This window comes from Octopus bimaculoides, chromosome 16 (genome assembly GCF_046866305.1).
Source record: "Octopus bimaculoides isolate indiv1 chromosome 16, ASM4686630v1, whole genome shotgun sequence".
Taxonomy (NCBI): Eukaryota; Metazoa; Mollusca; class Cephalopoda; order Octopoda; family Octopodidae; genus Octopus; species Octopus bimaculoides.
In genome coordinates this window covers 44389268-44444267 of record NC_142943.1, presented here as the reverse complement: position 1 = coordinate 44444267, position 55000 = coordinate 44389268, and the positions used below count along the sequence as shown (strand labels likewise).

At 35.8% G+C, this 55000-nt stretch overlaps 3 protein-coding genes across 7 annotated transcripts in view; 2 read left to right on the top strand and 1 right to left on the bottom strand.

Moving 5' to 3' along the window:
- Positions 1-15105, top strand: part of LOC106883727 (uncharacterized) — a 39962-nt gene extending 24857 nt beyond the window's left edge. For all 3 annotated transcript variants that reach the window (XM_014934839.3, XM_014934840.3, XM_089364541.1), the window contains 2 exons: positions 7793-8590; positions 14321-15105. In XM_014934839.3, coding sequence (XP_014790325.1) covers positions 7793-8590; positions 14321-15054 — 1532 coding nt within the window. In that variant the 3' untranslated portion in view covers positions 15055-15105. The remainder of the gene's footprint in view (positions 1-7792; positions 8591-14320) is intronic.
- Positions 15106-17811: 2706 nt separating this feature from the next.
- On the bottom strand, positions 17812-42591 carry LOC106883726 (KAT8 regulatory NSL complex subunit 2). Its single transcript, XM_014934838.3, has 11 exons — positions 41859-42591; positions 41371-41483; positions 36315-36548; positions 33389-33421; positions 32107-32288; positions 31413-31527; positions 29327-29490; positions 27125-27216; positions 26626-26779; positions 23556-23716; positions 17812-19731 (listed from the first exon to the last, which is right to left on the bottom strand). Exons 2-11 carry the CDS (start codon positions 41382-41384, stop codon positions 19036-19038), a joined length of 1845 nt encoding a protein of 614 aa, XP_014790324.1. The 5' UTR covers positions 41385-41483; positions 41859-42591; the 3' UTR covers positions 17812-19035.
- An 8385-nt stretch (positions 42592-50976) lies between these two features.
- The window catches only part of LOC106879624 (uncharacterized), a 49925-nt gene continuing 45901 nt past the window's right edge, over positions 50977-55000 (top strand). The window contains exon 1 of one of the 3 annotated variants that reach the window (XM_089364539.1): positions 50977-52815. Coding sequence is in view for 1 of the 3 variants with exons in the window: in XM_089364538.1 (XP_089220664.1) it covers positions 52824-52829 (6 nt within the window). In the remaining 2 variants the exon portion in view is untranslated. Of the gene's footprint in view, positions 52830-55000 lie in introns of all 3 variants that reach the window. The other 2 variants (XM_014929283.3, XM_089364538.1) reach the window with 2 other exon arrangements.

Below are 55000 nucleotides of genomic sequence, written 5' to 3'. Positions count from 1 at the left end.
CACACACACACATATGATAGGCTTTTTGTCAGTCTCTCTCTACCAAATCCACTCACAAGGCTTTGGTTGGCCTGATACTATAGTAGAAGACACTTGCCCAAGGTTCTACTATTGTTGCAACCTATGAGTGGTGACATTATTCTCAGCTCTCCCGTCAACAAACCATCCAGTTGGTTTGCACCTTTGAAGTCTTGTAGAATAAGAGATTGCTTAGTTGAAAATAGATAAGGGTTAATGACAGGAAGGGCATCTAGCTATAAAATAATGCCTGAATAATATATTCATCTAACCTATGCTAGCATAAAAGAGCAAATGAAATTCTTGTTCATGTGTGGGTATCTGTAGAGATTTTTCTCTGAGAATGTTTGTATAAGTACTTGTGTGTTAAGTAAGTATGCACATAAGCATATGTGTGTCATCATCATCATCATCGTTGTTTAATGTCTGCTTTCCCATGTTCACAGCTGAGTGAAGCAGACTCTAGTCCTCCCACCTCCACCACTACTACCATGATCATCACTGTCACTATTACTTTTGTGCTGCTGTGTCACTGCAAAGACTTTCAGCCGACCAACTCGGCTCCTCCTCATTAAAGACAAACTTCCCTTCATTCAGGTGCTAACATGATGAATACTTCTGCTTATACCTTTTTATCTATATATCTGGGGTTTTTTTTTTTAGGTAACATTTCTTTTCAGCCAAGCATGTCTTCTGACATATACATACATTATATACACATACACAGTTGTGTGTCATGGTGAGGTGACACAATCCAGCAATCACTTCTTCAGAAATTTTACAAAAAACAAAAAACAAACAAAAAAAAAGGACAGAAAAAAACCAGGGCAAAATGTATTGAATGAATTTCATTAACTACAACATGTCTGTGTTTATATTTATATATAAATAGCTTTTATCTTTTACCTTTTACTTGTTTCAGTCATTAGACTGCAGCCATGCTGGGGCACCATCTTAAATTTTTAGTCAAATGTATCAACTCCAGTACTTATTTTTTTTAAAGCCTCGTACTTATTGTATCAGTATCTTTTGCTGAGCTACTAAGTTACAAGGATGTAAAGACACCAGCACTGGTTGTCAAGCAGTGGTGGTGGCAGGGGACAAACAGATTGAAAAACACAGACACCCACTCACACGCATGCACATGCACATGCAAACACACACAACAAGCTTCTTTCAGTTTCCATCTACCAAATCCACTCATAAGGCTTTGGTTTGCCCAAAGTTATAGTGGAAGACACTTGCCCAAAATGCCATACAATGCGGCTGAACCTTGACCCATGGGGTTGGAAAACGAACTTCTTTCCACACCTGTACTTGATATATACATATATGTGTATAATGCATGTTACACGAGATATGATATAGTATATATATTTAACCCTTTCATTACTATATTTTTGTTGAAATGCACTTTTTGTTTCAATAGTAAAATGACTTTGTCGTTATTAAGCTGGTGTTTGGAACACCACATGAAATTGTCATGGAAGGTTTTAGCTTAGATTACTTTAAAACAAAAAGTTTGTATCATAGAATCAGGTGGTTTTAGGTAGGTTGGTATCAAAAGGGTTAATAGTAGTAGTTAGTAGCTTTGTTGTTGTTTAGCCCCAAGTCAGACTGACAGAACAGACTCCTGATGAAAGGTGTTCAAGCTGTGGCCATTTTTTCTGTTTATCTTTCAGGTATAATGTAACTAGATCTACTTTATCATAGATATCTATCCCTCTATCCTAGCCTGCAGGATGTGATTTGATGGATATCTGACTGCTATTTCTTACAGATCAAGCAAATATATATATATATATATATATATATATATATATGTAAACACTTCTTGGTTCAATATTAAATCACTTATTTTTCTACATTATGTGAGTTTTGTCTCTGCTGTGATTAAATCACTCATCTATGAAATAAACAAAATTAGACTAATTAATTAATTAACCCGTGTAATTATTGAAGCTGAACCTCTTACATCTGACTTAGCCATCTTCAAAATAGGCAGACCACATAAGATACCATCATCTGAGATATACTGTGCCTGAGTAAAATGTTTGGATTGTGTGTGTATATATGTGTGTGTGTGTTTGTAATTAATATATTTTGTTCCTCAGTTCGTTCATATCGTTTATTGAAATTTGTCAAATATTAAGAAATTTAAAAACAAACAAAAAAAAAACTTTGTAGGTGTGTTTGTGTTGGGCAGGGAGAGTGTAAATTAAAACTTGCTGATCTTTAAGAAACTCCATAACATGCTAAACATATGATAGACCAAAATACTAGCAAGCTCACTTGATATGTTGCATTGGGTAAACATAGAATTGATTTTCTTCTTGCAAGAGGTTGCATGAACATGACTAATGGTAACTAATCGATGAACTTTATTAACCCTCTCAAAAATGTGAAACTTTAACTGCAATCCTTTTCAAAAACATATAAACTAATTCCCGATTCCCTAAAATTACTGGCCTTGTGCCAAAATTTGAAACAATCATTATTACCATTAATACAATTTATTGTGACATTATTAGCACATCTGTAAGGATGGCGCAGATGGTAATGTACTGAGGAGTGATTAATTTTGTTGATTAATGACAGTATGCAAATCCAACTACTAGTCAGCTTCAACGTTGCATTTTATCCCACCATTGGTCTGCAGGAAATATTTACTAGACTCAGTTCAATATACTACAGCTGCTCCAACACATCATCTGTGTGGGGTGGGGAGGGGAGGTAGAAATTGTATCACGCAATAGAAATTTGTACAATGTCAAGGGGTCATGAATGACCATGGTATACCAAAACCCATGTAAACAGGATGGGCAGAGACAACAGCAACAACAGGGCTTTTTGCTCTGTATATAGGATTTTTTTAATAATGCCTGCAGCTCATCTGCTCATCATCACCACTGCCACTATCATTGTCATCAAATATGCTTTTCCATGCTGGCATGTGTTGGACAGATTAAGATAGTGTTTTACTGCTGGGTGCTCTTCCCATCACCAATCCTTTCTTTCACCTCTCACAACATGCAAGGGTGTGGTGAGCCTACTCTAAATAACTAGGATGCACACCCATTGTCCTCTAAATAAAACAAAAAAAAAAACAATACAGTTCTATATATTTAAGAGATGAGGAATTATGTACATTATTTATATTATTTACAATTGACGGATATTTGTCCTCATCCTGTTTGTTAATACGTTTTGATTGATATACCCTCCAGCCTATCTTGAGGAAATTTCGAACCTGGGTCCTCATCCCTAAGGTATTTGATGATGATGATGATGATGATGATGATGATGTTGATGTTGTTGTTGTTGTTGTTGTTCAGGTCACTACCTGGAATTGAACTCGGATTCTTGGGGTTAGTAGCTTGTGCTCTTAACCACTATGGAGGGTATATCAGCCGAAACATTGTGTCAACAACAAACAAGATGAGGACAAATATCCGTCAATTGTAAATAATGTAAAAAAAAAAACAAGTGTTAAAGTACAAATTTAATTCAAACAAAAACAGGAAAAAATATGAAGCATAGCTTTGTGGTTAAGAAACTTGCTTTGCAACCACATGGTTTCAGGTTCAGTCCCACTGACTGGCATCTTGGGCAAGTGTCTTCAACTATAATCCTTGGCCAACCAATGTCTTGCACATGAATTTGGAGACTGTGTGGAAGCTTGTTGTGTGTGTGTGTTTGAGTTTGTACCCCACCACCACTTAACAACTGGTGTTGGTTTGTTTACATTGCCAAAACTGAGCAGTTCAGCAAAATAACCAATGAAATAAGTGCTAGGCTTAAAATACATTACTGGGATTGACTTTGACTAAACCCTTCATGGTGGTGCTCCAGCATGGCCACACTTAAAAGGTAAAAGATAAATAATTGTCCTGACAGAACATTATAACATCTGAAGAAATAACTGAACACAAGTCGATAAACTGATATTTATTTCTGGAAGGGCACACACATTTTTGTTGAAGAGTATAATTACAGCTCATGCAGTTGAGAAGCTTTCTAATAACACCATCTATGACCCACACACATATAATATCACTGTGCCATTGATAAAATTTAAAACGTAGACTGTCACCCCCCACCTGTCACCGACCCCACTTGCTACTCCACCACCACCACCACATTAGTTAATTTATGATCAAAATTTTACAAGTGCTACGAGAAAGATTGGGTTCAATGATAATAAGTTATGTTATAATTGTTTTCTTCCTGTTTCTATTAAAAGCTTGTAATTGTCCTGTTACTAAAGGTTAATAATGTTGATGATGATGATGATATTTTTTTAATTTTTTTTATTCAGTAGTTTATTCATAACAATAAATAAATAAATAAATAGAAATATTCGATGTTAATGAAATTAGAAATATTCAATTTCTAAATATCTCTTGCACGGTTCCTTGGTCTGTCTTCCTGAGAAGTAACCCTCTCTCTGTCTTCGCCCCACCCCAAGTTTTTTATCCCCTTACTTTCTTTTCCACTCCTCCCTCTACCTCTTTCTATCATCTCTGTCCTCTCTCTTTCTGCCTAGCTTCCATCCTCTTCCTTTCTCTCCCACCAACTCCCTCTCTATTTTCTCTTTCTCTCTCACTCTACATTCTCTCTCTACACACACAATTTCCATCTGCTTGCTCTCTCTCTGTCTTTTTTTTCTTTTTCTCTTTCTCTCTCTCTTTCTCCCTTTACAATTTATTTCATGGACTGAATGAATCATACAAGATCTTTCGCATTAAACTCTGTCTCTTCGTCTCTTCTCACTCTCTCTCTGTCCACTTATATCAGTCTCTCTCTGTCCATCTACTAACCAGTGCTGCCACCTTCACTTACCAACTCCATTGAGAAATCACTTTCACTCCCTCCGTTCTCTCCCCTCCTCCCTCCTCTACTCTCACCTCTTCACTATTTTCGTTTTCATAAATAACTCCCTCCTGCTATAACTCCTCCTCCTCCTTCCTGTTATGTATTAAGTGTCCTAGCAATGAAAGAAGGCTGTAATAATATGTAATTAACCCTCTCTCTTCCTCCACTTCCACATATTATTAGGATCAAAAGATCAAATATTTGTCGAACAGAAAACTTCCTGCTGTTTCCTTGATAGTGGCTTAGATTGCACATGGTGAATCTATCTGCCCTCTACTCAACACTCAGGACTCAATCAGCCACAGAACTCTAGCTACCTTCCACTCAACTTACAAGAAACTGGCTGCCCTCCACTGAACATTGTCTTGATATGGCATGCTAATTGCAAACATTGTTCACCTTCATACAAGCGATGTTTGTTGCACTCACTCTTCAGTGAAAATATATCCAGATTAGGGAAAATATTACCTTACTTTGAAACATGAGGGTTGGCAGCAGAAAGAGCATCCAGCCATAGAAAGTCTGTCTCAACAATCTTGTTTGACCCATGCAAATATGGAAATGAAGACATTACAACAATTATGATGATGATACTGTTTTATTTGGACCAGTGCCTTTATTTTGGTTGGCTGCTTATACTGGAATATAGTCAGTGAAATAATGTGCTGGTGTACGTTGAGCAACATGGTTATAGTATAATATAGTAAAACAACAGGGTAACATCATTAGTAGGAGAGGTTATGAAGGTAAAGGAGGAGGGTGAAATACTGGAACTGAAGAGATTAAGTTAAAAGAAGTTAACAAGACATGAAAAGGTGAAATATTCTTTTGTTTTTTAGAAAGGTAAAGTTGAATACAGAGGAAACGCTGCTAAGCATTTTGCCTGGCATGTTCATAATTCTGGCAGCTCACCACCTTAATAATAATAATAATAATAATTTTTTATAAACTTAAGCACAAGAAATTTTGTGGAGAGGGTTCCTTGTTTATATTGACCCTAGTACTTGACTGGTACTTTATTTTATTAACCTTGGATGAGTGAAAGGGAGAGTTGACCATGGCAGGGTTTAAGCACAGATTGTAAAGGGCCCTAATGTAATACTACAAAACTGACAACTGCCTTTTGTGTTGAACATTGTCACCACCTATAATGACATTATTGACAAGCGGGACATTTCTCTGCCCTGAAAAAAAAAAACTTGTTGCTATGGACATGCAATCTTCCCTATTCCTCTCACTAAGCATATGGGGAACCCAAACACCCAGCTTGCTGACTTTTCCTATCTTTTCCAAGTGGCCACAGATAGTGGATTGGGATGTGTTGAGGTCAACTGCTAACTCCCAAATACTTTTACGAGGATTGAATTTCACTAATTCTCTTAAAGCCTCTTGATTGTAGTCCAATGAGCATCTTGGTTTGAGTTGATTTCTCAGTGACAAATCTCTGGAACGAAGCTTTGAAAACCAATTTCGCACTTGCTGATCAGTAACGACACCATGACTGTAAACACTGTATATTTTCTTAGCTGTTTCTGTGGCATTTTTTCCATTCTTAATCTCTCACATCACATGTCAAATATGCACTTTCAGTTCATCCATTTTAGGGGAGTGAAATTTGATATTAAAATAGGATGTGCACGCTTTCACTGCTTAAATATGAATGACAGGTGAATCTCTTTGAAATGGTAGTTTCCATTTCAATTTTAAACAGCTGAAGTTCGAAATGCATTGTTACAATTTACTTCCAAAAAACAGAAATTATTTTACTCGACCTCGTGTCTGTGTGTATATATATATATATATATATATATATATATACACACACACACACATCCACACACTTTTTTTCGTAACACATAACTATTTCAAGTTGAAGTTGTTCCACTTCATATGATTTACTTTCTAAACTATTCATTACAAGCTGTCATTACTGCTAGAGTTGTTCTGTTTATTTATTTATTTATTTATTCTTTGAAAGTTCATTGTTTTCTTTGTCTCAAATATTCAACTTAGGTTCATAAATTTCAATGATCAATTTTCTCCTTTTTCTCATTGATAAATCTAATCAGTATATATAATACGCTGTGTTATCTATATATTTGATATGTTATATGTATTTTTAAACACACTTATTCCACTATTACCTATTGTATTCACCTTACTAAGAGGTATCAGGTATTCAGTTTCAGCTTATTGACTTATTACACTGCACACATGTATTTCCAAAATACAAATAATTTGAAATTACAGATTGAAAGTACAGAAGGCTAAGGTGTGTTGGTGCTTCCTCATACCTATACAGGAAATATAGTCCTTCAGGAACTTTTGCAGTAAATGTGAATTAAAATAATGCTTCAATGCATTTGTAGCTTTTGCGTGGGAGTGTGTTGAATGTGTTACAAATGCACAGATTTTGCATAAACTAAATATGTTGTCCTTTGAAAACCTTTAGAAAATGTACGTAACCTGTTTGTAAGATCATGTACCCATGTGTAAATATGCATATATTTTGGGAAGTTTTTCAATACGAAAACATGTACATTTGTGAAATTAGGTAGAGCATTTACTGTAGAAAATAATGTAGAATAATTAGTGAGTCATTGACTAAAACATATTGTACAATATTAAAAATAATCAAACCTGTATAATATTTGGTGAATGAGAAATATAATTTTCTTATTTTCCTATTATCTTGATATTTTTATTTACATCCTCATACTCTCATTAACAACTTTCATCATGTACATTTTTCAGTAATACATCCAATTGGAAATATCAAATATTCATGCATGCAAAGTTTAGTAAAGCACCTGCCATCATTATTGATGGTTTGGGTACTCTAGTGATAATGATGATAAGATGATGATGATAATGATAAAAATAATAATGTATATTTCAGATCCAGACCAGAATGGAGAATCCCTTCAAGACTCAAGCTCTGGGGTTGTATCTACGACAACGTCTACATTTAAGGGATCCTATTCTTCATCAGAGTCATTATTGGACAGTAGACATTCTGGGTGGTCGTCTCCGACGGCAACACCAACCATGCATAGTAAATCTTATGTCAGGCAAAACAAAAATCAGACTCGTATGCACAATCTGACAAATCCTCATAATAATAATAATAATAATAATAATAATAATAATCACAATAATGTGAACAACACTTCTTCTTTGGGAAGTTTCCCTAATGTGGACATCATCAATGCCAAACTAAACAGAATTCACCTTGAAAAACCCCCTAAACTCATGCTTGGTATGAAAAAAAGCAAATCCCAATCCCGTAACTCCCCTTTTCAATATCTTAGCGATGACATCATTGTGAAAATTTTTTCAAACCTGACAACAAACCAGTTGTGCAAGTGCTCACGTGTTTGCAAGCTGTGGTACCGTCTGAGCTGGGACCCAACCCTCTGGACAAGCATTGTGTTAAACAGCATAACGCTGGATGTGGACAAAGCACTACGGTGTCTTACCAAACAACTCAGCTATAATACACCATCAGTTTGTGTGATTATTGAAAGAATCAATGTCAATAACTGTGAAAAACTAACTGACAAAGGACTGCACACCATTTCCAAACGCTGTCCAGAACTTCGGAAGCTGGAAGTCCACAATTGCAGTAATATAACTAATTCTGCCCTTTTTGACCTTATATCGAACTGTGTTAACTTGGAGTATCTAAATGTCTCAGGTAGGTGTACAGTCTTCTTTTTTCACTTTTATTGAGGTTATTTTTTTTAATTTTTACATTATTCTGAAGAGGGGTTTTACAGTGAAAATTGGTTGAAACTTTGGACTAAGTGTCTGGTGGTATTTAGTTATGTGCTGGTACATTCCCAGTTCAAATTTCACTGATGTCAGTTTTTGTGTTTGATCATTGATATTACTAAAGTACCACTTATGTCCTGGGGCTGATTGAATTGATTGCACTCTCTAAATTGACTTCAGATTTATTAGCAACATAAGGACTATTTAGTGAGGAGGAAGAGGGTTAGGGGCCATAAACTGTGCAGGGCTTTCCAGAAACTGGAAACTGTTCTGGCTGAAGCCCTGTTGTGTACAGAAAACATGGGCAAAACAAGAGTTTCAGGGGAGAGAGATTGTAGTTGTAGCAGGAGAAAGTAAGATGAATTAGTATTTAATGTAGAGTTTGAAGGATCAACTATTTTAGTGGATTACAAGATGAGGAAGGACTAATACATAATGGTGTGGTTGAGTGGAAATAGAAATGTAGTATGTTAGTTTAGAGCAGGGGTGTCAAGCAAAGGTAAACATTCAGCCTATGGCAATGTTTGGTTCAGTCCCGAAGTTTATTTTTTAATTTTAAAATATTTTATAAAATATGCCATTCTATAAAAAATGTCAGCATATGTTCAAAGTCAGAGCCTGACTATAGTCGTGACTAACACTGGTTCTGATTAATCAAATCGGTGCACCTGAGAGAATCTTTTCAACCAATAAAAAAGAAGCTTATGAATCCATATGCTAAAAGATGTTACCTATTCCCCGCCACCTTCACTTTGCCTATACTTGCTGAACCAAGCAAAGTATTTTTTCAAATTCATGCACATGTTTATCCAAATGGATTCTTACGATATGAAAGATACCGAGAGGTTTTACAGCTGAAACAATGCAAGCTTTCTCTCAAGTATTGGTCTTCTCAAGAACTGTATGCAATCATTTGGACATCTGTTTCCATTCATACTCTAAAGACTCTTACTCAATAAGACTGGATGGGATTTTTTCTGTACATCTCTGCACACAAACTTTGCTAACACTTTGTATTCTTTTTCTCTTAATAAAGTTATTATAATGTATATTGAGCCTGTTATCCATTATTTTGGTCTACATTGTGAATAGAAATTTTAAGAATAATTATCTCAGCCTGTGATGTTAACTTCTACTTCAATCTGGCTCACAAAGCCATATGAGTTTGACACTTCAGGTTTAGAAATGCAGAAGCTGTTCCAGTTCTTGTAGAAGATTGAGAGAGGACACTGCATGTTGTTGAGTTAGAGGTTGTTACCTGTTTAAGATAGAAAGGGGTAGTGTGTATCATTACACTTTCAGGTATTTCAGCTGTACACCAATGTGTGGAGCACGCTCATGTTTTGTTGAGGATCAGCTAAATTATCAGTATGAGCCAAATCATTGGTCAGATGATCAAATATTTCCATCACATCATAAATTAATTGACTGTGATGACACTGCATGGATGACATTTAATATCTGAGCTCCTAGGTTCATATTCTGATGCTGACATTTTGTACTCATCAACAAGGGAGTCCACTTCATTCACCCTAGTTCCAATCGACTATATCAATGGGTTAAGGATATCCTCCACTAAATCACATCTAAGTTGTCAAAAATCAAAACAAGGAGACACTTCAGTGTGTATGTATTTCATTGATATTACCAAGATAGGATATTAGTCTATTGTTGGTAACTCCTCATCACCTTAAAGAACGTAAGACTGAATCACTACCACCCTGAGTTGACATAAATAGACACAAAGCATCCACACACAGCAAAACATCTGTAACTGGCATTTCATTGTTTACAATGGAAAGGGTCCTCCATTGATCCAATCAACAGAACAGCCTGCTCATGAAATTAACATGCAAGTGGCTGAGCATTCCACAGACACACGTACCCTTAACAGTTTTTATAGAGAATGTGACAAGACTGGCCTTTTGAAATATGGGTGCTACTCATTTTCGGCAGCTGTAGAGGCTATTTGTATAGCATTCTAAATATATATATATATATATATATATATATATATATATATATATATATATATATATATATATACACCTTTGAAAAGTATACTGTGGGTTTTGTCTGAAAAAAAATCTCTTCATGGACATCTTGTTGAAAATAGTATATATATTGGATCATGGTAAACATCATTGCAACAGTGACTCACAAGAACAATTATGTTTTCTCCTACTTGGAGTTTGCCAATGCCATGCACCTACTTGACATTGTCTTAGATGAAATTCATGCTTGAGTATATAGGAAACTGTGAATAATACATCCACTGGTAATGTGGAAAGCTTGCCAGGCTATAAAAAAATGTGAATGCAATTGAAACAGCATTAAATTACAGTTGCCATCTGTGTATCATACTAAATGTATTTACAAACTGGAAAGACATGATACTGTGGGTTTTGCCTCAGAGAAAATCTCTTCATAGATATGTTGTGTTAAAATTGTATTCACAGACTAGTCCATTTTTTAATTCACTTGGCTATTTCTACTTATACCATGGCCAACTCTATATATGAGTGTTATGTCAAGTACCGCTTTGCATATTTGTACTAAGTCTACATATGTATGTGTGTGAGAGGCGTGTGTGTATGTCTGCGGAGACATTTTTTTTAGTATGCCCCCTTCTACTCCACCACCATCTAGATACAATAAACCTTCATAAACCATCTATATATAGAGAGCCTTCAATTCACTTCTTTCTATTTTCCTATGTGTGCAAGTATGATTGTGTGTATATAATGCATGTGTTTAATGTGCTTTGTGTGTGTGTGTTTACATGTGTATGTTTAGTGTATTTTTGTATTGTGTGCATATGTTTATGTGTCTGTTTAGAGTGTATGAATTTAGTATTGTGTGTGCGTTGTGTTTCACATTCTCCCCCCCCCCCCCACTACTTGTTCATCCACTTGAGATTTAAAGACAGAAATGACTGAAGTGGACAGTGTGGGGATAGTGGTGGTGGTAGGGGGCAGTGAGTGAGCCTCTTCAAACCACTCTTTAGTTGCTGGCTACCTGCCTTCCTGCTGGAATGTCTGTCCCCTTATTAGGTTATGTTATGTAGGTGTTGTTGGTAGTATGGGATTTTGATTTTGTAGTGGTAGTAGTGGTGGTTATTGTCATTGAGAATAATGTGATGATATTGTTGATATGAGATTCTAATGTTGTTGCAGTGGTGGTGGTGTTACTCTAGTGGTGATCGTGGCACTAATATGACATTCTAGTGTTGTAGTGGTATTGTGGTGGAGGTGGTGGTGTAGTGAATATTGTAGTGCAGTATTTTTGTAACAAAGGTGTTGGCATCAGTTACAACTGATCCAACAAGCTTTACAATCAAGGACATTCCTACTGTGATCAGCCTATCATCTTCCTTCCCCCCCCCCAGACTATCCAGGGCTACATTCCCTGTGTCCTCCAATTAAGATAGCCAAGTGTAGTGTGAGGGAGATTTGGCTGCTATCTCTAACAGGTTGAGCAACCACTAAGAAACTCTCATTTTAGCTCATTAAATACCAATTAGTGATTGTTGTTTAGCTCTAGGTTAGTCCTTATCAGGAAGACTTATGATCATGGGCATTCCAGTTTTGACCATCCAGGTCCAATGATTTCATTCTTGCTTTAAGACAACAGGGCATGATTTGAGGGAAATTTGGTTGTTATTTCTGTGTGATTCTTGAATAGTATCACCTAGGTCCAAATTCTGCCAAGGTCAACTTTGCCTTTCATTCAATAAAATAAGTACGAGTTGAGTACTAGGTTCAATGTAATCGACTTAGCTCCACCCACAAAGTTGCTGACCTTGTGTCAAAATTTGAAACCAACAATAACTCATGGGTAATAGAATCTGGAGTGTTAGTTGGAGGCAGTTGAACTCTACTGTTCTCTAGTGTAGGACAGCAGCTGCAGCACTATGACTCCAGATTGTTTGTCAATCAGTTTGTATGTTTGTATAGTCTGGGAATTCACTTGTAAACACGAGTGATTGATAGTGGTTGTTTAGCCCCAGGTCAGCCTTGATCAGGCAAACTGAAAATGAAAAGTATCTCTATGACCTTCTTGTTTCTTTGTATGTAAGGAACCATATTGTCCTTTTTCTTTAAGACAGTAAGGTGGGATTTGGGACAGCAGGTCGAGCAACCAACTACCTAGAGCGGTGGTTCCCAAATATGTCACAAAATGTGTCTTTGGGTGGTGCAAAATGTGGCCAAGAGTGGCACAGGATGTGGCTGAGGCTGGCACAGGATGTGGCCAAGGGTTGCACAGAATGTAGCCCATTGTGCCACAAGATATGGTCCTGTGTGCCATAAGATATGACCTTGTATGCAATAAGATATGGCCCTGTATGCTACAAGTCGTAAAATTGGGTTGTGCAAGATATAGCCAAGGGCGTCACAAGATCTGGTGAGAGTGGTGCAAAGAGTGCCTAAATGCAGCACATAATGTACTACAAAAATAAAATTATTTTTAAAAAATGTGAAAAATAAACCCAAATTCTATACTTCATTTATTAAATAATCATTTAACAATTTTCTATTGTGTAAATTATATATAAAATGATGCAGACAAGGATATGTAGTCTCCTAACCATGAGATCTCAAGTTCAGTCCCACCTTGAGTGTCTTCTACTATAGCCCTGGGCTGAAATTGAAACTGAAAGATAAATTTCTATTCAGTATATCCATCCTTTTGCTTAAAAAAGTTTGTGGTCGTAAATTTGTGGTAGTGGTGGGGAGTATAGAAATATTGCCTGTCCAATAATATTTTTTTCTAATACAGGCACAAGGCCTGGAATAATTTTGTAGGGGAGGGGCTAGTCAATTTAATTCACACACAAACCTATTCCTCAGTACTCAACTGCTACTTATTTTATCAATCCTGAAAGGATGAAAGGTCAAGTTGACTTTGGCAGAATTTGAACTCGGAATGGAAAGAGCAAGTGCTACTAAAGATTTTATCTGACATGTTTGCAATTCTGCTGGCTCACCACCTTAATAATAATAATAATAATAATAATAATAATAATATTGTTTTCAAATTTTAGCTTAATGCCAGCAATTTGGGTGGGGGATAGCCAATTACATTGACTCCTGTACTCAACTGCTACTTATTTTGTCAGCCAAAGCAGAATGAAAGGCAAAGCTGGCCTCAACAGAATTTAAACTCAGAATGTAAAAAGCCAAAGAAATACCACTAAGCAATAACAATGCAATAACAATTTTACTGGCTTGCCACCTTAATAATTCTTTCTGCTACAGGCCTGAAATTTTGTGGGGAGGGGCCAGTTGATTACATTAACTCCAGCATTCAGATGGTTCTTAATTAGATGACCCTGAAAGAATGAAAGGGTAAGTTGAAGTCAGGACATAAAGAGCTGGAAGAAATGCTAATGATTTTTGCCAGCTCATCTCCTTAATAATGATAAAGGCAATGATTTACAAGGACCAAAATCCTCATTTATTTGGCAGAGGATTATTTATTGATTACACCATCCCCTAGTATTTTTTCTCTAACTCCAGAATGACAAAAAGCAAAGTCTACATTTGGACTTAGGAGGTAAAGCTACTTAATTTATTACCACTACTTTTGTCTTGTCCTCTACCACCTGTCACTAATGATAATATTAATAATGATATTTTCAATTGTTTTCCAGGCTGTTTGAATATCACGTCCATCAGTTTAGCCAACTCAATCCTTGTACGACCATCAGCCCACTACCTTCAACAAGTTTATCTGTTATATTTAGATATGTCAGATTGTTGTCATCTGGACGACAATGGACTTGAGATTCTCGCCCTTCACTGTTCTCGTCTCCAGTTTCTGTACCTACGTCGATGCTCTCAAATAACAGACAAAGGCTTGCAGCATCTTACTGCTAGTTGTACAGGCCTAAAAGACCTTAGCATCAGCGACTGCCCAAACATCACAGATTTTGGCATCATGGAACTGTCTCGAATGGAACCTGATCTTCGCTACTTGAGTATAGCGAAGTGTGACAAAATCTCAGATGTTGGCATAAAATACATTGCACAGCACAGTCTGAAACTGCGCTACTTGAACTGTCGTGGCTGCGAGGCCATATCTGATGACTCACTTGAGCGTGTCGTCAAACGATGCCACCGTCTTAGGTCTTTGGATGTTGGCAAATGTGATATCACGGACAGAGGTTTATTTATCTTAGCTAAACATGCTCCACATTTGAAACGCTTGAGTGTGAAATCTTGCTTTGCAATCACCGACCGAGGAATTATGTTGTTGGCTGAACATTGCCACCATCTGCAACAATTAAACATTCAAGACTGTCACCTGTCTGTTGATGCTTATCGGACTGTGAAAAAGAATTGTCATTTCTGCATCATCGAACACACCAATCCTGGTTTTTATTAAAGAAGTAAAAATTTTAAAAAAATAAATAAAACACTACAATGCCTATTATTATTTTTTGTATATTTCATATTATTGCTGAATTTTTCTATTTATCAGATAAATACAAATTATCCTGTCTAATTTTATAAGGCATATGATGTTACTCCACCTTAAACAAGAGATGCCAGCTTCAGTTCCTATCATTATGTTTGCCATATGTGTGGTATTAAAAATTTTTTTTTGTCTACCTATCCATAATTGTTTCAGTCAGTCCAGGATTCATTGAGGTAGACTTTTTTACAGCTTGCTCTTCCTGTTGCTAAGCCTCATCTGTTTCCAAGCAATACTTTCCTGACAGATTACAAACAGCATCACTTGGATGACTGTGGCGTTTGTTTACAATTTCTGTAGAACACATGTCAAGACAATAAGACATAGACAGAAGCTCCTGTAGTGCAGTTTTTGCCTCCCAAATTCATTCGCAAGGTTCTAACCAGGCTGGGTTAGATGTATATAATGCTCTGGTGCTCTACAGCTCATTAAAAGCAGTTGAATGTGCATGAATAGTACATAGAATAATGCACAGGAAGTGAACAGTCCTTAAAAGAGAGGGTGCGGACATCAGGTGTACAGTTGGTGAATTTAAAGAAGCATGGAAGTTTTGAAGGATGCAGTTTCCAAACAGCCTACTTATGAGGGTAGTTTATTCCATGCTTCAGCAATTCTGAGCTTGAGAAAATGTTTCTGAATGTTATGGGTGCTGTATTGACTTTTGATTTTGTAAGCATGTCCATGAGTGTTAGACATGGAATTCAAAAAGATACCCAAGCCTATTAGAAAAGATGGGGGATAATTTTGTGATTGTCTTTCAAGTCAGTTGCCAGACAACAGAGCTTTAATGTGTCCATACCTAGGGAAGCAAGATGTTCAGAAAATGGTAGAGGCCCAACGGCAGGTAGTCATCTGGTTGCATGTTTCTGAACAGTTTTCAGGAGATTGGTATGTTGAGTAATACAGGGGTTCCAGACTGATGATGCAAACTCAGTGTGGACATACCATAGCCATATACAGCTTCAAATAGATAGCTGGAGACTGGCTAACAAAAGTCTTACTGAGTGATGCTCTGACACCTTCAGCTTTCTTGACAATTTTAGAAATGTGGCTTGTTCAATGCGAATCACTTGACAATAAAGCCCAGGTCATATTTACTAGCAGACTTAAGATTAGTGTTGTAGGGAGAATATGTAAAAGCTGTGTTTTTCTTCCCAAAATGCATAGTAGTGCACTTGTCCACAGCTAGCTTTGAGTTACCAGTTAGTAATCCATTGCTGCATTGTGTCCAGGTCTGATTGCAAGAAAGATCTATAGTGTATAGATGTTATTATCTCAAGGTACAGCTTGATGTCTGTTGCCTATTTCAACACTGTAACATTCAAATTGGTATCTATGTCATTAGTATATGTAAAACACAATAGGGGTTCAAGAATGGATCTCTATGGTACATTAGATGACAAAAAAAAAAAATTTTTTAATAGATTATTCATGGTTGGAACACTAGATCTTGTTCAGAGCTCATTTAAGATTTTTAACTATTTTAGTTCTATTAGGACAGGAACAACACAGTGATTTCCCTTTGTTATGGTTACAACCTGCTGGAACAGCATGGACTGTCAGTCAGTCTGATGGCGTCTGTATGCCATCACTCAACTTACTAGAAGTAGCATCTAGTTATACAATCTTAATGGATGTTGTTTGGTAGTTGCTCACATCTGGAATGGCTTTAATCAGAGCTGACCAAGAGCTAAACAAATTACATACTCTATTGCTGTGGTACCTCTTACAAGTATGGAGATAATATTAGGTGGCGGTCATAGCCAGAGCTATGTGGTCAATCAGAGCTGACTTGAGAGTCAAATGTACAGACACCATTGGAGGACTGCTGTTATCAAAACTACACTACTTCCCACAGTGAATTTGTGGCCACCTACAATTATTCAACTCCAGCCTGTATAACTGAAGTGGTTGGATTCTTGACAAATAGGCTACAAAAAAGAGTGGAAGAAAAGCACAAGTAAATGAACAAGTGTCACCAGAAAATTGGTTTTATTGCAGTTTCATTAAAATTTCAGCTTATTTAAAATGGATGGGTAGAAGGGTGCTATGAGTTAAGGGAGAGGGGTAAACATGGGGAGGGGGTGGGGTATTTGCATAGCAGATTAAAATTGAGCTTCACAACAGATATAAAACATTTTTTTTTACAGATTTTCAGAGCCCAACAAAGAAAAAAATATCAGCTCACAAAATTCAAAAGAACTGTGTATATATGTGTGTGTGTGCACGTGTGTGTGTGTGTGTGTGTGTGTGTGTGTGTGTGTGTGTGTGTGTGTGTGTGTGTGTGTGTGTGTGTGTGTGTGTGTGTGTGTGTGTGTGTGTGTGTGTGTGTGTGTGTGTGTGTGTGTGTGTGTGTGTGTGTGTGTGTGTGTGTGTGTGTGTGTGTGTGTGTGTGTGTGTGTGTGTGTGTGTGTGTGTGTGTGTGTGTGTGTGTGTGTGTGTGTGTGTGTGTGTGTGTGTGTGTGTGTGTGTGTGTGTGTGTGTGTGTGTGCATACACATACCATTGCATGTATTACAAGTCCATAGGACTGGCAAAACAGAAGAGCAACTTATCGTCTGCTTCAAACAAAAGATATTACAAATGTTCACATTTCAAAATAGTTTGAAATAACTTAGATCAATATGAAGGAAAAAAATTGAAAATTTTCATTTGTGAGGATTTAAAAAAAAAAAAAAATAAAAAAAAAAAAAAAAAAGGCAGCATTTAAAAGGGAATTTTTTAAAGTTTTGATTAGTAGAAAGTGGAATGTTAAAATTCTTGGTAGAAAGATTGCTTTTGTTTATCAAGAGACATCTTCATAGCAACTACAGATTGTTAAGAGTTTAAAAATATAAAGAGAAAATCTATATATTTACTTTACATCTAAAAATCCAGAAGTATTATTTATTCATGCCAAATATATTTCAATTATCTGAAACAAATGAAGACTACTGCAGAATCAAGCCTGGAACTGCTGTTTGGCTAAGCTAACTGCTTATTTGGCAACCAGATAACAGGAAGATAGTAATTTATAGAAAACACACAAACCAGGCAATGTCAAGAGAGGGAACAAAAGAAGAATAGGGAGCAGATAGGGAGAGAGAAAGAACCACAGCATTCATTCAGCAAAACAAAGGTCTTATTCACTTGTTGATAACTTGGATAAAATGACTTAAAATACTGGGCCAGGACTGGGTTTCATTATCACTGGCAAATAAGAGTTAAAGCTCTAGGCCGCCTGCTTGAAATGGCAGCAATAGTAAATCTTTACAGGCTTAAGACAAAAATACTATGTTCAGGAATAGTTCCTATGACAGCTAAAGTTAACAGTTAAATAAAAGATAGAGAAGAAAGAAGTGATTGATAGAAAAACAATCCACTAAAATGTATCTATACTGACCAAATACTCTCATCTCCTAATACAAAGCCAGTTACTTCAGGAACAGCTCATATGAAACCATTGTATTACTGATACATCTTTTATCACCACAAAGAGATGAAAAATGTCAATCCCAGCAACACTTGAAATCAGAAGTATATCTCACTATTGTAAATGTATTCAGTCTAGGGTTCAGATACAACCCATACCTCCAACATACAAAATTCTGTTCCACCAATTCTGTTAACTGACTGACAGCACCACAAACCACTTTATTAATTTCAATTATTAGAGAAAGGCTTCAAAATGAATCTAATTAGCAATTATTGTGCCTTGCTTTCAGCAGAAACTTAACTAGTAGGCAGGCAAAAGAAAAGCAACACAGTTGCTGATGAGAGAAAGGTAACAAAAAAAAAAAAAAAAAAAAAAAAAAAAAAAAAATGAATGTGAGTGTATACGCACGTGTGTGTGAGTGTATATATATATATATACACATACACACACACACACACACATACATACATACACACACTAAGTTCTATGTTCAATAGTTTTGTCATCAATGGACTGCTGACTAGCAATTGGTGAAGTCAGACCAGTATCTGGTTTGGATTTGAGAGATGTTAGTGCAGGTGTTGCAGTCCCCTTCAATCCAGATGCTGTCTTTTGAGGAGGAGTCGATGCAGGTGATTTGTGGGAATTCTGAGTGGCTGGTAATCTCCCAGCTGACTGTGACTGCTGAGTCAACTTTGCAGCTGACTGCAACAATTGTTGGTTATGAGACAGCTTCATCTGTTGAACCCACCGATTTTGTAGCATCTTGGTTGGCTGCTGCAGTGAAGAGCTCTGCAAAATTTTCGATGGTTGAATCTGAATACCCTGCTGCAATTTAAGTGTAGAAGGTTGTGATGTCTGAGTTTGAGCCTGTGACTGTTGGGCTTTCAGTTGCAGTTTGTGTTGTTGTGACAGCTGCAACTGTTTCAAGTGCTGCAGGTGTCCTGACTGTACATTTGAAGATAGCAGCATTGGTGTTGAACTCTGAGCAGTCTGTAACACAAGATGTTTAGTGCCTTCTAGTTTACTAGTCAGAGATGAAGGTTTACAAGTTTTATCTAAACTTGGATCAAATGTCAATGGTTGATTCGACATTGGATTGTTCTGAGAACCCTTTTTGTTGATAGCAACTGAATTAGTTTCAAACTTGTTTGATGCTTGCTCAGATTCAAGCTGAAAAATATAAAATATTTTGGGGGATTTTATTAATTAGTAATTCAATATTAGTAGGGTAACTGAAGTGACAGACAAACTGCAGTTCTACTATTGAGCCTATACTGTGACCCTAGGCAAAGAATATGACTGCTTGCTCCAAACTAATTACACTCAATAGTCTAGGGTAGAGAGTAGTAAGGATTTTCCAACAATAATTCTCATTTATATAAAAATGAGAAATTAATGCAGAAAGTCACATTGCTGAAGACTAATTCCTTGGATTAACTATTTATGACACAATTCTTACAGAAGTACAGTTAGGCCGCCGTAAGAGTTAAAAAGAGAAGAAAGACAGTGTTGTGGTATACAATCCACAGAACTGTAAAGTAAAGGTGGAACAAGTTTGTCAGTCAACTAACCTGAGTCCATCAGAATTATAAACCTTGCCTAGACACAACATAACTGTAATGATTTCACTTCTGTACTGGTATATAAAAACAGGAGACAAAATTTTGAACATGTCAATGTATTCTATTAACCTGGCTGATAAGGTATACCTCTGCATGCACCCTTATCTTACAAGGACACTTTGTGATGTTGGGAATTTAGCATGGTTCATCTTACATTTAGTAAGTTATAAAGTTGTTTTGTGAGTAGAGAAAAAACATTTAATGCATATAAATACAAAATAAACTGGCATCAAGAATTAAATCATATATAGTAACATGATACTAACCTTGAAAGGAAAATAAATTAAATTTACTATAGCTGAAAAGAAATACCATATATTGGTATCAGTGAATACTGGTACATGGAAATAAAGTAAATATATTGGTAAAAACTAGTACAAGCAGCAAAAAACAATAAACGGAAATGAATTCCTACAGATACAATACATGCAGACAAAAAGCAAATATCACATTAATATTACATAGCAAGCAACACAAAATAAACTGTTATTTCAGTGAATGGCAAGCACTGAAATACAATAACTGGGGAAGGAAAAATATCATGGAGGCGTGAATAATTATCATCATCAGCCAAACCTGGGAAACTAGAACTAAGTAAACTTACATCATCTCATTGTTCATATCAAACTACTTTCTTAACTGAATGTCTCTGCTCTAAGTATCTGGAAAGTCAGTATTTTCTTTAAACAATAAACACACCGCCTCCTCCACCAAGGGCATTAACTCATGCTACATTTCTCACAACCACCTCTACGAGATATCTAAAGGCTGCAATACACTTGGTATTTCAACTAAGTCTTTAGTCATCTGAAACTAATAAGACAAGATTCTTTAACAACCCATCACAACATCTGCCCCATACTTTATCTACTCAATTTCATTACCCCTTCATCCAGCTAAGCTTTCAGAGAGACATGAACAACAAACTCCATAAAATGTCCTTTCTTAGGTAAGGTTATGTATAAAAAAAAAAGTTAGGTTTTGTGCTATCATCACAGAATACTAAAACATCTACGTTAATGTGTTCTCAAGCCTCATGTTTTAGCAGTTCTAGACTTAGCACCTTTGGATTGTATTAAACTTTATTAGAGGGAACTCATCGGATTTGTTTTCTGTGGAAGTTGAAAATTATTTCCTTTTCTTCCATTGATTACTGCACTTGATGGCATATAACACACTCCCACCAACCAAAACGTCTCAAATAAGAAAACACCACATGTCCTACATGCAGAGTTGGGGTTATCTTATATGCTTTAACATTTAAACCAGCCATATCCAACCCAAATATTCTACCTGCTTTATGTTCAAACTTGCCATATCTGGCCTCTTACATCTACTCTATAATGTCATTCTAAAAATAAGCAATCACATCTTTGAAATCTTAAAGCTATGAGATAATACATGATTGAATTCAAGACAATGTGGATAAATAAGTAGCATCGTATTTGACAGAGTAATCTGAATACTGAAGAGTTAATGCACTAAAATCTTTTTCCTGGATTTGCACTGCTCAAATTAAGGTGTATCTATATGCTTGTGCATATTTTGGCATCAAATATGATACATGTAAAACTTGGCCATCTTATCCTCAGGGGCAGAGGACTAATTGTCGTTCTGGCTCCCATACAAATTATTTTTGCTGATAAATCTGGAGCACTGTGATGCTGATTCTCTGAAAATCAATCTTCAATATCTGCTTCTTGTTAGCCTTGAATTTTGCCAAATGCTGAAACATTCAAACTTCTGATTCACCCACCATCCTTTGCTTAATTCTCCTAATACTGGCTATTTGGCAATACCCTTATGGAGACAGTGTTTACTACATCTAGCAGCTTTCAGATGATCTTGTTTCCAGCTAGTCATTATCATTTTATCACCGATGGACAAAAAACACAGCACATACTCTTTCACAAAAACTACAATTTAAATATCTTAGTAATTCCATGTTTGTTCTTGAACTGAAGGTATGTTGAATTCTGTAAGAAATTTACCATAAATCAAAAATGCTTGTTAGGGGAATACCATCACCCACCTGTCACCTGTGAATGATTTCTTCACATTTTGGCAGAGAATTACAGAAGATGTGCTACTCATAGAGAAAGTTAAAGGCAGAGTAAAGATCACATTTCTCTATAGCTTTCCCCCTGTATATGGAACCCACACCAGGTGTGTCATATTATTTAGTGGCTGTTAATGGTAGTGATATCTTGTGTTGTTGCAATCTACCACTGGACAGCAGCACTGCTGCTACTACCTCGTCATCAGTCATTTGCACTGTGACTGTCTGATTAACCCTTAAACAGTAGATATCATCAATTGGTGTTTCATTAGAACAGTCGACATCATCAATTGCTATTTCAAAAATTTTTCCTGGACACAACCAACATCAAAAGTGAATACTTTAATACATTTTGATGAGATTGTAAATTCTATAGGGCAAGAGACGAATTATTATAGCTTTTGCACTTGCAGAGAGAGAAATACAGAAAGATAATACAATGGGGAGGTGTGACTGAAAAAATGGTAATCGCAGGGCCTGGGAGATACTAAGGACGAAGATGATACATAATCAGCAAGACTGGAGAAGCAGACGCCATCACAGTAGCAATTGAAAAAGCAGAGAGAGAATTCAATGCACCTGTAACCAAGAGATTGAAGCATATTCATTGTGAAGCTTAAAAAGTACTCGTGTCCTCTGGAAAGTTCAGTTTTATTACAATACAATTTTATAAGAATTTAAATAAGAGTTTGCCCACCAGAAGCCAAAGGTGTCTTGTGTGTGACAAATTTTTCATAAGATTTGCAACTACAGCAGTTATTTAGAGTTATGTGGACTGAATTATTATGGCCAATCAACTCAACCATTTGTGGCATCTCAGTAGCTCGCAATTGTTTTTTTTTAGTTCAGACAAGAGTAAGCAAAATGTTTTTTAAAGTAGCTCCTGACACAGGAAAAAAAAAAACCCCACTCGAGTAAGGTTTTGAAACACCTACTTATGGCAAGGAAGGGTGTTCAAATTCAGTGCAAGTGCTTTCTTTTTATAGGTAAAGCATGTTTTTCAACACTGCTTCAGTTTACCTCACCATGAAGAATATGTACCTGATATTTTCTCATAAAAAAAAAAAAAAAAAAAAAAAAAAGAACTCAACAGAGTTGGTCATCCATTGATAAATACCTGTGAATGAGTGATGTCAAACAACTATCTACAGCAAAAGCAGTGTAAACAATAAAAATACAGTTAACTGCAAACACACTTTCATGTCCTCTCATTCTGTCTGCTATACTACAGATGTTTAAAACAAACAGAAAGCCAAGGGAATAACACTAAAAGGAGAACAACTCTGAATCAAGATGATGGGAAATCAACTTACATTTTCTAATTTAACTAGAGGGACTCTTGTGTGCATCTCTTTAATCTGTACATGTTCTTGGCAATAGCAGTTGTCAGCTATGACAGAAACAGGCTTAGAACAGGCACCATTGGCAAAAGGACATGGTTGATAGAGCACCTGGTCAGGATCATATAAGATATCTGAACATATGTTAAGGAGAAACTTTACCATTTTTCTGAAGAAAAAAAACATCACATTTATAATTTTCTTTTTAAATTCAACTATTGATCTGTTAAATATTTTTCATATTTACTCATAAAAATTCTCTTTCAGACTGAAGAAAAAAAAAAAATGAAGTACTTTTTTTATTCATAAACAATTCTACCTCTCAAGTTGAGATATCTACTTGTTTGCCCATCCATCTGTCTGCTTAGCTGTCTATATAAAATGAAGACATAGCAATCACAGCAGATACTTTATTCACTATATGCAATTCACGAACATGAGCAGTTTGTGAACATAACCTGTGTTGTAGTTCACATAATCACTACAGTAAAGCTTACCTGAACAGCTAGACTACCATTTCAACTTAAGGCTAACATTTCACACTGTGTGTATGACCCAATGTACACCATCAAGGAACTTGGACAAACTCAGTCAATATTTGTTACAATTTCACACATTTTAAACAGACTGCAGGGTGAATACATAGACCAGCTCTTCTAACTTCCTAAGTAAATATTGTTGTACCACTGAAACCCCTAAATAACATATGGTTGAAACTATTATTTAGAGTTAGAAATAACTAAATACCAGTTAAAAATAATAGGTTTAAATATAATTACAGTATATGACATACTGATAAAATTTAAATACAAAATAGAAAATGAAAATAGTAGTTTTCTCATCTCCACTCAGATTACAGGAAAGAAGCAGAGAGGAATCCAGTAATGATTTCACAAATCTAGTACTTGCCTGCTACTTCACTCTATAAACGCTGGAAAATTTTAACTTAAAGACGCCAAGGAACGATGCTAATAGGTCATCAAGCATGAAATTTGTAGTAAGGTATATGGTAAACTTTGACAGCTGCTCATTTTGTGCCATTATTATATTTTGATAATCTTTATTTTTTTGTTAGAAAGCTGACACATCTATTGCTTTATTCTAACTCATTTTGTGCTTTATAAAGTATTTATAAATCGTTTTTTGCTATTTTTGTTTAGAGATGGATAAGTCGAAAATTTGTAGTTTTGAAATAGGAGTTCTGTTGTGTCTGGGGAGAGTCATTCTCTTTTGGCACCTTATAATTTAACATACTCACTAGTAAAATTTTCGCTTATTTCTTTTTTATTATTCTAAAATTTTCTTTGCATCTTGCAACCTTTTCAATAGTTTTAACTGTCTGTTACTCGCACTGTGTGGTTTTTTTTTTTTGTTTATGTGCATGTGTGTGGACCAGTGTGTTTGTGTGCCTATACATGCATGCATGCATGTATGTGTACATTTGTATGCATTCTGCATATTCATGTGTTTTTATGTATGTGTGCATGTCTGAGTTTGTGTTTTGCAACTGTGTACCTTGTTTGTATGTATGGATGTGCATCTCCATATCTGTGGATGTGTCTCCATATGTGTCCTCGTGTGAAGTAAAGTGTGTGTGTGTGTGTGTGTGTGTGTGTGTGTGTGTGTATATGGTAATGCTTCAGTCTTCGTTTGCATATGTGTGCTTGTCTGTCCATATAACTCATGTACTTATCCGTCTGTATGTTGATCTGTTTACCTTCATATCCATATGCTTACATACATGTGCATGTACATATATATGTACATACATACACACATCTATCTATCTACATTATATATATATATATATATACACACACATACACACATACGTACATCTATAGCACACTAACTATTCTACTCTACTTGTGTAAACTGTGGGTATGGCTGTATGATATCTACTATGTATATTTCCTATTTAGTATTGGGGAAGTTTTGTTTATGAGGACGTACTCCTGTATTTGTCGGTTTAATATGTTCGCCCTGTTTGCTTTGTCACAAATTCTTTGTATCCTATTTCTTTCTAGCACCCTTGTATACTTGAACCCTATCTTTCTGATCATATCCAGAGAACTGCATGCGGTGCATGATGTTCTGTATATGTCTTTTTTGTTTCATAGGGTTCACATAGTGGGCACACATTGTTCATTATCCTAACTAAGTCTGCTATCAGTATGTTATTCTCATGTGTGACAAAGCCGAGTTCTTGTGAACAACATATTTTGAAGCTATGGGGTTTCATGTAATAACAGGAGAGGAGGAGCTGCACTCTATTGCTCAGTCTCTAACCAAAGTTCAGTATCAAGTACGGGGAGTCTATTTTGGGGGTGCTTAGTTCAAATCGGTAAAGTGAAAAAGTTGGATAAGTGGGTTCCACATGAATTCAACGAAAATCAGAAACAGCAACATTTGGAAGCCTGCATTACGCTACTTTCTCATCACAAAAATGAATCATTTTTTAATCAAATTGTAACGTGAACAGAAATGGATCCAATACAACAACTGGAAACATTCAGCCCAATGGTTGGACAAAGATGAGCCACCAAAAGAAGCTGATGGTGAGATCCATTATGATTTCATTAAACCTGGCCGAAGTATACTGCAGCCAACTGGACCAAATGATGCAGAAACTTACAAAAAAACAGACTAGATTAGTCAACAGATCCACTCCTATTTTATTGCAAGACAACGCCAGACTGCATATCGCAAAAATGACATTGGTGTGGAGTTGGAAGTTCTCCATCATCCACCATACTCACCTGATCTCATCCAGAATCTTGTCCGGAACCAGATTGATCCCAAAATCTAATCAGTTTATGCCTATCACGAGGCCAAACATCCCTGAAAGTTTCATCCAAATCCATCCAGCAGTTCTTGAGATATCTTGTCCACAGACAAGCAAACAAACAAACACGACTGAAAACAATACCTCTGCCTTTGCTTAGGCGGAGGTAATCATCACAACAAATTAAAATAAAAGGATTCCAAACATCTGAGCAAAAAACAACAAAGAACCAAGAATAGCATAAAATAAAAAGGATACGTTCATTACAAAATTTTGAGAGTGGCATGGCTCGGGAATTACATTTAACATTACTCTCATTGTGAATGCATTTAGGATAACCAGCAGGCCGATAGTTTGTACCTTCTGTCATTGCAATTCTTCGTCTCTTTGATTGCTGATACAATAATGTCTCCTAAGAATAGAGGACAAAGAGGAAGTAGGGTTTAATTAAACGTTAACTAGAAAACTACAAAATAGGTGAGATCTATTTTAACACCAATAATTATCAACTTGGAAAATAATCTAACAGTTTAAAATTTAAAAAAATTCTAATTGACAAATTTTGTTTTACTAAAGAATTTTAGTTATGATCGGTTTATCATTTTATGGAAAATGACTACAATTCAGAAGTGGTACAAAAACAGTATTTTAAACAAGGAAAATATAATTAATTACAACAAAATAAAACTCAATGAACTTAACACCAATTTTAAAATACATATTGGAAAAATAGCTTGAAAATGGCAAATACATTTACCTTGCAAAATCGTCGATGGTGTCTCTTCATAGCAACAAGTTTAGCATATTTATCTTTCTGATCTGGAGATGTTTTATAGGCTTGTACAGAGCCTACAAGATAAAACAAAAGGTTGGATGCCATTAGTAGGCAATACCTGATAATTCTGAAGTAATAATAGTAATAGTAGTATGGGGGTATGTGTTGCAACAGTGCATCACCGCATCCACCATTTGTTGGCAAGTCCCTAATCCTGGTGGATGACATCATTGCACCACTCAAGCAACAACCATCCAACCCATGGGTCTATTTTGGGTAGTTGTTGCTAGTGAAGGTTTCATGCGGTCAGAGTGCAATTCCAACCCCAACCTCTTTTAGTCACCTTTTTTATGACATGCCAGTCCCCACACAGCCCTAGAGCAACGTGAAATGAAGTGCTTTGCTCAAAAACACAACATGCTACCCAATCCAGGAATCAAACCCATGATCATGAATGCAACACCCTAACCACTAGGCCATGCACATAAAATCTCAAGTTATCAAATTGTAGGGGAAGACTGAAAACGATCTTCATATGGAACTTGGAAAAAAAAGCTCATTGCTCTTCAAACTACAGTATACAGAACATTGACAGGGTTATAATTTCAGATTTTACTATTGTCATTATTTTGTTTATTGAGCAAGGCAATTAATTCTGTTGTAGTTTGAACAAAGAGAACATGACAAAGTGTGATGTGAAAGGTCATAATTGGTTTTCTTCAACTGCTAACAAAATCTAAGCCTTAAAGTAACATTATCAGCTCAACCTAAAACTATAATTACTTGTTCTGACATTCAGTGCTCCAAGTTCAAATCGCACTGAGGTCAACTTTGCCTTTCATCCTTTCAGGGTTGATAAAATACCATTCCAAAGTGGTGGATTAGCTTAACTGTAGGATTACTGGATTATATGCCTTGTTGTATTTGCAGCAGCTCTTTTGCATTTTGAGTTAAAGTCCTACCATGGCCTTACCTGAGTGGTACACGTAAGCCCTCACTGGCACTTTGGGTGCCAGTAACTAAACTCACTCTGTTGTGGACATTTAGGCTGGGCTTGAGGATCCCTCCCTACTACTAGTCTCAGAGGCTTTGTGAAAGGTCAAGGGTTACCCTTCTGAAACACAACAAACATTTCTTCAGTTCAACAAAATAGCTGATAAAGAAACTAAGTTAAAACTCAGTTATCAACTGCTATTATTAAAACAATAAAAGATTAAATTAGCCCTAAAAATTAGTCCAAACCTTTTAAAAATGGAAATGCAATAGCTGATGTAGTTTGTGGTATGAATTTTAATAAATTTACTAGCATAATCAATTGACTAAATCTATTTGCTTGGCAGAGTTAAAGAGAAAACTTTTTCTTGACTAACAAGCATACAGTAACAGTAGGTCACAATCAGACTGTCAATCATGTACCTCTATAAATCATATGTAGCACATAAGGTCAATCTATTGACCATCTTTACTTGGAAACTTTAAAACATTTCTTCCAACAGAAACTATTACATTTTTCAACAGATTTCTCCCACCTCTAAATTACAATAAAATACTGAGTCCTCCTATCACCCAATTGTGGTACTCCTCATAAATACTGACTCCACTTACTAATTATGCTACCAGTAACATCTTATACAACTACTACCACCCAAATGCATTATTTGTAAAACACAATCCCACATTCCCAACCAAGACCATCACAACAGAAGTTTTGATTCAGACTAATAAAATGTTACCCACATGATTAAAACGGTCTAAACCAGTAATATACAGGGAGCAAGGCAACTGCCTATACTCCCCTACCACCAACGCCCAGGACCCCATCATGCTTAAGTCAAGTGGACTAGAGAACTAGAGAATTCACGGTTAAGCAGGGAGGAATGCTGAGAATGACAAGTCTTTCCAGTGGACAAGATACAGCCCTGTTGACACAATACACACCATTCATTTTTTCCAATTGCCTCAAAATACAACATGCAGCAAAGTAACTTTCAGAAGTGGTAGTCATGGTAGTACTATCTATAGTCAAAAACCATTAAATACTACACAACTGATTTTAATCAATACTTTAGGTATTAAAATAAAAATTAATTCACTACTGCACCCTCTCATGTTTTAATTTGAGAATATTTCCCAGGCAGTGGACAAAGCCAAATTGTTAAATGTGAGGAATTTTGAATGACATACCTAAAGTTTCCCTTTCCTGCTTGTATGTGTGTAGGTATTTTCTTCTCCTTTCCTTCATTATGTGTTGTAAACGTTTGAACTGGTCAATGTAGAGTGACTGTAATCGAATTAGTTTGTCCCTTAAAATTAGGGCCACTTCTTCGGCTGTGTAAACTGCAGCATGTCTAAAAACAGATCAGATTAACCAAATGTTATTTTTCCAGCATTTTTACATGAAACAATACTACAATTTTATTCTAAATTTCTTATCTTTTAAAGCTACAATGGAGTACAATGTTATCTTGAATTATTTCCATGTAAATGTTTTCCACATAACACCACCCTTCATGCACAACCTGTCTCCATGAGCCAACAAAGGAGCTTTTTTACATATGGTCTGTGAACCTGCTAAAAATAGCAGCCAAATCTTCAATTGCATCATTCTTATATATATTTGAAAAAAAAAAAAAACACAAAATGGCCAGTCAGAATACCTACTAAATGGGGGCTGATATGAATGCTAAACAATAACCCTTCCCTTTTAAACTTCAACATCCCTTTACTAAGTCATCTGTGACCTTCACTCTACTAATAACCCTTTTGTTATATTTCTGTTCAAATACACTGCATTTGTCACAGTTAATTTTTAAAATAAAAAAATTTAGTAAAATATCTTATAATTTCTAAGCTGGTGTTTGGAACATAAATTAACAGGAAATTTTGATGAAAGGTTTTAATTTAGGTCACTTTAAAACAAAATTTGTATAATACAACAATAGTCTCAGCTTTACCAAAGTTTTGTGAAACTGCATACAGGTGTTGATGAATGATTGAATGACCAAATGTGTGGAAACATGTATGCATATGCACAAGTATGTAAACCAACAAGAAAGTCTATTAACAGGTATGTTGCACAAAAATATTGGGTCATCCCATAAATAATGCGATTTTTTATAGTTTTATTTTTCAAAATTAAGATAAAGTTCTTTTTTTATCTAAAATATACTCCCCATTTTCTACAATGCTCTTCCATCTATCTGGTAGATTTGCAAGGCCCCCCTCTTCCAAAATTCACTTGTCTGTGACAAAAAATACTCCTCCAGTACTGCCCTGACCTCGTCTACAGAATTTATATTTTCCCCCTCCAAATGATGCTGATGACTGCAGAATAAATGATAATCAGATGGGGCAATGTCCAGCGAATATGGTAGGTGGGGCATCATTTCTCATTCAAACTGCTTCAGCCTTTGGAACATCATCCTCGTTGTATGTGGCCAAGCACTATCCTGATGGAAGAACACCTTTTGTCTTCAAACCAAAGATGGTCGTTTTTCTTCTAGAAAAAGGTTCATTCGTGAGATGTGACAGCAAAGAGCACACACTCACTCTCTGCACACGATTAGAGGAACCCATTGACCCAATTTGCTGACTTTTCCGATTGTACGCAGGTGTTGATGAATGGTTGAATGACCAAATCCAAGCTTCTCTGCTAGTTCCTCAACAGTTATTATAGGATTTTGTTCCATCAGGGTTTGCAGGATGTCCTCGTCAAGCTCTGTAGATCTTCCCAGACAAGGCTTGTTTTCTAGGCTGTAGTTTCCAGCTCGGAATTTCTGGAACCACCATTGACACTGGCTTACACTTATTGTCCAATCCCCATATACTGCATTAATATTCCTCGCACTTACCATTGCGTTGTTGCCTTTATTGAACTCGTAAAGCAAAATATGTTCCTTTGTCACTTCCATTATAGCCTTGAAAAAATAACATTGAACTGCACTCTTCAAAACTTGCACTAAGAATAAGCGCAAGGTCAAATTACTACCTGCTTTTATAGCAAGTTGATGCAGGTAATTTATACTGTCCCCCTCCAACTTTTAGTACATGCAATTGAAAGAACCGCATTATTTATGGGATGACCCAATATTTTGTCATATTTATATTGAACAAGTTGCACAGCTGCTCCTTTTTCTATTCCTCCATCAGAAATTGGTTTGCAGAACGTCCGAAACTAACAAAGCTGTTGTTGACAAAATATAGGATATCAAAGATTAACACAATATAAAAAAGCCAAGGCTGAATCTAAAGAGAAAGAAAGATGGCTTACTTCAAAGGATCATCCTGCTCACTGTCAATACTCTCAGCATCACTTTCACCCTCTCCTCGCCATGCTTGGTCAACAAGAGGAGGTTCTACATCTGAATCACTTGAGCTGGCATAATCTACAAGTTAACAAATATCAAAATATGAAGAGTGTGTGTACACATGAATGTAAAACAGTAATATATGTGCACGTGTGGTAGCTTTGAACACGATTTCAATTTTAAGAAAATTTGGTTTCATTCCAAGATATTTATTTTATTTATGTGTTTCAGCCAAGTGGCTGCGGTCATGCTGGTGCACCACTCACATTTGGAATTTAAAATTTCCATTGAAAGAATATCAAATAAAAAAACAAACCCATCAGTTTTGTCTGGAAACATTAAATACAAATGCTAAACAAAGGGCAGTTCAAATCTCAAGTTTTAAATATCCTGTTAAGCATAAAATGCGCTGTATTTAATGGCATAAACGATGCATGGGCATATCAGCTGCATCCCAATTTCAGGAGCACAATTTCAAGGAAAAAGTTTGAATGCTTTAAACCAAGTAATATTGGCCCAACTAAGCATATCGGGCCTAGGGTTATTTTTCTGAGACATTTTGGTGGAGAAAAAGTGCCATGGAAGTTCTGGTTTATAGTAGATTACATTCATGTGTTGACACATTGTCACATTGCAACAATTCTAAAGACATCTTACCAATTATTCTGCTAGCAAGACTTTCATTATTATTCCGGTATTTTCTAACATCACTCTCACATTCTGGACTACCATAATGGTCAAGTTCTTCCAATAGAGTTTCTGGAGTTTCCTTTGGTTTACATTTTCGTGTTGAGCGTTGACGTAGCAACGCAGCTCTTCGAGCATGGAAGAAGCAATATCTGTATTGAAAGACAAAATACATCGTTAATAATCACGGTATTCAACAAGGTATTAAAAGATTATGTACACATATCCAAAAAAATGAGTTGACTATTCCATCCTTCAGTGAGAGGATCTCAAACACAATCCAACATGACCACCTCTGATGCCATGAATAAGAGTGGATGAGTAAAGCTGGTATGTGGTAAAATGATAATGACTGAGTGTATGTGAGTATGTTTGAGGCCGAGATATTGATTTTTTTTTTAGCCCTAAAGTGGAAGGTGAATATTTGCAATGTGGATCTTACAATGTTACATAGCATATCATTTGTAGTACCTTTGAGGAATTTTGAGTGTTGTTCTTGTGGTTGAGGTTCAAGGTCAAGATTATTTCTTAGCAATTTTATATTCATGCCCCATTATTTTACATTTATATTGATGGATGTATCACCATCAGTTTCAACAATGAGAATTCAGTCGTTTTGTTAATTGAATTAGCATTTAAGTGACTGAACATTCCAAAGGTACATGCTTAATGTAATTCTCAGGCAGGATTAGTGACAATGTATAACAAAACTATACATTTGAGTTACAGGTACAAGCTACTCAACAGGCTTCTGTACAGTTACCATCTACCCAATTCACTCACAAGGTAAGAGTTAACCTGAGGCTACAGAAAATATTTGTTCAAGATGCCATACAGTGGGATTGAACCCAGGGCTTCATTGTTGCAAAGCAAACTTAACCATTTGTCCATATTGCATCTATTTCAAAACAGGGTGTCTTGTACACTTATTTACCTACACCTAGTTTATCTCATAAATGCTAACCACTTAACTTTAACTCTTAGAATTTAAACGCATCATATCCAGCCCAAATATTCAGTTTTATGTTTAAACTGGCCAGATCTGGCCTCTTACACATACTCTGCAATATCATTTTAAAAATTAAGAGTTATCTCATCAAAATTTCAAAGCTACAAAGATAATGCAAGATTAATTAAAAACATGTGAATAAATAAGCATTGCTTTGGATAGAATAATGTGAATGCTAAAGGGTTAAATATAGAAATGAGAAAACTAGCTTTAGTCACATGGAATAATTTATCTTTAACCAACCTTTTCACAACAGATTCTCTTTTCTTTGGTTCTCTTAAGTGAGCAAATGAAAAAGAAAGAAAAAAAAAATTAGTGACCAGTAATTCAACTAGGGAGGTTTGCAAATCAACATATATATATGGCAGAAGAGGGGATAGCATATATGGAAAGTTCAGTACATTCAAATTAAGGTTTGTTCATCTTTTCATAACTTAGTAATAGTATAAGTAGCAAATGTAAGTACTGAAATTAATTTCATCAACTAAATCTTTTAAGGCAGTGCCCCAGCAAGTGTAAAATGTGCTCACATAGAACACACACACACACACACACACACACACACACACAAATCACTATTTTTTTATAAATTTGTCAAAAAAAGATTGACAATCTGCCATTTGAGAATGTTAAAATTCCACTGGAAATTGTTGCATTCTAATAATTAAGAAAGTGGTTCAAGTTGAGCTTCATAGAAATAAGCAAACAAATATATAACAAAAGAATATTTTACTCTTAAATTTAAATAAAAAATATCTTTGAAAACATTTTTTTAATCAAATATTTATCATTACTATAAATTAATTTTCTAATCAATAAGTTTTCCCAGAGTCCTATAGTTTTTATGAATATACGAAGTAACAGGAAAAACAGCACATATTCACATATATACTCTAGTTTTGGGCATATATAATATACCTAATTTTTTAATATACAAAGTATCAGAAAAAAACATTCACATATACTTAGTTTCTTTGGGAGCTAAAATGTCTACAGACGAAGATAAAATCATCTTAGCAGCCATATTAGTTGAAGTAAGATTAGGTCTTTTACAGAACCATTTGTTAAATAAGGCAGTTGTGATGAATATTGGTAGAGATTTTTTTTTTTAGCTCATCAAATAATGAGGTCAGCCATATGTCTCTGTCTCGATCAATTACAACAATAACTTCTCCAAATTCCAAAAGTCTCTCAGTCAAATCAGCTGAAAACTGGTGTTTACTTCCAGTTTAAGTTTCTTAAAACACTTTCACAAATGTGATAATTTCAAGCAGCTTCTGATCTAACCAACTTTTGTTGCCTTTGGAATGATAAAAGGTCTGAAAGTCCCCTTCCAGGACAACTGTTATTTGGTCAAAAGGAGAATACATTTCCCTGACATCCCTAAACAATGGTGAGGTTCAATAGCAGTTTCAATACACTGAGTTGTTTTACCTTCAGATAGTAGAATGGCACCTGAAGATGTTAAATGTCAGAGAGATTTTCCTCCTTCCTTACTTCAGCTAGCAGTAGGCTTATCAGAAATGTTTTTCTTGCTACCCGCAAGTGTATCAAGAAAAAATATTTCACCTTTTTGGTTTTGAATATGGTCGTCAATTGAGCCAAAGGTTTTTTTAATCATTAAGTAGTTTAGTCTCACTTTGATCCATTAATTGAGCTGAAGAATTAGTACTGCAATGGAGCTAATTTGTTTTCTCCCTTTACCAAATAAGTCTTCAACAGAAATGAGAACCATGTTGAAGATGGAGTCACTGAAATAAATGACAACCTCAGGATTATATTGCTGTACTTGCTTTGAGAGATGACTCACTCCATATGTTTTAAACAAAACTTAAGATCTTTGCAGTTTTCAATGCGACTGCGAAACAACTGTTTTCTCCATTCTTCCTTCCTACTGACCATTATTCTGTAACAGGCTTCACTTAGAACATGTTTCTCTATATAATACAACTGCAACCACTCCACTTTTCAAAAGGTGATGAAATGATTTCTATCCTTTGACTTTATGTAAGAACATCCTTAACTAGGGACATCTTTGCTGACTGAGATGAACAGCAAAGATACTTCCCCATATGTTTGTAGCCAGGAGAAACTTGATAAAGTAGTGCTCAAGCAAATGTGTCATCATGACAAACTACAAACAAAATGCTGTAAATGTAGCAGCCATTGGAGTTAGAGCTTGCAGTACTACAGTTGTAACAGTGGTGATTTACATCCATGTAGACATCCACATACAACAGCAGACTTTAGGTAAGCACACTCAAATGGCAGAATGTAGATGTAGTCTATATTTGAATACTTGTATGATTATCAAAAAAGAATGAAGCATATCGATACAATATATCTAGTTTAATGAGATAGGATTACATAATTCATGGGACCTACCTTAACCAAACAGAACACTTATGGTCAACAGTTAAAATACAAATGGAATGAGGAAGTTGCAGCAACATGTAAAACAACTAACACACCTACCAGGGACCAAAAGATTGTTTACATTATCAAACAGCTAACGAGAGTTCTTTTAATTAAGTAATAAAGTATGAATTTAGAGATATTTGATTGTTACTTCTAGCAACTTGAGTGAACACACAGAAGCTGCTTTCATGGAGATCATTCAACTGCTGATAAGAAATAGAAAAGTTTGCCTTTAGGGCACACCATATTTCTAACAAGTTATAACTAAGTTGACATGTTTCATTATTTAGAGTGCAATAGGCTGGAAAATTACTCTTCACCATCCAACCTGGAACATTTTCCCAAGTAACATTTAGATTCAAATTCACTGTATTTGTCAACTCTTTTGTCTTGTAATTCAAGACACTTTAGCCAATTCACACCAGCAATCTCTATCATATACCACTAAGATTCTTCATTATACAGAAACAAGTTCAAATACTATATTACATTAGAGACAAGATAAGTCTTAAATATGACAAACTCTAGCTTCTGTTAATAATTATTTCAAAAGAACCATTTGTGTTCTGCACCGTCCATAGACAGGGAATCACACACAAAACCATAGAGAAATTAGAAATTGCTCCACTGTTGTCTTACATCCATTTTTTTTTCATGTTTGGATTGGAAAAGTTAGTCTACATGTTACATACATGTAACATGGAGGAAGTAAAAAAAATGGTTGTTTATCACACATACACAATATACTTACTCATCTTTGCGATCAACTTTTGGGGCTGCATTTGGACACCTTTTACCAGTCTTGGTCGCTACATAACTGCATTGTTTAAATGGAGTGTTTTTGTCTTCAAGTATGTGTTTTAGGCAATACAGGGAGCCATCCAATCGGTTTTGCATACATACTCGATGACTATAGTTACAAAATAATCCTTCCACAGGACCTTTAGTTTGACGCTTCAGAAAACTGTTTTTGGTTCGGTTAATTCTAAAGAGAAAAAAAAAGATTGACAAGAAATTAATCATACTGAACACTGAATCAAGCTACAAAATGAAAGTTTTTATCCTAATGAATACCATCAAAGCTATCACACATATATGCTAAGTTGGTGCTGTATAGCAATAAAAAGATTTCTGCAGTTTTAGTGCAAACCCAAATTATTACCCTTGACATTGGCGTATTTGGCACAGAAACCTTCTGATAAAGTTTTCTCTCTTGGACCATCAATACTGTTCTCATTTGTATCAATACAACCATCCAGTTTGTGATTTCACACTTCATCTCAGTTTTTAGTCATTCTCTGTTTGCCTAATTCAGTCTAGTTGGTAACAGAAATAATACCTTAACACTCAAAACTTAATCCTTTTGTTACCATATTTCAGTTGAAAAACAGTTTCAACTAATTTTGAAAGTAATGAATAATTCAGTAAAATAACTGTCATTAAGCTGATGTTTGGAACATAAATCAACAAGAAATTTTAGTGAAAAGGTTTTAATTTAGATCACTTTAAAACAAGATTGTATTACAGAATCAAGGCTGGTCTAAAGTGTGTTGGTATCAAAAAGGTTAAAGTACTCATGACATTTCAAAAGGGCCACCATCTTTGGTAGTGGGAAGACACTGCAATGTATGGATTGCAGCAATAAGAAGTAACACATTACAATACTGAGTTTGTTTGATACAAGACAGTGATGGTTGTGTCTATCACACAACTACAAAGTTTCTGGTTTGACCCCCAACCCTAGAATATTGCAAGCCAGTTCTTGGTTGGCAGAACTAATCCCTTGTCTGGTTTGACATTACTACTAACCTTTATCAGGTCTCGAGAAAATAACTTCCACCCAACAGTCTTGCAAGAAACAAAACTTAATGGCACCCACAGGGACTAGTTTGTGGTGTTAAACTGGTTACCTCCAAGAATGGGTAATTCAACAGACAAATACCTACATAATCTAAGTCAGCTCACAAGACTGAGACTGGTCCAAGGTTATTGTAGGAGCGAGTTCCCAAGGTCATTACATACCTTGTATCTACAGCTTCATTATCTCACCTCAACCTGCCAACCCAGTTACTACATCTGCTGCTAATATCCTCATCCTACCCACACTTATTTGAGAAATCAATGCTTTATCTGCTGGAGATAGTTATATCTCATTTACAGCACACCCTACTGTCTTAAATAGTACATTGGGTAAGGTAGCCCTATGTACTCTAGGCCTCTGAAATAATACACAGATAAAGTCCTTGGTTATAACACTTAATTGTGCACAATTAACATCAACTTGAGACAAATGACCTTATGGTTTGATCTTATCTGCTCGACATAGACATGTCTATGAACAGAAACAATCACATCACAGCAGAAAAAAACTGAACACTACACAGTCACTTGATCAATAATGTATTAAAAAGGTACACAATTAATGATGCAATCTTAAACACTGAAGGAAAAAGATGGATTACCAAGGCTAGAATGCCTTTGACCCTAGGCCTGTGCCATCAGGACTGATTTTGGATAAACAGGCTGTACACAACCTGAGATAAAACATCCAGATAATGACAGCATCATTACTCAGGAAAACAGGTGAGCAAACCAAACACTTGGCCACTCAACTTGATAAAAATAGCAAAAATCTCTCTTATATCACACTACAGCTGCTATCTTGCATTATATATGAATAAAATCCTGTAACAGCTGTCTTCTTTGCCAGCATGGGTTGGATGGTTTGACAGAATCTAACTGGTCGAAGGACTGCACTGTACTTCAATGCGTGGACTGGCATGATTTATAACTAAATGAGCTTCCTAATGCTAATCACTTTACAGTGTACTGGGTGCCTTTTTAATGGGATCAACACAACAGCAAGAAACCTATTCCAATTTCTTACTGTAGAGCTAGCTACATGGTAACTCACGTTATACAAGAGTGGGTGAGAGTAATCAAGATGAAGGCGGAAAGAGGAACAAAGAGATGGTGACAAAGTACCAGGTTGGGAGGGGGGATGGAACAAGAAGTTTGGCTGAGTAGAGGCAGCAAAAATGTATGGAGAGAGAGCGAGATATAGGAAGAGATGGAAAAGGGATGCAAATATACTGAATGATGAACAAGGGCCGAGAGAAGACGGCCAATGACGAGTTGGATGAAAGGTTAGGAAATGAGATGGAGTTCAGGGGGTAAATGCGATCCTAAATACCATGTATCTGAAAAAGAAAAAGCCCCGAACAGATCTATCGTAGGTCTGCTTAAGTTGACCTGGGGTTAAACAGCAATGACAAGGTTCTGAGGGATCAGCCCTTAATGCAGAATTGTTCGCTGTTAGTCATCACTAAAACAATGCGGCACCTTCAGCACTCCCATGACATTTCTAGCAAAAGACATCTTCACTATTTGTAAGTCTATGATGAGGTGTGCAAGCGGAAACTAAAAGAAAAAAAATTGCTGAAAAAAATGTCAAAATCCAAGTGAGTTGTTCAAACAGAAAGTGTTTCCAACCGTGACTAATTCATCTTCAAAAATAATTTAGATTAAAAGAGAAACACTTAAGATGGTGGTTTGTGATATGAGGATTTTGCTGTTATTTCTAGCATTTCGGGGGGTTGTAAATGCAATCATTTTATAAATCAATATTTACAGAATATAACTGAGGCACTGGAATAAATTCCTTTAGTAGATGGAGAAATCTTTGGTATAAATTTGTTCATAGAATCGAAATTTGATTATTTCGCTCTACAAAGTTTAGATAATTCAATTTTTCACTTTTTATAAAATCTAAAACGAGAAAATATTTTCGAAAAATAAATTAACAACTGTTGAAAAAATAGAATAATTTGTGGGAAATATTTGGATTTCTTTTTTCATCTAACAAAAATATGATTAAAAGGCGAATCGGTCGTATTTTAGATTTCGTTGGTTAAACTCAAGGTTTAGCATAAAGGTGGAAGCTATCTTCAGTCAACTTTCGCGATACGTTGTGAAAACAATAAACCCCGAACACAAATCAAGTGACACTGGCTCACAGAAGGGGGGGGGGGGCGAAAGGTAAATGTGAAGAAGCTGTGGAGAGATGTTATGGCGGGGACGAAACTAGAACAAGAGGATGAATGGAGTCGATATTTACTGTCCAGACGGGCTTCCATAGTTAAAAATTACTAATGGACGCCTTAAAATGAAGAACTACGTCAATTTCAAATAACGTCAAAAGATATTACTAGTTTAGGCCAAATATATATATATATATACACACACACACACACACACACATACATACACACACACGCTAGCTGGGGTTAATATCTGTTAAGTTGAACGTTAAGGGAGGGTATACGATGTTCGGCCACTAAAATCAATAATTCTCCGACTTTGCTCCTTAACAAACATGGCCTCTCGTCCTTTACAATAAACTGGTTTTCTTATGGACATTTTTTAAGATCGTTTACACCAATTCAGTAAGCAATTTTCAACTAACTTTCCTCGCATCAACATAGACCATTACAGATTTCTGCTGACGAGGAACTGAGGCATTGGGAAAGATTTTTTTTTTTTTTACCTTTGACCAAAAAAAAAAAAAAAAAAAAAAAAAAGAGAAATCCATTATTAATTTTTATAAATTCTTCCTTAGCACCTTAAATGGTCGATTGCTCATTTTGCTCTATAAAAAGTTTAATTTTAAAAGGTCTACAAAATGTAAAAAGAGTCAGTATAGATATGTAAAAAACTATTTCAGAACTGTAATGTTGACCAGTGAACTTTATATGAATTTAGTTATCTTTTAAAGACTACCTTGTAGAGTTTCTGTAGAAATGTTAAAATGGTGATCTTGTAATTTCATTGTCAGAATTGAACAAATAAAAATTATGTCAGCAAAGAAAAGGGCAACCTCATGAATATATTTATTTCAATTAAATAAATGAAAATTTAGAAACAATTTTTTTTAAAGTTTGGAAATATGCAGCGATGAAGATTTTAATAAGCTAGATCAAAGCCCTATCCATTCAAGGTGTTCAGATTCATTAGAGCAACATCTGTATCAATCACAATTATTTTTAAGTTGAGTAGTATACTATAAAAAGAAGAAAAGGTAGGTCGATACCTTGTATATTCAAAGGTGTTAACATTAGGCCAACCTTTATAAAAATACAAGATATAATTATTTTTAAAGTTCAGTAATATTACTATAAAGACTTAATAAAACAAGCGAGTGAGAAGTCAAGGTGTTCAGGTTCATAAAGGCCAACATTTATATTAATCAAACCTAAATATAATTTTTTTTTTTTTTTTTTGAAGTTCAGTAATTTACTACGAAGACAAATTTATAAATAGTAAGTGATGCCTTTTCCATTCAAGGTATTCACAACATTCATTAAATAAACCTTTATATCAATTAATTGCAACATTAATTAATATAAAACAATTCCTAACTTTGCATTGTCAACAGGAATCGTGTTCGGGAAATAATAAATCGCTAAGTAATTTGACTAAGAATTAATGTTCAGTTGACCTTACAGGAAATGTATCGACTGGCCAAAAGCAGGGGCTTTAAACATCATCACCAACAAGGTTCAGGACTGAGTTTCCCCCAGTTTTTTTTTTTTTTTAATGGAATTTCATGAAGCAACATGTTTGCCATTGACAACATGATGGAACAGCCGAATGATCATGTCACAGTCACTTTATATACAGACATCATTTACCAAAGACACAATTATTTTCCCTATGAAGAAACCAAACGAAGACATAAAATAGGGATCTAAATTACAACGAAGAAGTTAAAATAATATAAAGATGACAAGAAATTTTGCATTACTTACCTATTGCTATGCATCTTTTTTATGAGGGAGGAAGGGAGGGCTGTTCTAATCACTGTCGTTGCTAGCGGCACTGATGTCCAAGTTGCTCTTCTTACATTTGTTCTACCTCCCGCCTGCATGGCAGCAGAAATATTTTGGTATGAAAGAGAAAAAATATATTGACTTCTCAGAAAAATCTACGACGCTTTTTTTAAATTTAAATAAAACATTTTTTTTCATTTGAATATGGAAGACAAAACAAACAAAGAGATAAAAAGTAATTGACAAGCACAATGATATATAATTTCACGAATAAAAATATTTTTCCATACTTAATTGAAGAAATTTTTAAAAAAAGTTCAAGTACATGGCATCTTTGGAAAGAAATGTAAAAAGAATATCTTTGCTGGAGATTCTATAGTATTTCAATGTGTTTCACGTTTGGAATAAGAGTAATTCATAAGAAAATTCAAATAACAATAAAGCGAGTAAAAAATATTCTTACAAACCTATATTTAATCTTCTTCCAATGACATCATGTCTCAACAAAGCTTATATGTATCTACACATATAAATTGGTATCTATACATTAATACAATATATACACATATAGTGTATATATATATATATATTATGTATATATTATGTATGTTATATATATGTGTGTATGCATGTAAAAATTGGCAAATAATTTGTAAAAGAAGTCTTTTTCAATGACTTTCGGGAAATAAATCTATTTCTTTCACAGGTTTAATATCAAACCATCTTAGTTTAAAGAATTTGCATGGAAGTTTTAAAAAACAGAGAGAGAGAAGGAAAAAGAAGAGTAAAAATCGGTAGACCAACTCGAAAACAAGAGTTGGAATTGTGGACAAAGTGAGAAAAGAATGTTGTTCGTGGTCGAACCGCAGAGGAGAAAGTGTGGTTGGAGCACGTAAAAGTGAAATTAAAGCAACAACGACCAACTTAAATGTTTCTTTAAGTCACACAAGGTTGGAATTGTCATGTGACTACTTATAGGGAAATGTCCGTCGACTGCTTCTTCTTGTCACCCACTGTGTCTAATATATCTATATATATTATATGCCTGCAATGTTTATGGATCTCTCTCTCTCTTTCTCTCTCTCAACCAGGATCTTTCTAGCTTTCTTTTCTATTCTGTTGTTAGAAAAAAAAACAATAATTATAACTGAGCAGCTGGTTTGCTGAGTAGTCACTTTTTTCTTTCTCTTTCTTTCTCTCTCTCCTTCAGGTTAATGGCTCTAGTCGCTCCCCTTTGGCGGCCACATTGCGTAGTTAGGATTTGTATGTGCGTGCATGTGCAAATATATATGTATGTGTATAGGGTATTTTTACATATAGTTTTTGCTGTAAGTCCTATTATATATTGATGGATTTCGTAACCCGTAGAAAAAATGCATAAGTATGTTTGTGAATATGTGCAGCCAGTTTTATATAAATATATATATATAATATATGTATATATATATACATATATATATATATATACATATATATATGTATGTATATACACGCATTATATATATATATATATATATATATATATATATATATATATATATATACATATATATATATATGTATATACACGCATTATATATGTATATGTATATATATATATATATATAATGCATACGCGCACACACACATATATAACACAAAAACACCCTGTCGGACTCATAAACACACACACTTATATACAGACTTTATTTCTCCACCCCCACACACACACACATGCAGAGGCTTGAATTCAAAAACACATAAGCTCACATTCACATATCAAGACATACGCACACTGGTATGTACATACATACACACATACCTATGTACCAGAAAAATCCAACCTGACTTCTTGTATTTCTGACTCAATAACATACACTTACATACGGACGTGTACACACACACACATACATACAGACAGACATACATACATACATACAAATACCTTAATATTCACAGTTGCATTTACTTTGAATTAGTGTGTCAAACAAAATATCTGGTACATTTAATGATAGCTGTTTATATTGTGAGTTCAAATCCTGCTCAGGTCAACATTGCCTTGTGATGCATCTTGGATATAAATAGAATTATGTTAGAAGAGACTAACTCATACACACACATTCTCTGATGAATGGGTGTATACAAGGGTGAGCTGAAAGGTTCATAGGGTGACTATGAAAGAGTAATGTTAGAACTGTGAAATATAGCATGCGTTCATTTCAGCTCACCTTGTTAATAACTGCATTGTTTCCTTCCAGGTACACTGACATCTGACTGTTCAAAGAAAACTTCAAAAGTAACTAGTAGTGACATTTGTTAAAAATGGACAAAATTTGGCATTATGGTATCATCAAGTACCTCCAGAAAAAGAGTTTAGCCTCCAAGGACGTTTATGCTGAGATGGTTACTACATTAGGCAATGACACTCCAGCTTTATCATCATGCAAAAGTGGGCAGCTGAAATTAGAACGGGAAGGGAGTATCTTGAAGATCACCCAAGAGCATCCAACAACTACCACCACCAATGAAATCATTGATCCTGTTCGCCACATGGTGATAGATGACAGACAATTAACTATAAATCAAATAACCAATGCTGTTAGCATATCCCATGAGAGAGTTGAGAATATTTTGCACAATGAACTTGGCATGATGAAGGTTTCTGCTTGGTGGGTGCCATGTCTTCTGACATCTGATCAAAAGTGCAACAGAGTGATTGCATCATGGAGAAATCTGACATTGTTTGAAGTAGATCCAGCTGGTTTCCTTGAACATTTCCTAAGCTAGGATGAGTGTTGGGTTCATATCTATGTGTCAGAGAAAATCCATGCAGTGGAAACAACCCTCCTTGCCCCTCCAAAGAAGTTGTTTTATCTGCAGGGAAAGTGATGGCATTAGTTTTTTTGGATGCAAAAGGCATTGTGTTTATTGACTATCTTCAAAAGAGCCACACCATCAATGGAGAGTACTATGCGAACTTGCTGAGATAATTACAAAAGGCTATCATGACCAAATGTTCAGGAAAACTGATGAAAGGAAATTTGTTTCATCAGGACAATGCTTCAGCACACAAGTCCTTTGATTTCAATGGCTGCTGTGCATGACCGTGACTTCAAATTTGTTGATCACCCTTCCTGTTCTCCTGATTTTGTCCCATCTGACTATCATCGATTCACCAACATGAAAAAACACTTGGTTTTGAATCAGTATTGTAGTGATGATGACGTCATATCTACTGTTTGTGATTTTTTTGGCCAACAAATGAAAGCTTTTTCCCTCATGGGATCCAAGCACTGCAACACAATTGGAAGAAGTCTATGGACCACAAAGGGTTCTATGTTGAAAAATAAACCTCATTTGGTCACATTTCACAAGAGTATCTTGGTCAGCCTATGAACTTTTCAGCTGACCTTCATATGTTTGTCCATTCACATATGCGAATGGATAAATGATATTGCAGGGAGATAACAGTATGGCTGCATCCCAACTGCATGGTTTTGGGTTTGATCTCACTGCATAGCAACTTAGATAGGTGCTTTGTGCTATAACCCTCAGCTAAACAAAGCCTTGTGAGTGTATTTGATAGATGGAAACTAAAAGAAGCGTGTTGTAGATATTCAAACGTGTGTTCATATATGTATGTATGTGTGAGTAAGTGCAGGTTTATGTCCTCGTGCTGACATCATGTGATTATTATAAATGAATGTCATTCATTTCTAATATTGGTTTCAAATTTTGGCACAAGCCCAGCAATTTGGTGGGTGGGGGTGTAAATCGATTACATCAACCCCAGTGCTCAACTAGTACATATTTTATTGACTCTGAAAGGAGGAAAAGTATAGTCAACCTCCATGGAATTTAAATTCATTTCTAATGTTCAGCAGAAATATGTTTGACCATGGGAAAATATTACCTTGACTGAGAAAGGGTTGGCAACAGGAATGGCATCTGGCCATAGAAAAATCTGCCTCAATAAAAACTGTGTCAGATCCATGCGAGCATGGAAAAGTGAATAGTAAAATGGTATGATATATGTCAGTGTGTGTGTGTGTTCTTTTATTCTTTTACTTGTTTCAGTCACATGACTGCAGCCATGCTGGAGCACTGCCTTGAAGGGTTTTACTTAAACAAATTGACCCAAGGACTTACATTTTAGAGCCTAGTACTTATTCTATCAATCTCTTTTGCTAAACCGCTAAGTTACTGAGATGTAAACACACCAACACTAGTTGTCAAGCAGTGAGGGGGGAACAAACACAGACACAAAGACATACACACACACACACACCTACATATGTACAAATGAATGGACAAACAAAAGAAGGGCGCTCAACCAATTTATTGGGAGTTACATGAATGGATCAAAACAGTTTGTTTCAAATTCGTTGCAGCCAACCTTACGGTAATAACAATCAACTTCTGTCATTCAAATTCAAAATGGTTGATGACTAGCATTGCACTTGAAACTCAATAGTACCAACAAATTTGAATCAAACTTTTCTGATCCACACACACACACACACACATATATATATATATATATATCATAATTCTTTAAATCCTTGCAATATTCTCTCCCTATTTCATAACCCATGTGTTTCCATACTTTGCCATGATTTCCTCAGCGATCTATCCCTCAATCTCTCTAAAATTTGTAAATATTCTCACCTTGTTTTATAACTTGTGTCTTTCTCATTCTTGTCATGATTTCCCCCAGCAATAAAGTCTTTCAACTCTCTCTCTCTCTCTCTCTCCACCTCACTAGTGTCTTCTTACTGCTATTTCTATTTCCTGAGGCAAAGCTGGCCGTTGCTTATTCACAATGCACCCACCCATTCTTGCCCCAACCACCTAAACCAGAAATTACTTCTCTTATACCAGAAATCCTACAGGGCTCTGCCTCACTTCTGTACCAGAAGAGTTGCATACCTCCATCCTTCCCTCACCACTACCAATCATCCACATTACTGCATGCACCAGGAGCATTAGAACAAAGAAACAGGCCTGGAAGAGTGGGGGTAGCAGGGAACTATATCAGATAGCTAGAAGGGAAACAAGGAGACAGGTATATCTAGCCAAGGGAGAAGCAGAAAAGAAGAAGTTTGCCTATGTTCAGAGACGTGAGGACCAAAGAATTGGAGTGTTTCAGATTGCTAGACAGTGTATGAGAGAAAATTGTGATGTCATAGGAGAGAAATGTGTCTGCATGGATGATGGTGCACTTGCATTTAATGATTCTGCAAACAATGAGGCTTGGAAATGCCATAATGAAAGATTGCTGAACATGGAGAATGAATGGAGGGAGGAGAGTCTGCCAAATGTTGACCCAATTGAGGGACTAGCTACCCAAATTGACAGTACCTCGGTAGATAAAGCAATTAAGGACATAAAGACTGGGAAAGCCCATGGCCCATCAGAAATCACTGATGAGATACTTAAAATATCTGGCAGTGTGGGTTATGACTTAGTCACCCATATTGTAAATCAGGCGGTTTATGAAGGAGTCCTGCCCAATGACTGGTGTAGCAGCACCATAGTCAACTGCTACAAAGGTAAAGATGATACCTTAGAAATAATTACAGAAGTGTCAAATTGTTGGATCAGGTGATGAAAGTTACAGAGATGGTTATAGCTCAACTAATTAGGAGGAGAGTTAGTCTAGATGAGATGCAGTTTGGTTTTGTGCTAGGGATGCTATATTTCTGGTAAGGCCGCTGCAAGAGAAATATATAGCCAAAGATAAACCTCTGTACTTGGCATTTGTTGACTTGGAGAAAGCCTTTGACAAGGTCCCCCAGTCCCTTATCTGGTGGTCAATATGGAAACTAGGGATAGATGAGTAGTTGCTGAGAGCTGTACTAGCCATGTACAGGGACGCTACCTGTAAGGTGAGGGTTGACAATGAGTACAGCGAAGAATTCAGAGTACAAGTAGGGGTTCATCAAGGATTGGTCCTCAGCCCCCTCTTGTTCATCATAGCCCTCCAGGCAATAACAGAGAAATTTAAGACAGGCTGACCTTGGGAGCTCCTCTATGCTGATGACCTTATCTTTATAGCTGAATCACTACCAGAACTAAAGAAGTTCCAGGTATGGAAGCAAGGTCTAGAATAGAAGGGCCTAAGAGTTAATGTTGTAGGGAATTGGTGATAATAGTACACCCCTCGAACATGATGAGTGGATGAGAAAGTCACTATAAGTAAGGTGACGCCAGCCAGTATCAAGAGAGTACATGTAGACTGTATTGATAGTCGTGTCTGTGCTGATACAATAATTATACTGTGATACTGAGTGGACATTATAGTGATCCAACCCTTTGAGGATAATAACACTGTAAGACTGGGGGTCATTCAGTGCCAGATAGAAACATTCTATCGATGACTTTGGAATATAACAATATCTGTCAGAGCAACAACCATCATAGAAAGACAGACACAACAGTAGCAATGAGGATAAACCAATTCATGTAGAGTTAATAGAAACTTGTAGAGAAGTTAACAAACTCACAAAGTTCTTATCCCTATATCTCACTCTCTACTGATCTTACACCTTGCACATACTTTCTTTTCTATTCTCTTTCCTGATCCACTCTTGCACCTCCAACCTTATCTCTCTATATACTGGTATTTACCACCATATGCACTCTCATCTGTGTTCATCACTCACTACATTAACCTCTATCTCCATCTGTTTACTTCCTCCTCCTCACAGTCTTATGAAAGCATCCACTCTCTCATCTTCTCCCATGTCTTCTCTTATGCTCACTCTCTTGTGTCTTGAGAGTTTGTTCTAGCATCCAGTCACTACCTTCCTCTTATCTCCTTCCACCATATATCTCCTCTATAGCAAGACGCCTCTGTCCCCCTATCAGCCTTTTAACGCCTGGCATATAGCCACCTACCATTACCTTCCCTTCCCAAATACTCCTCTTAATACAGGAATCTTTTTCTGTTTCCCTTTTCTGTCTGTCTTGCATATTACATGGTTACACCCCTAGAGCTGGTAGCACAAAAAAAAAAAAAAAAGCACCCAATACAGTCTGAAAAGTGATTGGTATTAGGAAGGGCATTCAGCTGTAGAAATGATGCCAGATATGACATTGGAGTTCAACACATCCCTGCTGCTTGCTGGTTCCCTGTCAAACCGGCCAACCTATGCTGCATGGAAAACATGCTAAATGATAATGATGATGAGATGTTGATCTTCACAGAGATAACAAAGGACCAAGGTGATGGGTGATTTGCTGTGCATGAGAAGATTCATCCAGCAAAGGAAAATCGAAGGAAGTGGTGTCATAATTATAGCAGCTGAGTTGATGGTTCTGTAGTTGGAAAGGTGATGGACTGGTGAGAGAATGAATTGTGGGAGGGACAGATGAGAGAAAACTGGGTTGTGAAGGGTGGTTCGTCAGGAAGTAATTGGGTGCATAGACATGGGTTGTAGGGTTGGGAGAGAGGGGAGGTTCGACCAAGTCAGATTGGGTGCATCATCATCATTATCATCATTTTAATGTCCACTTTTCTGTGCTTGCGTAGGTTAGACTGAATTCCTTGAGGCAGATTTTCTACAGTCAGATGCCTTTCCTGTCATCAACCTCCACTTGTTTCCAAGTAAGATAGCTGGATATGTTATCAAGGAAGACTAGAAATGAACAACATCACTTGCATTATGGTGATGCTCACTTAAAACTAGCTAGGACACAATGTCATGACAAAGAGACACAAACACCCACACCCACACGTATGTATGTATGTAATACTTACACACAGCCCATGCTCTGAAGCTTGTTAAAGAATAATTTTTGTGTGTGTATGTGTTCGCGTTCGTGATTTCATCCCTAATTGAAGGGTATGAAGAGTGTGATGTTTGGGTATTAAATGTGTTGTTGCATGGTCAAGAAACAGTAGTGAATGCAGAACGTGTGAGGAGGCTGGAAAGAAGAGGTGAGCTTATTTCACTGGATAACATGCCTAGATTAATTATTAAACTGTAGAAGCACCTGCTTAAGGCACCAAGGGATGTATGTTAAGGATACACGTATCTGTGGAATGCTTAGTCATTTACACGTTAATTCAATGAATGAGATGATTCAGTTGATCAAATAACTGAATCCTCACGCCAAACTACAGAGATTTCCCCCACCCAGCATATGTTAAATTCATATCAACTAAAAATTACTTGAAGGACGGAGTGTATTCATCCAATTGTTGTTTAATTCTATTCTTGTATCTATTTGTCGATATTTGTCCTTCTCTTGATCTTAGCCTTCTTTATCCATCTTTCTATCCGACCATATTGGCTGCTTGGCAGGACAGCCAAAGGAACTATTCATTGAAAACTTCTTCCTTCCTTCCTTCCGTTCTTTTTTCCTTTTTTTTTTGTTTCTTTCGGTCTTTCCTTCTCTCTTTCTTCCAATGATGGCGCTTCTTTGCTATCTCTCGTCCTACAAGAAACAGGCAGCCAAATCTTCTTTAAATCACACTACAAACTTAGAATATAAAGAACCACAACAGAACGTGTTGAATAGAGACTCTATTCTCCATTTTTCAAAAAATTTCTTCAGTTTCCTATTTTCAATTGAAAAAAAAAAAAACTTTTACATGTTTCCTCATCCAATATTTATTATTACCTTTTTTTGTTTATTTCCGAATTAAAACATACAAACAAATTATGGAGGTTACGATTCGGAATTTCTTTTTCTTCCCCCCCCCCCCCAATTAATGCCGATTGCAAATGGTTATTTTCCACTTTCAATTTATGATCACAAACCAAAAGAATGTCCTCTATGCAGTATGAATGAATTAATAAAAACAAACAGGACAGTCACGTTAAGAACATCTTTGATCAATGCCTAGTGGATCGTGGCTCACCTAGGGCTATACAGCATCAACTTGACCTGCAAGAAATGGCAGTCACATCCTCCACTACTGTTTTAAAAGAATCAGAAAACACACTGGGTATTATAGTCCTAATAGACGAGGTCGTCACGGCTAGAACGAGTTTGCTCAAAGGCCTGCTGAATCAGGTTTTGATCTGAGACGATATAAACATCAACATTAAGCATGCAACAAAGCAATTATCACTATAATGATTTCTGATGTAGTTATAAAGCCAGCATTTTTTGGAAATTATATATCTACCCTGGTACTTGGTTGCTTTGTATTTTATCTATCCCAAAGGGATAAAAGGCAAAGTTGATTTCGATGGGATTTGCACTCAGAATACAAAGTGCCGGAACAAATACCGCAAGGCATTTTTTTCTTCGATACTCTAAAGATTCTGCCAATTCGTTGCCCTGGAGAAGAAAATTCGCAGCAAAATCTTCTTCAACTCAAAACAATGTAGTCTTTAAATAAACGAAGACTACATTAGACAACGCAATATAATGTAATCTTATGTAATTAATTCCTTGATATATACAAAACGACAGGATAGTCATGACAGGAACACATTCGATCGTATGTGTTGCTGGGTTAGAGCTGACTTAGTGCGAAAACTAGCTATCCACTCTTCCCACAAGGAATCGTTTGCGTAGTTTCTCGTTCTGCTAGAAATAACAGTTAAATTTGTCTTAAATTATGTCATAGCGTCTTAGAAATGTAATCTTAGTTACATAGACAGGATGACGATTGTTGGAATACTTTTGATCGTAGATCTGTTGTATAAAGGCTGATTGGAGACTAAACACCAAAACCAACTACTTTTTTAAATTATTCAGCTCAAAAGAGGTCAGTTGGGGGTCACAGTTAGCCGAATCCACAAACAGAATTTGAATCTTCTGTTGAAGTCATTTAATGTCTTTGGACTCAACAGCTTTCGAGAAATATACGAACATTTTATAATGGCCATTCTACTCCAAAAATTGTATATCGGCGACAGTGTATGTGAGTCGGTTGGCAATCCTTCGGGGTCGAGGATGATTTTCTACTAGATTTAATTTTTATGGACTCGCATGTGACTATATAGGCCAATAGCCCCACCACCCCTGCATGTGCATGTGTATAACACACACACATAGATAAATAGATATCAAACACAATCAAATAACACACAGTTAGTCGGACGGTGGAGCGAGTGGCTTCATGTAAAGCAGATGTAATGAAAATCTTGTTTTTTGTTTTTCATCCCGGACAGTCCTGTGATCAAAGATATTCCAGCTGTAATCACCCGGCCGTCCTTTTGTATAGCAGAAAGTAGTGTCCAATATACATTTTCCTGTCCTTTTAAAGACGGCAATGATTTAAGGGAGGTTTGGCTGCTAATTCTAGTAGGTCGGTCAACGAATAATTGAATCACATATTGTCCCATTACTTTATATGACGGTCATTACTGCGCATTTCAAATTTGTTACCTGTATTGTTTTTTTCAATTAACTTATTATTACTACGAAGTACTTAACAAACTGCTATAATTAGCACATATTCCTTCTGGTATGGCCCCTACAAGCTACCAGCTTGCACTTTACAATATAGGTTATTGGTTATTAAATAAAAAGTATATTTACATCATGTTCCATTGCTATTATTGATTATTATTATTTCCCCCCGTCATCATAGAAGTAGAATTACCAAACATCTAAATGACCTGACAAATATTCATGTTATTTATGGGTCAAAAAATCACCCACAAGAATTTTTTTTTTAATAATTAAATTCTTTACTAAGTTTTGTTGTGACCGGTTTAGGGTTTGAAACGTACAATTAAAGGTTACATTCAAATAGGTCTTCTAATTGCTAAAAAAAACCCCCAGATTTCTTGTTTGAAAAACCATTAGATTTAAACGGTAAATAACAGAACGAAAAGCCATGCAAATTTTATTTGTGATGATATGAAATATGTGAAAATGAGAGATTAGCTTTGTCTCAAAAGTGCCATTTACACTCTTCTCTTTCTCTCCTCCTTCTCTCACATACACAATACTCTATCTCTCTCATTCTGTATACTCTCTTTCCAACATCGCTCTCGGTTTTCTCTCGAACAGTTGACAAGGTCCATTGTGACGTCATAGCGCTGTTTCGTGACGTCATAGGCCGTGTCAAGGAAGTCCGGTGCGGTCTGCGCATGCGGGCTTCCTCTGCCTGTTTGCTGCTCTTCTTCAGCATCTTTCCGATGGCGGGGTCTGAGAAGGAGGAACGATGGCTTTTTACCAAAACGGATATTTCTCATTCTCCCAGTACACGGGGTCCTGATCCTTTAGACCCGAAGAAGGAGTTACATTACAGACAGATGGCCGCAAATTTTATCCAGGAGATGGGCCAAAAGCTTCAGGTGTATCCTTTCTATATATGTCTCTATGTATACATATATGTGTATTTTTATGTATTTATCATGCATACATACATATATATTCCGCTTTGTCTGTACATTTATATTAATATATATAGATTTATATATTTATATATACATGTATCTGTCTAAGTGAGTCTACCGTGCATAGATAACTATTGTAGCGAAATGTCGGTTCTTTTTGGCCAGCAATTATACGCTTTAAAATTCTGTCTGTTGTTGTCTCCCCATTTTAACTGACAAATTGACAAACGGTTTGGCCATTTATTTGTCATAATAATAGAAATACAAATGTTTACAGAAGTTAAAAATATAAAACTAATAAAAAAAGAAAACTAGAAAAGCTCCCCTCACATTTAAACAGTTACAAGTTAACACATTGGAGAGAGAAAGAAAGAGTAAGAGATACAGAGAGAAGAGCTAGTAAATATGGCGGTCGTCGGCATTTAACTTTTATATTTCCCCTCTCCCTTATCAGAAAATGACTCCCTTTTAATAAACAATGTGTTACCCTTAAGATGTTTGATATTTTCTTTTTATTTCGCCCTCTCCCCTGTCTCCGACTCCTTATTTTTGTTTAGCACTATTTCTATCTGGTGAAAGAGCTCATTGCTCTTTTTATATATTATATAGATTATTATTCTGTTTGTGTGTGAGTGGAGGAAAGAGGGAGATGAAATATGGAGTGTATTGTGTTGAGTATTTTGCAATTTGTGTTAGATGTGTAGTATATTTGATATTTGGTGTGTTGATTGACAGTAGTTGTTTGTGTGTTGGAAGCTGTAATCTAAATAATTGCTCATTGTAAATGAGTGTTTTTTTTTTATTAATGACCTACTTCGTTATTTTGTCATATATGTACTATACGCATATGTATATTATATTAACAAATCCCTAGCCATTGCATGTACATGTTTCGTTATATATATATATATATATATATATATATACACACACACACAATATGTAAACTACTGCAGTCCCTCAGAACCTCTTCGTATAAATTATTTAGACAGATAAATGTACTCATTTGATATACACGCAGAAATTATGTAACCTGTTCTTTCATTCTATATAATACATTTTTCACATACGATATCACAAACGTATAAAAACAATGTACGTTCTATGTCCCCTATACATACTACAATATATTGCTTAAAGCTTTCTTTATACAAATATTACTATTATGTTTGCAAGACATTATGACCATATCATGGACATATACGTACATTTACACACACCAATCCCCTCTTATATTTAATACAACACCATGCTAGTTTCTAGCCTATAATTGTATTGTTAGACTTGTAATGGTCACTGTTATACATCTTTTTTTCATTTTCTACAGCTTAAATTAGGTTTTGTCTTTTCAATAGTTTGGACTACAAATGATCAATCAGGGAGTCAAGGGAATTTAAAACATAACTGAACAACAGTTTCGAAATATCGATATTTAAATTAGATCTTCAAAATTCGTGATGGTGTGTGTGAATATCTATAACTAGATTATGCTTGTAGCTCAAATCGAATTTCAATGGCATTCTTTACAGATATGATACTAATATCGAAAGAATGTATACACACATACAAGTTCAAGTAAGTATAGGGGAAGTGTTAATTTAAGTGCTTTTTCTAAAACCTTAACATCAAAGAGAGGCCATGTTTTCGAGCCTGTTCTCACAAGATAAAGCCAGGTGATTTAGTATCTGTTAGTAAAAACTATCTTGAGAAATGTGTGCGTGTATGCTTACGACTTAACATTTTAGTTTTTAGTTCATGCACATATATGTGAATCTCTATTACTAAAGGCACGTGTTTATCCACACGTGTATGAGGATAGATATCTATCATATATAATCCTATAAACTGGCCTTCCCCATTTTTAATATATATACATATTACTTGTAGAAAGCATAAACCCGGAGAAGAAACACTATGTGTGTGTTGGTTTGATATAGTCGTTTGTTCAAAGTAGATTCGTTTTCTAGTTTCAGTCTGATTATGCTGGGCACGATGGCGAATTCTGAACGAAAGGGTATACTTCCTCTCTATAGATTTTATTCTCTTCCAACGATTATTAAGCAGTTCGTTTTTATTTGAACTCTCACCTTGGGTTACTGAAAGGAAGTCTTGCAGATATTCACTGATATCTGATCCACTATACATCCACCCCTTCGTCAACAGGCCTCGTGCCTTCAAAGCCATTATTTTAAACATTCACATTGTCAGCACGTGACCTGCTAACTAAGACTTCCTATGTTTGATGTCTTTCTCTAAGTTTTCTTTGTAAACGCCTCTCTTAAAAGGAAAGATATCGAGGGAGACTTTTATCCCCATCTCTT

Excerpts from the sequence above, each read along its gene's own strand:
- LOC106883726 (XM_014934838.3), bottom strand. Across the intron at positions 26,780-27,124 it reads ACCATCGACGATTTTGCAAG|GAGACATTATTGTATCAGCA; the intron begins GTAAATGTATTT and ends CTCTATTCTTAG. Across the intron at positions 19,732-23,555 it reads CTCTAGTTAAATTAGAAAAT|CTTGAATCTGAGCAAGCATC; the intron begins GTAAGTTGATTT and ends TATATTTTTCAG.